Raw genomic sequence first — 72,089 nt, 5'->3', positions numbered from 1 at the left:
CAGGAGAGGAGAGAACAGCTAGGCCGCGAGGCAGCCGCAGTTACCGAACCCCAACAGTCCTACAGGGGGAGCTGGGCCTACTGGCACTACAGAACCAGCCTTGACTACCAGTTCACGCAGCCCACATAGGAAGCTCCTAAACTGGAGGCACCCTGGAGTTGGCTAACCCGACCGCACCACGACGGGGCAAGCATAGGCGTCTCAGTGAGCTTGACACAACCCGGAAACAGCTGACGGTGCTGAAACCAGGCTTGGCACGAGGGAGTACCTGTGTCAAAAACACTGCCGAGAACCAGCTGGCGTTGCTGGAACCCAGATGCGTTGCCCCAGTGTGCAAGAGCCAATGGCACGACCGAGGACCAGCTGACGGTGCTGGAACCCGGTTACTAAGCTGTAGGTGCCCGCGCTTAAAAGCACTACCAAGGACCGCCTGACGTTGGCGGAACTCGGATACCCAGGAGGAGGCACCTAAGCCAAAGGCTCGGCCTGGAACCAGCTGACGGTGCTGGAACCAGGAGGTGGACCCGAAGGCCCACAGGAGAGGAGAGAACAGCTAGGCCGCGAGGCAGCTGCAGTTACCGAACCCAACAGTCCTACAGGGGGAGCTGGGCCTACTGGCACTACAGAACCAGCCTTGACTACCAGTTCACGCAGCCCACATAGGAAGCTCCTAAACTGGAGGCACCCTGGAGTTGGCTAACCCGACCGCACCACGACGGGGCAAGCATAGGCGTCTCAGTGAGCTTGACACAACCCGGAAACAGCTGACGGTGCTGAAACCAGGCTTGGCACGAGGGAGTACCTGTGTCAAGAACACTGCCGAGAACCAGCTGGCGGTGCTGGAACCCAGATGCGTTGCCCCAGTGTGCATGAGCCAATGGCACGACCGAGGACCAGCTGGCGGTGCTGGAACCCGGTTACTAAGCTGTAGGTGCCCGCGCTTAAAAGCACTACCAAGGACCGCCTGACGTTGGCGGAACTCGGATACCCAGGAGGAGGCACCTAAGCCAAAGGCTCGGCCTGGAACCAGCTGACGGTGCTGGAACCAGGAGGTGGACCCGAAGGCCCACAGGAGAGGAGAGAACAGCTAGGCCGCGAGGCAGCCGCAGTTACCGAACCCAACAGTCCTACAGGGGGAGCTGGGCCTACTGGCACTACAGAACCAGCCTTGACTACCAGTTCATGCAGCCCACATAGGAAGCTCCTAAACTGGAGGCACCCTGGAGTTGGCTAACCCGACCGCACCACGACGGGGCAAGCTTAGGCGTCTCAGTGAACTTGACACAACCCGGAAACAGCTGACGGTGCTGAAACCAGGCTTGGCACGAGGGAGTACCTGTGACAAGAACACTGCCGAGAACCAGCTGGCGGTGCTGGAACCCAGATGCGTTGCCCCAGTGTGCAAGAGCCAATGGGACGACCGAGGACCAGCTGGCGGTGCTGGGACCCGGTTACTAAGCTGTAGGTGCCCGCGCTTAAAAGCACTACCAAGGACCGCCTGACTTTGGCGGAACTCGGATACCCAGGAGGAGGCACCTAAGCCAAAGGCTCGGCCTGGAACCAGCTGACGGTGCTGGAACCAGGTGGTGGACCCGAAGGCCCACCGGAGAGGAGAGAACAGCTAGGCCGCGAGGCAGCCGCAGTTACCGAACCCCAACAGTCCTACAGGGGGAGCTGGGCCTACTGGCACTACAGAACCAGCCTTGACTACCAGTTCACGCAGCCCACATAGGAAGCTCCTAAACTGGAGGCACCCTGGATTTGGCTAACCCGACCGCACCACGACGGGGCAAGCATAGGCGTCTTAGTGAGCTTGACACAACCCGGAAACAGCTGACGGTGCTGAAACCAGGCTTGGCACGAGGGAGTACCTGTGTCAAAAACACTGCCGAGAACCAGCTGGCGTTGCTGGAACCCAGATGCGTTGCCCCAGTGTGCAAGAGCCAATGGCACGACCGAGGACCAGCTGACGGTGCTGGAACCCGGTTACTAAGCTGTAGGTGCCCACGCATAAAAGCACTACCAAGGACCGCCTGACGTTGGCGGAACTCGGATACCCAGGAGGAGGCACCTAAGCCAAAGGCTCGGCCTGGAACCAGCTGACGGTGCTGGAACCAGGAGGTGGACCCGAAGGCCCACAGGAGAGGAGAGAACAGCTAGGCCGCGAGGCAGCCGCAGTTACCAAACCCAACAGTCCTACAGGGGGAGCTGGGCCTACTTGGACTACAGAACCAGCCTTGACTACCAGTTCACGCAGCCCACATAGGAAGCTCCTAAACTGGAGGCACCCTGGAGTTGGCTAACCCGACCGCACCACGACGGGGCAAGCATAGGCGTCTCAGTGAGCTTGACACAACCCGGAAACAGCTGACGGTGCTGAAACCAGGCTTGGCACGAGGGAGTACCTGTGTCAAGAACACTGCCGAGAACCAGCTGGCGGTGCTGGAACCCAGATGCGTTGCCCCAGTGTGCAAGAGCCAATGGCACGACCGAGGACCAGCTGGCGGTGCTGGGACCCGGTTACTAAGCTGTAGGTGCCCGCGCTTAAAAGCACTACCAAGGACCGCCTGACTTTGGCGGAACTCGGATACCCAGGAGGAGGCACCTAAGCCAAAGGCTCGGCCTGGAACCAGCTGACGGTGCTGGAACCAGGTGGTGGACCCGAAGGCCCACAGGAGAGGAGAGAACAGCTAGGCCGCGAGGCAGCCGCAGTTACCGAACCCCAACAGTCCTACAGGGGGAGCTGGGCCTACTGGCACTACAGAACCAGCCTTGACTACCAGTTCACGCAGCCCACATAGGAAGCTCCTAAACTGAAGGCACCCTGGATTTGGCTAACCCGACCGCACCACGACGGGGCAAGCATAGGCGTCTCAGTGAGCTTGACACAACCCGGAAACAGCTGACGGTGCTGAAACCAGGCTTGGCACGAGGGAGTACCTGTGTCAAAAACACTGCCGAGGACCAGCTGGCGTTGCTGGAACCCAGATGCGTTGCCCCAGTGTGCAAGAGCCAATGGCACGACCGAGGACCAGCTGACGGTGCTGGAATCCGGTTACTAAGCTGTAGGTGCCCACGCATAAAAGCACTACCAAGGACCGCCTGACGTTGGCGGAACTCGGATACCCAGGAGGAGGCACCTAAGCCAAAGGCTCGGCCTGGAACCAGCTGACGGTGCTGGAACCAGGAGGTGGACCCGAAGGCTCACAGGAGAGGAGAGAACAGCTAGGCCGCGAGGCAGCCGCAGTTACCAAACCCAACAGTCCTACAGGGGGAGCTGGGCCTACTTGGACTACAGAACCAGCCTTGACTACCAGTTCACGCAGCCCACATAGGAAGCTCCTAAACTGGAGGCTCCCTGGAGTTGGCTAACCCGACCGCACCACGACGGGGCAAGCATAGGCATCTCAGTGAGCTTGACACAACCCGGAAACAGCTGACAGTGCTGAAACCAGGCTTGGCACGAGGGAGTACCTGTGTCAAGAACACTGCCGAGAACCAGCTGGCGGTGCTGGAACCCAGATGCGTCGCCCCAGTGTGCAAGAGCCAATGGCACGACCGAGGACCAGCTGGCGGTGCTGGAACCCGGTTACTAAGCTGTAGGTGCCCGCGCTTAAAAGCACTACCAAGGACCGCCTGATGTTGGCGGAACTCGGATACCCAGGAGGAGGCACCTAAGCCAAAGGCTCGTCCTGGAACCAGCTGACGGTGCTGGAACCAGGTGGTGGACCCGAAGGCCCACAGGAGAGGAGAGAACAGCTAGGCCGCGAGGCAGCCGCAGTTACCGAACCCCAACAGTCCTACAGGGGGAGCTGGGCCTACTGGCACTACAGAACCAGCCTTGACTACCAGTTCACGCAGCCCACATAGGAAGCTCCTAAACTGGAGGCACCCTGGAGTTGGCTAACCCGACCGCAACACGACGGGGCAAGCATAGGCGTCTCAGTGAGCTTGACACAACCCGGAAACAGCTGACGGTGCTGAAACCAGGCTTGGCACGAGGGAGTACCTGTGTCAAAAACACTGCCGAGAACCAGCTGGCGTTGCTGGAACCCAGATGCGTTGCCCCAGTGTGCAAGAGCCAATGGCACGACCGAGGACCAGCTGACGGTGCTGGAACCCGGTTACTAAGCTGTAGGTGCCCGCGCTTAAAAGCACTACCAAGGACCGCCTGACGTTGGCGGAACTCGGATACCCAGGAGGAGGCACCTAAGCCAAAGGCTCGGCCTGGAACCAGCTGATGGTGCTGGAACCAGGAGGTGGACCCGAAGGCCCACAGGAGAGGAGAGAACAGCTAGGCCGCGAGGCAGCCGCAGTTACCGAACCCAACAGTCCTACAGGGGGAGCTGGGCCTACTGGCACTACAGAACCAGCCTTGACTACCAGTTCACGCAGCCCACATAGGAAGCTCCTAAACTGGAGGCACCCTGGAGTTGGCTAACCCGACCGCACCACGACGGGGCAAGCATAGGCGTCTCAGTGAGCTTGACACAACCCGGAAACAGCTGACGGTGCTGAAACCAGGCTTGGCACGAGGGAGTACCTGTGTCAACAACACTGCTGAGAACCAGCTGGCGGTGCTGGAACCCAGATGCGTTGCCCCAGTGTGCAAGAGCCAATGGCACGACCGAGGACCAGCTGGCGGTGCTGGAACCCGGTTACTAAGCTGTAGGTGCCCGCGCTTAAAAGCACTACCAAGGACCGCCTGACGTTGGCGGAACTCGGATACCCAGGAGGAGGCACCTAAGCCAAAGGCTCGGCCTGGAACCAGCTGACGGTGCTGGAACCAGGAGGTGGACCCGAAGGCCCACAGGAGAGGAGAGAACAGCTAGGCCGCGAGGCAGCCGCAGTTACCGAACCCAACAGTCCTACAGGGGGAGCTGGGCCTACTGGCACTACAGAACCAGCCTTGACTACCAGTTCACGCAGCCCACATAGGAAGCTCCTAAACTGGAGGCACCCTGGAGTTGGCTAACCCGACCGCACCACGACGGGGCAAGCATAGGCGTCTCAGTGAACTTGACACAACCCGGAAACAGCTGACGGTGCTGAAACCAGGCTTGGCACGAGGGAGAACCTGTGACAAGAACACTGCCGAGAACCAGCTGGCGGTGCTGGAACCCAGATGCGTTGCCCCAGTGTGCAAGAGCCAATGGCACGACCGAGGACCAGCTGGCGGTGCTGGAACCCGGTTACTAAGCTGTAGGTGCCCGCGCTTAAAAGCACTACCAAGGACCGCCTGACGTTGGCGGAACTCGGATACCCAGGAGGAGGCACCTAAGCCAAAGGCTCGGCCTGGAACCAGCTGACGGTGCTGGAACCAGGAGGTGGACCCGAAGGCCCACAGGAGAGGAGAGAACAGCTAGGCCGCGAGGCAGCCGCAGTTACCGAACCCAACAGTCCTACAGGGGGAGCTGGGCCTACTGGCACTACAGAACCAGCCTTGACTACCAGTTCACGCAGCCCACATAGGAAGCTCCTAAACTGGAGGCACCCTGGAGTTGGCTAACCCGACCGCACCACGACGGGGCAAGCATAGGCGTCTCAGTGAACTTGACACAACCCGGAAACAGCTGACGGTGCTGAAACCAGGCTTGGCACGAGGGAGTACCTGTGACAAGAACACTGCCGAGAACCAGCTGGCGGTGCTGGAACCCAGATGCGTTGCCTATTAAAGATTGTCTTCCTAGAGCCCCAACTAGCGGTGCTGGAGCAAAGGGTAAGCAGGGGGAGCAGAGTGTAGGCCGAAGCCTGCACTGGAGGCAGCTTTGTGTCAGCGTTGCGTTTGCAGGACACTTTGCCGGCTACACAGTGTGGGAACAGCTGGCGTTGCTGAACCCCACTAACACAATGGCGGGTGTTTTTCTCTGTGCAGCTAGCACTTGCGGGCAAAAACTAGCGATGTTAGAGCCCGTGGTGAAGCAGGAGGAGGAGGAGGAGAGGAGCAGAGTGTAGGCCGAAGCCTAGTTGAACCAATTTCAAAGGAAACCTTTAACCCCCCCTCAGGTGTTACAAAGTACAAGAGACACACCTTGTGCAGTATTAATGCTGCACAAGTGAAAGGTTGCTCTATTAATTTGTCTACTTGCACACGCTGAATGAAAGACGTACACAATTTTGCCCATTCTACAGTCAAACTGTAGTGGATGCGTGACTTGGCTTTTTAAGGAGACGCAGCACAGGTGTCCCAAATAACGCCTTGGTGCTTGGCGCAGCTTCCTGAGCGTTGTTATTTGCTGTACAGGAGTCAGCACTCTTGTGTTATCCCTTGGCAATGCCCTGTTAGAGCTGCCCGTCTTATGACCTCATTTCATGTTGGCCGGTGCGGTTAACGATGGACATAAATCCCAGACCCACAGTGCCTTTTCCTAAAGTCACACTGCGGTGCTGGGATTCGTGGCCTTGTGCAGTAAATATGTTCGCCGCTCACACATGTCCTTACACCTGCTTCAGACTGGGCGGCCTCAGCTGATCCCTTATCGCATGCCGCGGCCATGAGGCCGCACAGTCAGAAGAAGGCGGAAGGAGGGGAGTGAAGACAGGGGAACATATGCACTGCTCGTGCCCATCAATCACACCCTCGCAGTCAAAATATATGAGACAACGAGGGGCGTTGTGTCGGGCAGGGCGGACGCACAGGCACAGCCAGCCAACCAATGATGTCAGAAGACGGGCAGCGCTAACAATGGGGGTGCTGCGTGTCATTAGAAAGGAAAGTCACACCTCAGGGACAGTGGAATGGTCTCTAATGAGACACATTTTGTACGTGTTGAGTTCCACGTGGGCAAGGAGAAAAAAGTCAGCCACCTTGTACAAATGCAGCAGTACTGCTGTACAAGGTGGCTGTTATACATAGAAACACCTGGGGGTGGGGGGCAGGCTCCCTTCAATTTCAGTTCATGTGCCTGCGTGGCGTTTGCAGGACACGTTGCCGGCTACACAGCAGGGGAACAGCTGGCGGTGCTGAACCCCACTAACACATTGGCTGGTGTTTTTCTCTGTGCAGCTAGCAGTTCCGGGCAAAAACTAGCGGTGTTTGAGCCCAGGGTCAGCAGGAGGAGGAGAGGAGCAGAGTGTAGGCCGAAGCCTGCACTGGTGGCAGCTTTTGGTCGGTTGTGCCAGCGTGGCTTGTGCTGGACACGATGCCGGCTACACAGCAGGGGAACAGCTGGCGGTGCTGAACCCCACTAACACATTGGCTGGTGTTTTTCTCTGTGCAGCTAGCACTTCCGGGCAGAAACTGGAGGTGTTTGAGCCCAGGGTCAGCATTAGGAGGAGAGGAGCAGAGTGTAGGCCGAAGCCTGCACTGGTGGCAGCTTTTGGTCAGTTGTGTCAGCGTGGCTTGTGCTGGACACGATGCCGGCTACACAGCGGGGGAACAGCTGGCGGTGCTGAACCCCACTGACACAATGGTGGGTGTTTTTCTCTGTGCAGCTAGCATGTCCGGGCAGAAACTGGCGGTGTTTGAGCCCAGGGTCAGCAGGAGGAGGAGAGAAGCAGAGTGTAGGCCGAAGCCTGCACTGGTGGCAGCTTTTGGTCAGTTGTGCCAGCGTGGCTTGTGCTGGACACGATGCCGACTACACAGCAGGGGAACAGCTGGCGGTGCTGAACCCCACTAACACATTGACTGGTGTTTTTCTCTGTGCAGCTAGCAGTTCCGGGCAAAAACTAGCGGTGTTTGAGCCCAGGGTCAGCAGGAGAGGAGCAGAGTGTAGGCCGAAGCCTAGTTGAACCAATTTCAAAGGTTACCTTTAACCCCCCCTCAGGTGTTGCAAGGTACAAGAGCCACACCTTGTGCAGCATTAATGCTGCACAAGTAAAAGGTTGCTCTATTTAATTTGCTCCTTGCACACGCTGAATAAAACATGTACACTATTTAGCCCACTATACTGTCAAACAGTAGTGGAGGCGTGACTTGTCTTTTTAAGGAGATGCAGCACAGGTGTCAAAATTTACACCTAGCTGCTGGGCGCAGATTCCTGAGCGTTGTTATTTGCTGTACAGGAGTCTGCGCTATTGTGATCCCTTGGCCATGCGCTGTGAGCGCTTCCTGTCTTCTGACCTCATTTCATGTCGGCCGTTGCGGTTAGCGATGGACATGAATCCCAGACCCACAGTGTGTTTTCAAAAAATCACACTGCGTGGCTGGGATTCGTGGCCTTGTGCAGTAAATAGGTTTGCCGCTCACACATGTCCTTACACCTGCTTCAGACTGGGCGGCCTCAGCTGATCCCTTATCGCCTACCACGGCCAGGAGGCCGCACAGTCTGAAGAAGGCGGAAGAAAATGAGTTAAGACAGGCGAACATATGCACTGCTCGTGCCCATAAACCACACCCTCGCTGACAAAATAAATATGACAACGAGGGGCGTTGTTTCTAGCAGGGTGGATGCACAGGCGCAGCCAGCTAACCATGATGACAAAAGACGGGAAACGCTACTAAGGGGGGTGCTGCGTATCATTAGAAAGGAAAGTCACACCTCAGGGACAGTGGAATGGTCTCAATGAGACACATTTTGTACGTGTTGAGTTCAACGTGGGCAAGGAGGAAAAGTCAGCCACCTTGTACAAATGCAGCAGTACTGCTGTACTAGGTGGCTGTTATACATAGAAACACCTGGGGGGGTGGGGCCAGGTTCCCTTTAATTTCAGTTCATGTGCCTGCGTGGCGTTTGCAGGTCACGTTGCCGGCTACACAGCAGGGGAACAGCTGGCGTTGCTGAACCCCACTAACACATTGGCTGGTGTTTTTCTCTGTGCAGCTAGCACTTCCGGGCAAAAACTAGCGGTGTTTGAGCCCAGGGTCAGCAGGAGGAGGAGAGGAGCAGAGTGTAGGCCGAAGCCTGCACTGGTGGCAGCTTTTGTTCTGTTGTGCCAGCGTGGCTTGTGCTGGACACGTTGCCGACTACACAGCAGGGGAACAGCTGGCGGTGCTGAACCCCACTGACACATCACCTAGTGTTTTTTCTGTGTAGACAACACTTCCAGGTGGCAACTGACAGTGTTGAAACCCAGGGAATCAAAGAGGAGCAGAGTGTAGGCCGAAGCCTGCAGTGGAGCAAGTTGAAAGGGAACCTTTAACCCCCCCCCCCCAGGCATTTGTTGCTGAAAGAGCCATCTTGTACAGCAGTAATACTGCACATGGAAAATGGTGGCTCCGAAAATTATGCTCCTTGCAAACGCTGAAGTACACACTCATATAATGTGTCCCCTCACACCGTCAAACCATCCCGGAAGTGGGACTTTCCTTTGTAATGTGACACAGCACAGCCGTCATTCCAACCCCCTTGGTGCCGGGCGCCACCTCCTCAACGTTGTTTGGTTCTGTCACGGAGCCCGCGCTGTAATGTTATCCCTTGGCCATGCACAGTTAGCGGTGGCCGTCTTCTGACATCATGTAGGTGTCAGGCTGGCAGTGCCTGTGCGTCCAAGCTGCCCGAGATCAAACCTTGCAGTGTCATCTAATGTAGTCCCACTGCGGGCCAGGGATCCATGGGCATGCGCAGTGCATATCATCGCCTCTCACTCACCTCCTTCCTGCTTCTTCAGACTGTACGGCGTCACGGCCGTGGCATGCTATTAGGGATCAGCTGACGCCGCCTAGTCTGAAGAAGCGTGAAGAAGGGGAGTGAGAGGCTAGTAGATGCACTGCGCATGGCCATGGATACCAGGCCCACTGTGGGATCACATTAGACGACACTGCGAGGTGTGATTTCGGGCAGCGTGGACGCACAGGCGCAGCCAGGAATTCCACCGGGTAGGTAGGTCACATATGATGCGGTGTTCCGGAAGGCGGAATCCGCGCTGCAGAGCAGCAATGCGGGATCTGGCCAAGCTGGAACGCCGCAAGTGAGCACACTCTAGGCGGACCTTGTGCAGCAGGGCATCAAGATCCGGATAGTCCCTCAGAAAACTCTGCACAACCAAATTGAGCACATGTGCCAGACATGGGATGTGAGTGAGGTTGCCAAGGGCCAAAGCTGCCACCAGATTTCGGCCATTGTCACACACTACCATGCCTGGCTGGAGATTCGCTGGCAGTAACCACACATCGCTCTCCTGCTTGATGGCATTCCAGAGCTCCTGCGCTGTGTGGCTTCGATGCCCCAATGAAACTAGTTTCAAGACGGCCTGCTGACGTTTGGCCACGGCTGTGCTCATGTCGGTCATAGGTAAACGTTCACGGGTCCATGTGGAGGTGGACTGTGACGGATCCTGCAGAGAGGAATCTGAGGAACTGGTGTAAGTGGAGGAGTCGATGCGTACAGACTGGATTCCTGCAATCCTTGGAGTGGGCAGGACACGTCCTGCGCCACTCGCACGATCTGTACCTGGCTCAACAACATTAACCCAATGGGCAGTGAGGGAAACATATCGCCCCTGTCCATGCTGACTGGTCCACGCATCGGTGGTGAGGTGGACCTTGCTACTGACGGCGTTCAGTAGCGCATGTTTTATGTTTGCCTCAACATGCCTGTGCAGGGCAGGGACAGCCTGCCTGCTAAAGTAAAAGCGGCTGGGCACCTTGTACTGTGGGACTGCCAATGCCATCAAGTCACGGAAGCTGTCAGTCTCCACCAGCCTGAACGAGAGCATTTCCAGGGACAACAGTTTGGCAATGCCTGCATTCAGAGCCTGTGCTCGGGGGTGGTTGGCCGAGAATGCCGCCTTTTCTCCCATGCCTGTACTACCGATGGCTGTAGAGTAGACTGGGAGTGTGAGGATGACTGGGAAGGTGGTGCTGTGGGTGGAATTACACTAGGTCTCTGGACAACAGTGGAGGAAGAGGCAACACGAGATGAAGAGGTGGTAGCTGCCGCTGTTGGTTGGCCTACGTCTTCACTGTGTTTCTGTAACTCCACCGCGTGCCTGGTCCGCACATGTTTCCACATATTTGTGGTATTGAGGTTGCTGACACTTTTACCTCTTTTTACTTTCTGATGACACAGCTTGCATTTGACAAAACAAATGTCATCTGCAACTGTGTCAAAAAAGGACCAGGCACTGCAAGTCTTGGGAGCGCCCTTTTTGGCTTTGGAAAGAGACAGGCTCCTAACGGGTGCCAAAGTGGAGGCTACAGGCTCCGCAGTCTTCCCCCTCCCTCTCCCTCTTTGGCCCGTAAGGGGAATCTCTTCCTCAGAGCTGCTCCCACCACCTTCCTGTTCCTCACGCCACGATGGGTCAAGGACCTCATCATCTCCACTACCCTCTGCCACCAACTGCTCCTCCTGGGTAGTCTCGGCAGCACAGTACGCATCAGAAAGCAGCACCTGAGTTTCATCATCAGATGCGTACTGCGCTGTGGTCACCGGAGGCACTGGCCCACCTGCCTCTTCAGAGTCAGAGAGAAAAAGCTGTTGGGCATCACTGCACACTGCCTCTTCTTCCATTTCTCCAATGCTGCTTGGCTGGCCCCCTGTTTCCAAGCCAAGAGATTCAGAGAACAGAAGTAGAGACGGCTCCTGTCCTGGGCTCTCTGACTGCCTGGCCAATTTGGCAGGTGGTGACGAGACAGATGGCTGCTCTCCAGTGCTCTGTGCCTGAGAGGATGTGGCACTAATTGAAGTCGATGCCGAGGCGTTAGCTGCCATCCACCCGACAACGGCTTCAATTTGGTCTTCACGCAGCAGCGGTGCACGGCGCTCTCCGACAAAGCTGCGCATGAAGGACTGTTCCCTGCTGAAACTGAGTGACGACGAGTCACCGGCGCCCGCAGCAGGCACAGAATCACCACGTCCTCTCCCTGCTTTGGTGAACTTTACTTTTTTTTTTTGTGCAGATCGGGCTACAGAGCTAGTTTAAATCACACGGAGACCGTGCAGACAGCCGTAAACGGCGCTGCAAGGCCAAAAAAACCCTCCTCTAGGTTATCCTATGTAGTATTTTCCCACTATTTAGCTGGAGACGGGTGGAAAGACACTAATAGGATTTTTTTTTTTTAAATTTTAAACAGGCTGCACTATTTGAAAAAAAAGTAAATTGTTTTTCAAGGTATGAGCCAGTAACGAACCCTGAGCTGAATCCAACCGGCTAGAGCTGCACACAGACTACAGGGCGAGCTGCGCTCACACAGAGACCGTGCAGACAGCCGTAAACGGCGCTGCAAGGCCCAAAAAACCCCCTCTAGGTTATCCTATGTAGTGTTTTTCCACTATTTAGCTGGAGACGGGTGGAAAAACACTAATAGGGAATTTTTTTTTAAATTTTTAAACAGGCTGCACTATTTGAAAGAAAGGAAATTTTTTCTCAAGGTATGAGCCAGTAACGAACCCTGAGCTGAATCCAACCGGCTATGGCTGCACACAGACTACAGGGCGAGCTGGGCTCACACGGAGACCGTGCAGACAGCCGTAAACGGCGCTGCAAGGCCCAAAAACCCCCCTCTAGGTTATCCTATGTAGTGTTTTTCCACAATTTAGCTGGAGACGGGTGGAAAAACACTAATAGGAAATTTGAGAAAAAATGTGCAGCAGGCTGCACTATGAGCAAAAAAGGACAACTGTGTGAGGCAGTGTGAACCCCCCCTGAGCTGAATACAACCGGGTATATGGCTGCACACAGACTACAGAGTGAGCTGCACACACACACACACAGAGACCTTGCAGAACGCTGTTAAAACAGCGCTGCAAGGCAAGAGCAAGGTGAACAGTGAAGAACACACAGCGTTTTGCTAAATTAGCCGTTGGAAAGGAAAATAAAGCAATTAGCTAGCTCAACTGGCCCTCAGTTAGAACACAGCGTCCTGTCCCTAACTGAAATCACAGCAGAGTGAGCGCAAAATGGCGGCAGCGTTCTTTATAGTGCAGAGTGACAACATTTCAGCAGCCAATCACAGCCTTGCCAGTACTTACATGCCCACCATGCTAAACAGGATGTGTCCACACTTCCAATCATTCCTCATTGGCTGCTGCGTTCAGTTTGAATTCTGGGAACTTCCGATTCCGGTATCCGATACGCGGGAAGTATCGGAATTCGGTATCGGAATTCCGATACCGCAAATATCGGCCGATACCCGATACTTGCGGTATCGGAATGCTCAACACTATTTCCGATGTATCCCTTGTATCTCATGTATCTGCCTAAACCCCATCGTCTTCTTTATACTTTTATTGATTTTCGGTAACTTTTTATATCCAGACTCTGATAACAGATTCAGAAATTATAGATATTGTGTCCATCTCATTGTCATTTTTTCATCTGATTTGTGATGCAATTAATTAAAAAAGTAATTACCCGTAGTACATATCCTTACCACCAGGTGGAGCTTGAAAGCTTCGTGGTAGTTGTAGAAAGACCTTAACTTTACACCATTTTTGTATTTTTTACTGCATGTTCTTGGGGATGAAAATCATTTTTGCTATATCCAAAAGGGGAACACTCTGCATTTAACCCAAGAAGTAAATATTCTAATGCTTTACATGGTGACTGCGGATATCTGGAAAATTAATAAGAGGGACCCTAAATATGCAAAAGAAGAAAGATGTCCAGCTCCACCAAATCCGTGAAGAAAAATTTTCTTTATTCACAAACTTAAACATGGAAAGTACAAACTTCAGCACAAACCATATGGGTGTGAATCTCAACGCGTTTCTGGAGACTGAGCTCCCTTAATCATGACAACTAAACCTAAATGTGACCCTAAATATGCACCCCACAACCTTAGTATTAAAGACCGAAAATCTATTATTGATCTCCAAGATAACCATGATATCGTTATCCGTCCAGCGGACAAAGGGGGTGGCATTGTGGTTCTTAACCGCACTAGGTACCATGAAAAGTCTCTTCGGCTTTTAGAAGACCCAATTACATATAAAAAGTTGACCAATGATCCCACTGCCAATTACATTAAACCCTGAATGTCTTACCTTTAAAAGGCAACTCTTTGGGGATTTTAAATAAAAAGGAATTTTACTACATAATGAACAGAACCCCAAGCATAGCGGTCTTCTACCATATCCCTAAGCTACATAAGAGCATTAAATGCCCTTCAGGGAGGCCAATTATATCAGGAATCAACTGTCTAACTGCCAACTTATCTAGATCCGTGGATACACACTTACAGAAATGTATGACATTATTACCTGCATATTTGAAGGACCCTGACATATATTACAAATTCTTGAAACAGTCCAGTAGAATCATAATTACATTCTGGGCACCCTTGATATCAAATCTCTATACGCGATCATCGATCAGAAAAAAAGTGTGCCAAACAGCAGAGTACTTTCTCCTCACCCTGGGGATTTATAATGAAAATCAAATTCAATTTGTTGTGGAAAGCATGCAATTAATTTTAAAGCACAATTATTTCATATGTGAACGGCAGTACTACCTACAAACATGGGGTACCGCAATGGGGGCATGTTTGGCGCCAAGCTGCGCAAATCTGTATGTTGGAAAATGGGAGGAAAGTAATTTACATAAGGATCTGGTATTATGGGGTCGTTTTATAGACGACATCCTATTTATCTGGGAGGGTCCACAATTAGCCCTAAACTCATTAATTTCGGGTCTTAATAGCAATGATCTTGGTCTGGAATTCACACCAGCTATCAGCAACGCGAGCGTGAACTTTCTAGATCTTACCATGTATGTGGAAAAAAATAGTTAATAACTAAATGTTACCGTAAAGATGTAGATTCCAATAGCTTTATACATATGAACAGTTGCCATTTACCAATATGGCTTCCCAATATCCATAGGGGCCAATATACACGAGTCAGGTGGAACTGCACTAAGGTTGAAGACCGGCTTGTCATGTCGGCTGGTCCAACTTTTTAACTCTGTAGCACGGTGGTTTAATAGTTTATACATTTTTGCTGAATAATTTCATTAAATATTTTGCACCCTTTGGCTCTTGGGTTCTTTGTTTCCTTGCACAATTAGCTTTGATGTGGTCTGTGGTCATATATCAGCTGAGAGGAGATCAGAAAAAGACAGATAAAAGAGTTACAGACTCCCGATAAGTCTATCAAAATGAGCTCACTGATGGGTTTTCAGTTACCTGATTTTGCAGCAAGCAATAGACGACGCAGACCAAATCCTGCAGAAGCAAATAATGTAAAATAGAAATAATGAAACGCAATTGCAATTTGGTGAAAGAAAAAAAAAGGGCAAGAAAGGACACATCTATGTTTCTGGGCTCATGAAAGTCTCATTTTAATATTAGGAAGTGAAACTTTCATGAAAGATCATATGGCTAATTCTGACATTGATTGTCCCTGTATGTATACCAGCCTCATCAGGTCTAAGAGATCTAATGAATTATGTTTGCATTGTGAAATCTGCTGATAAATCTGCTCCAAGCTACCAAAAGCCAGTAAACTGGGGTTAATAATCTAGATGGGCCGGGACACGATTATTAGCACCATTTATTGGGGTTTACTTTTGTGTGGATATATGGCAGCTTAAACTGTAAATTTATGGCAGAATCCAGAGGGTCCGGCTGCAATTTCTGCCTCCGATTCTGGAGCCAATACCCATCACATTGTTCGTACGTGGGTGAGCAGTCAACAAAAGACTTCTACAAGCTGTGGAGCTGGTACAGGAGCTACGTACAGAGCACTCTACAGTCTCCATACATTACCATACAGTCTCCATACATTGCTGTACAGTATCCCTACATTGTCGTACAGTCTCCATACGTTACTGTACAGTCTTCACACATTTCTATACAGTCTCCATACATTGATGTGCAGTTTCCATATGTCGCCGTACAGGCTCCATACATTGCCGTACAGTCTCCGTACATTGACGTACAGTTTCTATACGTCGCTGTACAGTCTCCATACATTGTCATACAGTCTCCATACATTGCTGTACAGTATCCCTACATTGTTGTACAGTCTCCATACGTTGTCGTACAGTCTCTATATAATGCTGTGCAGTATCCCTACATTGTTGTACAGTCTCCATACATTACCATACAGTCTCCATATATTTGTACAGTCTCCATACATTTCTGTACAGTTTCCATACGTCGCCATACAGTATCCATACATAGTCGTACAGTCTCCATACTTCACCGTACAGTCTCCATACATTGCTGTACAGTATCCCTATGGATCGCTCCCAGACACAGGGCCACGAGTTCTCGGTACCGGGCCTCTCTGGTTCGGTTCTGAGGCTGTCACGGTGGCTAGACCCGGTCCGCGACCCTGCTAAGGGGCGTCCAATAAAAGGTGATAGGAGTCTGTCAAGGTTTCGTGACGCCACCTGTGGTGTTCGGTCAGGGCGACCGACGCTGCTGTGAGGTCCGCTGGGGTGATGGAATGGCAGCTGGATGGTATACCTTCCCACAGGTGAAGTGTGTCCCCAGGGCTTCCCAGTAAGGTGGATGGTGATGGTGTGAGGTGCAGTCAATAACGAGGACACAAGGTTGCAGTCTCTTTACCTCTTTACTGAAGACTTCAGGATCCTCAATCCAGAGCACGCTTAACAGGGCTGTCTGAGACCGGCCGGTCCAATAGGCACTTCCAGAGTTCTCCTTGCAGGTGGAGATCAGTGCCTACCACTAGCGCCTGTGTGTTGTAGTGCTACCCTGCTGAGCATTCGGAATAGTCCTCACAACTGCTGTTCTGGTTCGTTTGTTCTTTCTAATTCTCTCTCGCTTGTTCCAGATGTTACTAGTTTCTCGTCCCCCAGTATGTTATGGCTAGGACGCACCCGTATGACGGGAAGGCTCGGAGCTCTTCCGGGACCCTAGAGACGCCCCTCTCCACGCGTTGCCCCCTATGTCTTCATAGGAAATTTAAGGTAGACAGCCAACCTATAATTAACTGTCCTGCGGATTTCGAAGTAAGGCCTGAAGTCAGTTACTCCCGCGGTGTTCCGGCCACCGGCTTCGCGCCTCAGTGGGATGTTGCCTCTGTCTCACGGCACGACTCCTACTGGCTCTCCTTTGTGCTTGATCTCGTTTCTCACTGTTCCACAATATCCTTCTCTTCGTGTCTCTCTCTTGGATACCGCCGCGGGGTGTGCAGGCGCGGTTCCATTACATTCTGCTCTGTTCGCTAGGCACCTGCCAGGTTCCCACGCCTGACAGGGACCCCCTCTGTCTTCTCCCTGCAACACCCCCTGCCACGGGATGTTGCCTGAATCCAACCCAGTCAGCTTCTGACTAACTTCCTATCCAACCCCTAGTTTTACCAGTGTGAGGAGTGGCTCAATAAATAAAGCCTTTTTCTCCCCCTAGTGGCCGGAGTGTGAAGTGTAAAGTGTTCTGGTGATACCTGGTCAGGAGAACTCCTTCAGTGCCATCAGACGTACCATCACTCCCCTTAGTGGCAGAGTGTCATACTGCAACGACCAGGTCTCTGGGGCGCTGCACTTACATTGTTGTACAGTCTCCATACGTTACCGTATAGTCTTAATACATTGACCTACTCTACAGTCCCCATACATTGCCGTACAGTCTCAATACATTGCCGTTCAGGCTCTCCATCATACTCTGTGTACATAAATTCTCTACAGATGAGAGAGTCGAATTGAATTTGGGTCAAATTTTACAAAAAAATATTTTGAGATCCACATCCGAGGAAACCAAAAAAATGGCAACAGTTGTGGAGTTTTTTTTTTTTAAATCTCAACTGTCTTTGACTCTCTTTGTAAGTGTCCCACCGAAGCCGATCCTCCGACCATTTTTTCTGTCTTCTATCTTTCATTGTGGTCTTCTGAATGGAAGACCCAACCGGATGGAAGATAGCAGAAAGACGACAGAAGAGCTGATGAGCGGAGCGGAGGGGGCAGGACAGGAATGGTGGATGGCTGAACAGAGGTGAGCATAAATTGTATTTATTTGATGCAACTGAATCCCCTTTTTCACCCAGAAAAAAATTTATCAAATCTGCCCGAATGTTGTTTTGCTCAACTCTCTCCGTTAGATCAAGTGATTCCTTAATTTGTCTTCTCGCACCTCTATGAAGGTCGAATGATGGCTCTACCCAGAACCGAGCCATAGTATGTCCGTACACTATAAACTAACTTATCACTATGATGTCTTTATGTAATGATCCCCCACCATGGGTAACATTCATCGAGACCCTGGATGATCAATATCCTCAGTGTAACATGGCGTGACATTGTGTCAGTGACTGATCTACAGCCGCCATCATCGAGTGTAAGAAAAGTCCCTGCCATCGGGATGAGGGATCACTGTGACAACTGCAATTGGAAGCCACCATGTCAGACTTGACATCCCATCATGGTGAGACAGGTCTTTTCTGTAAGATACGGGGACATCGTGAGAATATATGAACGTGTTCAGCACCTGCAGAAATTCCGACGGCTCCATGGTATTCTTAGAATATTGATTCTCTTGATTCCCTCGGCATTAATGTCCATTTGCTGTGACCTTTAGTCCTCATTAGCTGCACATACATATGGATTCACCATCAGAACATTGCTCTATCGGTTTTCCATTTAAGCGTGGTCTCCGTGCCGTATGTATTCGTGCCCTGACTTGGCAGAGTTTAGAACTCGTGTCGGACGTTTGTCAGCATGTATCTAATGTGTTCTATGCGGTTGATAGAAGCCTCTTAGTTCCCAGTAGGGTTTTGTAAGAAGGTTGAGAGTCTGCTGCCCGCTACGAAAGATAATGATGTACAGCGCCAAAAAAACACGGTTATATTCAGAACAGTAGCATGTCTATTTACATGGTACATGTGCGGGGTTGCAAGTGAGAAGCGAAAGATGTGCAAAATATTGTCCAACCAATCAGGGAATGTTTCATGGTGGTAGACACATACATGCATGCCACCTGAAGCAAAATGTCCCTGTTTTACACCAGTAAAGGTCAGAAACATGCAGAAGGCGGAAGAAGTTGTGGATGCTGCAAAAAGTGTCCACGTGAAAGTTTGATAAGCTAAGGAAGTTGGGGGTAATATAACTTGCTATGCATGGAGCACTACTTTAAGTCTATAGAAAGAGCCACAAAGGAGAAAAGAAGGGAGTTCCAACCTAGGCTTGCTACTGGTCTAGAAGGGTACATCCACCATAAAGCGAAGGTTAACAGTGAGTGCTACACTGGAGAAGTATGTATGGATAGGATTTTGCCATAGGGATAAAGGACGTGTTGTATGTTCCCAGTCTAGAAGGAGGACTGCTATAAGTAAAGCATATTACAACTATATGACTCACAATAACATCGCAAGACAACAAGAGCGCTATCCTGTATGGAAAGTAGTTGATTGCCATTGGCAAAGCGTATAAGCATTTATATCACCTCAACACAGCAATAACACAAATGAGACTCTGCACAGATGGACACAGTGACCGCATGTGGCATAGACGTCTGGGTGATAGACATTCAGAAACATTAAGGACCTACAAAAGCTGAGTGTGAAGACGAGTGCAAACACAGGGAAGGCCAAGGCGAAGGACTGATAAATGGTAACTGGGTGAGCAGCCCGCAGCAGTGTGCAAGATGGCTAGTCAATAGAAATCTGTCAGTAGATCCCACCAAGAAAGGAGCTGAACAAAACAAAGGGAATGTCTTGTAAACCCTTTAATGTATGGCAGATTCAGAAGATGGATTAAATGGGTTGTCACATCAAAACAACTGCTATGCATGTGCCTTGTTATGTATGTATGTTCCTGTTAGGCTACTAGAACGTCTCTTTTAACCAGAGTAGAAAGTGACTGAGAAAGAGTACCGCCACTCCATCAGATCCAGCCTATGAACCGGCATCACATAGTCATTAATTCATTCAGTTTTGTATTCAATGATAGCTCCATTACAGAGGACGTGTCATTTGCTCAAAAATTCTTGTTAAACATTCCAGAAAAATCCCAGATATCAACTGATTCTGATGCATTTTTCCTGCAATATTCCCTTGCAGAGATATTAACCTTTGCTGAGTTTGGAGCCCAGTATGTGAAATCTTTGCTTGTAGTGCAACTGGGCATTTCTTCAGTTCTTCAGTGTCTTCTCTAGGGGTGTGCACTTTCACCCCTCCTTCTAGATGCTGCAAATCACAGCTCGACAACTTATCTAGCAGTGTCGTACACTGTCTGGCTGTAATTGTCAGTGTCTAAGAGTGAGATGATAAAGTGCATGCCCCCAGAGAAGACTCTGAGACTGCTAGACTGCCGAGCTGTGATTGGCAGAGTCTGGAAGGAGGATAGTGAAAGAGCACACCTCCAGGGAAGACTCTGAGACTACAAGACTGTCGTGTTGTGATTGGCAGGATCTGAAAGGAGGAGTGAAAGAGCATGCCCCAGAGAAGACTCTGAGACTACAAGACTGTTGAGCTTTGATTGGCAGGATCTGACAGGAGGAGTGAAAGAGCACGCTCCAGAGAAGACTCTGAGACTACAAGACTGTCAAGCTGTGATTGGCAGGATCTGACAGGAGTGAAAGAGCACCCTCCAGTGAAGACTATGAGACTACAAGACTGTCGAGCTGTGATTGGCAGGATCTGGAGGGAGGATTGAAAGAGCACGCTCCAGAGAAGACTCTGAGACTACAAGACTGTCGTGTTGTGATTGGCAGGATCTGAAAGGAGGAGTGAAAGAGCATGCCCCAGAGAAGACTCTGAGACTACAAGACTGTTGAGCTTTGATTGGCAGGATCTGAAAGGAGGAGTGAAAGAGCATGCCCCAGAGAAGACTCTGAGACTACAAGACTGTTGAGCTTTGATTGGCAGGATCTGACAGGAGGAGTGAAAGAGCACGCTCCAGTGAAGACTCTGAGACTACAAGACTGTTGAGCTGTGATTGGCAGGATCTGGAAGGAGGAGTGAAAGAGCACACCCCCAGAGAAGACTCTGAGACTGCTGAGCTACGATTGGCAATATCTGGGAGGGAAGACTCTGAGACTGCAAGACTGCCAAGCTATGATTGGCAGGATCTGGAAGGAGAAGTGAAAGACCACGCCCCCAGAGAAGACTCTATGCTTGGCAATATCTCAGGGGGAAGGGTGAATGTGCACACCCCCAGTGAAGACTCTGAGACTGCTGAGCTATGATTGGCAATATCTCAGGGGGAAGGGTGAATGTGTACACCCCAGTGAAGACTCTGAGACTGCTAGACTGCTGAGCTATGATTGGCAATATCTGGGAGGGAAGACTCTGAGACTGCTAGGCTGCCAAGCTGTGATTGGCAAGATCTGAAAGGAGTGAAAGAGCACACCCCCAGAGACGACTCTGAGTCTGCTGAGCTATGATTGGCAATATCTGGGAGGGAAGACTGCTAGACTCTGACTGAGAGCACCTGGCCCCTGAGAAAACTTTGAAGAAATGCCTAGTTGAACTACAAGCAGAAATTTCACATATTGAGCTTGAAGAGCAGCAAATGTGAATATCTCTGCAATAGAGCGACACAGAACTAAACAGGAAAAAGCATCAGAATCAGAGGAGCACAGGGATTTTTACACTGTATTTAACTCAGTAGTTTTAAGCAAGTAACAGGTCCTCCTTAAGTCCCGTATTTGGAGGACTTGTGGTTCAGATGCTGCCACAGTGTTTTTCAGTCTTTGTCAAACTTTTTGTCGTCAGATGTAAATATGGAGCTTTGTGCCGGAGATGGAGTAATGGATTTATCTCTCACCTATTTGAAAATTGTTTCAAAAAAGATTTAAAAGGCGAAGAATCTGCCACAACCAAAAGGGAAAGGCGCTGTGAACTCACAGTCCTAAAGTGCTGGGTTGGGAATCCTAATTTGCTGTCACGTAACAGATTTGGAGACAGATGTTTCATGTTTCATGCGATTACGCTCCATGTTATTAACTACTAGTGACAACTTTGAGGATGAGTGAATCAATGGTTTTTTAGATTTCCCCGGGAGATAATCAGAAGAGGGAGGGCTTCTTGCCAAATCCATCAATGATCGCAGTTCACTGAGCCTAGTTTTTATGATACGTAAACTCAATATTAGAGAAACTACAGATGCTTCATCTATAATTTTCTATCATTTTCACAGCTGTAACAGAGGCAAGAGTAGAATTTGGCGCACTCCCTCGTAATACAACATATATATGATTTTTTTTTAACACATATATAATAAAATCTTTTCAATTTGAATGAAGTAGCTGCATACATGCCTGACCAGCAGCCCATTAAGCTGGGGACATTTGGCACAGGGTCATTGATGCATTTTTTATTCATCAAAAATCTTTTCAAGTCGACCTACCTAAAATCACCACTACCGTGTTTCCCCGAAAGTAAGACAGTGTCTTACATTCTTTTACCACTCAAAAGTCCCACTATGTCTTACTTTCGGGGTATGTCTTACATTGGAAAAAAAAATGCTGCGTTTTTTTTTCCAACGTACAGTTTACTACCGTACTAGTGTTGAGCGATACCGTCCGATACTTGAAAGTATCGGATAGTATCGGCCGATACCCGAAAAATATCGGATATCGCCGATACCGATACCAATACAAGTCAATGGGACACAAGTATCGGAAGGTATCCCTGGATGGTTCCCAGGATCTGAAGGAGAGGAAACTCTCCTTCAGGCCCTGCGATCCATATTTAAGTGTAAAATAAAGAATTAAAATAAAAAATATCGCTATACTTACCCTCTGACGCGCCCTGGTACTAACCGGGAACCTTCTTTCCTTCGAATCAGCGCTTCCAGGACCTTGCGGTGACGTCGCGGCTTGTGATTGGTCGCGCGACAACCCATGTGACCGCTTGCGCGACCAATCAGAAGCCGCTACGTCGCCGCGACGTCACCGGGACGTCACCGCAAGGTCCTGGAAGCGCTGATTCGAAGGAAGGAAGGTTCCCGGTTAGTACCAGGGCGCATCAGAGGGTAAGTATAGCGATATTTTTTATTTTAATTCTTTATTTTACACTTAAATATGGATCGCAGGGCCTGAAGGAGAGTTTCCTCTCCTTCAGACCCTGGGAACCATCGAGTTTCGGCCGACCCCAACACTACTCAGCACTACGGTATTTACTACGTCTTACTTTCGGGGTACGTCTTACATTAGCCGACCCCGCTAAAACCCCCACTACGTCTTACTTTCGGGGGTGTCTTACTATCGGGGAAACAGGGTAGGGGGAGAAATACTGCACTATTTTGTTATAATGTCCAATGCAGTAGTCTTCTTAGCTCCCCCTAGTGGTGACCGCAGATACAAACAATGTTATTATGTAACAATTATGTGTATGAAATTTTAAACTTGGGCCAAAAACCCCCTTGGATTCTGACTGATATAGATGACTAGAGATGAGTGATAGATTCAAAGAAAAATTAATTCACTTTGGATTTAGCAAAATATTTGGACTCTCAATTCAGTTTGCTTCCCTGCCGTCATGTTTCTCGTTTTAGCCAGGAATGGGTTAAAAATAAATATTATACACATCCCTGATCTGTCCCACCTCCCTATCTACCCTCCCGGAGTCTTCAGTCTTTTTTTCTTCTGTCCTCATTCTTTGGTGCCTCCGACACTGACTCAACCGACAGTTGAGGAGTAAAATAGTTATTAATCTTCTAAACCTCTTTTTGACAGAAATCAGAGCATATTCAATTCACTTTGCTTCAATATGAAACAAATCAAATTCCTGGCTTAATTTAAGTAAACTTTCCAAACTTGATTTTTGGCAGATGCACTTATCTCTAAAAATGATCTAAAAAAAAGGCTATTTACCAATATTGCTTTTAGCGGATAATTTTACGTGCAGAAAATTGGTAAAAAAATGGCTAAAAACAGAATGAAAAACTCAGTGTATCGCACTGGACACAAGTCTGAAAATAACGGCGCACATGTGATTCAATTTGGCTCAATCCGTCATTTTGTCTTCTTACTAAAAACCATTAACCCATTACTTGCCAAATTAAAATTTTTACAAGTACGGAATTTTCAAAAAGGGCGTCCCAATGTTCAATGAAAAATGACAATGACATGATTTCCTATTTTGAAAACATTCATTTTACAAACACAACACAAAAAATTGGACCTAATTATAAACATTATAAAATCTTAGTTGCTAGAAGCTAAAGATTAGGCGTCCCAAAAAAAGGACGTTGGTAGATAATGGGTTAAGAATTAGTTAAAAAGTAACTGTGATGAATCATAAATTAATAAATGTCATTTTTGGGGGTCACAATTTGTATTGCTGAGCTATGCGCTGTGACATCCTCTCAACTATTTAGATTCACTACTTATTGGCAGCTGCATTCCCTGCCTCGGCTTTTATACAGACTGATTGGCTGAATTATTCCATGCGATGTGATAGCTACAAGGTATTATGGGGCAGCCTGTCCATCTGTGTCTGAGATCATGGAAGTCTTCTCTGGCTGATGCAATGTTTTGCTTTGTATCGAATGGTGGAGGTCAATTTAGGCAAATCAAATAAAAAAATCCACAAAAAACTTGATTCCATCAAAATCATTCATTTTTTCTTCTCCAGACATATTCTTTCTTAACTTTCCTCTTAAACATTCAGCCATGTGGGACTCACACATATTTTTCGAGCACGCAGAAGACACTCGGCTAACCCCCCCCCGGAATGCTCGGATAACACCTTATCCGATCACGTTCGCTCAGCACTAGTCTTTAACCAAATTTTCAGCAAACGTATAGTTGGGCTTGTGTGTATCCACACAGCTCAAATGTATCAGTAGTATTTTATCTCTGGTCTAGGATGGGTTAATTTTTTATAAAAGCCTGTCATAATGAAAATGGCAAAAAACAAAGTAATTTCGGCTGATGAAACTGTAAAAAGCTAAACTCGATGGAGGCAAAGTTTTGTAAACATAATTTTCTCTCTACAGAAAATGAAATATCATTTCGGCAGGTGCTTGTGTTTTGTGGATTAATTGGCTGGAAGGAAACAACGTTTGGGATAAAGGAAAAGGAAAAAAAAAAACAGTTGAGATGTTTTTGTGCGAATGGTTTTTGTGTTATTAAATGATTTTGTTGACGAAAATGATGGGGCAAACACACATGATAGAAGCGACGGCCATTATACCTGCACATGGATAACCTTTCCTTCTCAAGCAGAGCGTCAGCATCTATTTCTGGTTTCAGAAGAAAAGGCTTTATCTAGACAAAAGCGGACACAATGGATGTGCTCTCGACATGAGGTCCCGAGCGGCGGACCCCGGTGGCAGTGTCTCGGAAAGTTCCTTAATTAGTTACATTGGCTTGGAGTCTGCCAAGTACGAGGGGCGCACAGACCAACTGTGCAAAAATCAGTTTGTCCAAAATACGCCAAAACAAACCAAAGAAAAGCCTGACGGTCTTGAAAGAGATGAACTTTTTGGCCCCCGAGTCAGCTGTAATAGAAAGAAACAGCTGGACATTGTATAGCAAATTACAAGGCAAACAACCTTTATTCGTCGCAGTTTTATGAAGCTAGCAAAAAAAAGCTACAATGACTTATTCCAGGAGGGATGATAAGAATCTAGGACATTAAAAATGGCATAAAAATTGTCACAAATCCATGAAAATGACAAAATAACTATATCACAGACTTGAAAATAAAATAAGAGGTTTTACTTGTAATACTCCTCCTGGCCACATGGTGTGCTGTGAGAGCAAACATGAGCATGACAAACATAGAGAATAACTGAACTTCTAATTGCAACCCCAAATCTGACCACATGGTGTGCTGTGAAATGGACTGATCACCACAAGTGAACTTTTCAGAAAAGTAACGGCGGGCTTTCAAATACTGCCCGGTTGGAAGACCTGCCTTCAGGACTAGAGGGTGCCAGCTGTCCCAGTGTAGGAATCCATTACTTACAATTGCTTTCCTATATATATCAGTGTGAATCTAGCTGCCATCTTCCTTCATTCCTTATGGTCAAGTCAAAGAAGGTAAGGGCCCTATCCCCTATCTCAACTCTAAAGAACATATCATATAATTTCTGTTCAAAAGGACAAAATCAGAAAACAATTGTGCATCACCATCCCAAAGAACAAGAACATCATCGATGTACCTACCTAAAAAATAAAATGTGACTGGAGTAAGCTGAAAACAATTCTATCCCCCATCACCCTAAAAATAAGTTTACAAAGTTTGGTGCATAGGATGTACCCATGGCGGTACCCCTTACCTGATGGTAAAAAATACCGCCAAAGGTAAAATAATTGTGTGTAAGAACAAAACCTAACAGTGAAGTTAAAAAATCACTATGTGCTCTTAATTTTGTACATTTGGTGGAAAGAAAATGTGAAACCGCTGTAATACTTAAAGTATGGTCATTTTTAGACTATAAGGCTTCAACAGCTAGTCTTATGAGAATTGTTGATTCTGATACCATAGGGTCCTGTAACTTCAAAAATGTATCCTTTGTGTCACGAATATAGGATGGCAAACCTTGGACAGGAGATAGTAACTCATCCACATACTTGCTGATACCTTCATTTGGTGGCTTATAACTCTGTGCTAACTCATAGCCAGTGTGCATTTCATTTTCTGCCCAAACATGCCCCAAAATACTTATACGTCTATTATCAAATTTGCTACCTTACTACAATGGATTTTTGCTGCACATCAGTCTTGATAAGTTATTCCCAAAGTATATTGCAAACTTGTGGAACTCTTCATTCTACAGTGAGTGAGATTTATTACCACAACACTGGGGAATGCCTTTCGACTTCTACCAACATCCATTGCCTACCGGTCAGCCAAGTCACATACATAAAGATGCATCCTGCCTTATCTTTTCTCTTGAAACTACCTACCCTGAGATGAGTGGCGTAAGATGGCCACTTTAAAGAAAAAAAAACATGTGATACTCTATCAGGAGATGTTTACGCTATATGTGCATTTATGCGGCCACCTAGTGGTTGTGATTCAAATTGCAGCCTGTTAGCATATTTTAATAATGTATCAAACTTGTATCCTGTAAAATTGGAGCGGTTAATAATTTATATACTTCAGGCACCTTTTTTTAGCAAAACACAGATACAATGGGCTTTACAGCAGGGTCATCTACGAACCATTTAGAAAAAAAATAAATAATATATGAACATGCCCTTTAAGCTTTTTTTCTTCTATATTTTTTAACTTGCGAAAATTGTGAATAATTTTCCTCTGTTGGTCGCCACTAATGTTTTAAAACAGAAACATTTGACGGATCGTGTTCGTTAGCGGAATTGATCGCGGTTAATAAATATCACATAAAGCAGCGGTAGGGTTCCTACGCAAAGAAAAGAAAAAAAGTGAGGAAGAAAATGAGAGATGTTATTGAAGAATGAAATGCTCCGCTCTGTGCCCATTAACGTCAGACCGCATTGCCCTCCCGGAAAACAAGCCGAGGCGCAGCCCTGCTGCAAGCTAGGAATACATTAGGCACGATTCTAACAAATTGTCATTACTGTTTCCATGACGACCCGAATGAAAAAAAAGGTCCATGTATGATATTTGTGTTCTGTGTGCCTGGCTCGAGGAAATCAAGGTTAATGAATCATTAGCTACGACCATGGGAGATAAAGCAGAGTTTTCCGTCTTTGCATCAGGCGGCAACTTCTCTAAGCTTTTTGTAAAAGTCTGATTGCACTTGTGCTTCACCTAGGCAGACCTCGAGGACGGCCTCCACCACAAAAGTTTAGATGGCCTCCAGACTTTGCATGCCCCCGTGTCCAGTGTGAAGGGGAGCAGAGCAGGTGCTTGGGGTCATTGAAGCAAATTTTTCTAAGTGTCTTTCATACTCAATAATAGAAATGTTTCGCGAGTCGTGACCCAAATTCCTGTTAGTTTTTTTTTTAGTAATTTATTAAAATTAAAGGAGTTCCACCAGCTTCTACAACAAGGTGACACAAGTAGTTGACTACACGTAGATGATTTTCTTCACTTCTGATACATTTTTTTGCAGTTTTGCTGGGACTTCCTGCTTGGAGAGAGGCAGAGAGAGCTGCTTCATTCAAGGATATTTCGATACTGTCTTTGTGCACTGAACCACAGCTCCAGAGTCTGCTAAATCTTTCTGAAGATATTTTGCAGTTCTTTTTGATTTTCCTCTAGCAGTCTTACAAGCAGCTCTCACTGAAATTTTGCTTGGTCTTCCAGACCTTATCTTGACCTCCACTGTTCCTGATAACTGCCATTTATTAATTACATTTGAACTTATGTAAGGGCAACTCGAAAACACTTTGCTATCTTCTTATAGCTTTCTCCTGCTTTGTGAATCTCCACCATTTTCATTTTCAGAGTGCTCGGCAGCTGCTTAGAAGAACCCATGGTTGAGGGTTTTTAGCAAAAAGCTAGAGGAGGCTGGGTTTTATAAAGCTGGGAAATTTGCATCACCTGGTCTTTCCTAACAATGATAGTGAACAAGCCATAATAACCCTAACAGGCTAATTAAGATCTGAAACCTTGGTCAAAGTTATCTGAGCACAGAAATCCACAAACTTTTGCATCGGCCTATTTTCATTTTTTAAATGTAAAAAATTACTATATATATATATATATATATATATATATATATATATATATCTTTTTTGCCTAAAATACAAAGGAAATGTGTAATCTGTAACTTTAGGCCTTTTAGAGATCATTTCAGCTTCAGCCTTCTTAACTGTTCACAATAACAGTAATTTTGACCAGATGTGGCCAATCTTTTACATGCCACTGCATTGTGTTTCACTTCTCTGTCCCTTCACTGTCTGGTCCTCGTCACATCTTCCTATCACTGCGGTCAGCTCTGAATCCCTGGGCCTCTTTACACTAAGTTATTTTGATTTACTTTGTATAACAAGGCACATTCAATAACTGCCCTGGAAAATCTTCTTTTTTTTTTTTTTAAATGTGCACAATCTGGCAAACTTGAATTTTGTTAGATCTGATCAGATTTAGCGCTGACTGAGCAATGTAGCTGTGAATCCAGCTCTAAGTGAGATAAACCAACTGTTTTATCTCACTTAGAGCTAGATTCACAGCTACATTGTACCTGGAAGGTAGGAGCACCGTATGTGTGTGTCTCTCTGCCTGTTCTATCACTGGGCACCACCCTCCTCTCTTGATTTCTTCTCTCTTGTAATCTGCTCCCTCAGTGAGCCGGCAGTCTGTCTAGACTTGAGCGGGATGGATTTAGTATTCCAGAGTGGATGATAACTTTAAGAGGCAGAGGGAGAAGATAGAAGTGGCTCATTAGTGGAGAAAGAAGCAGATTTATCATACAAGACACATTACAAAGTTGCTTACACTTTACTCGTGCTATTGATGTATGCAAACTTTGTTGCACAGACAACAATCAATTAAACTATTTTGGCCGTTTTTATTTCTCTACGAATTAGCGAGATAAGAAAACTCTGTAGACCCGCACACACGGATCTCACGGCTGTATACTCTCGCGGTTCCCCCTCCTCGGCACTACCATGAAGTTTTATCAATACGAGCTGGCACCGCCGCCACCGGCAGCCTTAATGTAGAGATAATTACTGACATTGCTCATTTGCTACATCTTGCAAGTGAAATAAGGCTCGGCAATATGAAAACTCGCGCCCACTGCATCCATTAGTTCATCCGCAGACTTCTTACTCACTGCACCTTCTGAGGATTTTCTAATTGGTTTCCATTACTTATAGAAAGCCTTTGAGCGCAGCCGCGGAACTCGCATTTAGCAACGGCACTGATACTCGCTCATCAAACGCTTTTACATCTTCACGGAATTTCAGGTTTTCGTCAGCGGGACTAGAGGCTGCTCCGGCGAGGTGGAGAAGGGGATGACGGGGGCTTCACGTTCTGGCGATAGCCATTGCGGGATTCCTCTCGACGCTTTTCCATGGCTCCGTTGGGTATTTTCCTAGCAGGCTGATTGCACAGCGCAGTGTCAGCCGTCTCTACAAAGCCGCGGGGCCAGACGGGCGAGTAGGCGATCTATCACAGCTGCCTGCTTCTCCTACAGTCAGCAGCGGGAAGCCGAGACGGACGCTTGTTTTTGTGTTACTTTTTCACGCCAGACACTTAATTACAAACACTTTATCATCGCACATTGCACTTAGGAGAGTCAGAGATTTTTCCTTTCTTTTTTTTTTTTTTTTAATTAAAGAAAAGAATCTGAAAATGATTGCAGCCCTTAATTTTTAAGGTTAGATGTGATATCTCCGTGATTCCGGTCCTAAAGAGTCTCTGTCATTTCTAAATCGTTAGTAAAAAAAATATATAAGAAACTTTATATATATAGTTTATCAGTTATATATGCTTCTTTCTCCACTTATAAGCCACTTCTCCTCTCCAGGACTACCGAATCAGTAATCACTCTAAAAGAAAAAAACTGCTAAAATCCATCTTGGTCAAGAAAAGATGATGAGAAATAAATTACAGTGTCTACTGAAGTCTATGGAGAGGTGAGAAGGAGAAACTGACAAAATGAGAAAGATACAGACACATACAGATCATCCTGCCGATTTCCTTTAGGAGTTTTATCTCCCACCAGTTTCTGGATTTACAGCTACACTGCTCAGTACTGCTTTATATTGGTTTAAATGTTGCTCTTGCTTTTTAGCAAGGGTTTATCTCACCCAGGTATAGTTACACTGCTCAGCACTACTATATAATGTTCTCCAGACTGTTGCTGCTTCTAGTAAGTATTTTATTTCAACCTAGACCTAGATTCACAGCTACACTGCTCAGTACTGCTGCATAATATCCTTCATGCTGCTGCTTCTGAACATGTGACCCTATACTATTAGACAGCATTTGATAACCACTGGTTATGAGAACAGGAGTCCCAACTGTGTAAAGGGAGCGGTAGTGCGTGTATGGATCTATTGGAGCAGTAGGGCATGTATGGGTCTATTGGAGCGGTAGGACACGTATGGGTCTATTGGAGTAGTAGCGCACATATGGGTCTATTGGAGCGGTAGGGCACGTGTGGGTCTATTGGAATGGTATTGCACGTATGGGTCTATTGAAGCGGTAGGGCGCGTATGGGTCTATTGGAGCAGTAGGGCACGTATGCGTCTACTGGAGTGGTAGGGCACGTATGGGTCTATTGGAGTGGTAGGGCACGTATGGGTCTATTGGAGCGGTAGGGCATGTATGGGTCTATTGGAGTGGTAGGGCACATATGGGTCTATTGGAGCGGTAGTGCCCTATGGGTCTATTGGAGCGGTAGGGCATGTATGGGTCTATTGGAGTGGTAGGGCACGTATCGGTCTATTGGAGCGGTAGTGCCCTATGGGTCTATTGGGGCGGTAGAGCACGTATGGGTCTATTGGAGCGGTAGGGCACATATGGGTCTATTGGAGCGGTAGGGCACATATGGGTCTATTGGAGCGGTAGTGCCCTATGGGACTATTGGAGCAGTAGGGCACGTTTTCGTCTACTGGAGTGGTAGCGCACGTATGGGTCTATTGGAGCGGTAGGGCACGTATGGGTCTATTGGAGCGGTAGGGCATGTATGGGTCTATTGGAGCGGTAGGGCACATATGGGTCTATTGGAGCGGTAGTGCCCTATGGGACTATTGGAGCAGTAGGGCACGTTTTCGTCTACTGGAGTGGTAGCGCACGTATGGGTCTATTGGAGCGGTAGGGCACGTATGGGTCTATTGGAGCGGTAGGGCATGTATGGGTCTATTGGAGTGGTAGGGCACGTATGGGTCTATTGGAGCGGTAGGGTACGTATAGGACTATTGGAGCGGTAGGGCACGTATGGGTCTATTGGAGCGGTAGGGCACATATGGGTCTATTGGAGCGGTAGTGCCCTATGGGACTATTGGAGCAGTAAGGCACGTTTTCGTCTACTTGCGTGGTAGCGCACGTATGGGTCTATTGGAGCGGTAGGGCACGTATGGGTCTATTGGAGCGGTAGTGCACGTATGGGTCTACTGGAGTGGTAGGGCATGTATGGGTCTATTGGAGCGGTAGGGCATGTAAGGGTCTATTGGAGCGGTAGTGCACATACGGGTCTATTGGAGCAGTAGAGCACGTATGGGACTATTGGAGCGGTAGTGCACATATCGGTCTATTGGAGCGGTAGTGCACTTATGGGACTACTAGAGCGGTAGTGCACGTATGGGACTATTGGTCTCTCTCTTATAGACAGTAAATCAAGCGGTGGTCACACGCACTACTGATCCGTTTATAGGGGGCTTAGATTTGATCACTAGGGTCCCTTTGCATTTATCACTAGGGATGAGCAGACCCATGGAATTATGGTTCCTTGTACCCATCTCGAAATTTATTACAAAGTTTGGTTAAGGTACCAGAACTGCACCCGAACTTCAACCAGAACCCGAAATCCATTGAAAACAATGGTACCCAAACTTTGATTAGGAAAATATTCACTCTCTTCCCTCTCCCGGACTTCACTCAGAACCCAAAACATTGCAAAGGATTTCTGAGTGAAGTCCATGTTTGTCGATTAGCACCGAATACTAACTTTCTGGTACGAACCCTAAACTTTTTAGTTCGGGTTCGCTCAACTCTAGTTATCACCTATGTTTTGTATGTTGTGTATAGGACTACCCCTTTAAATATTACCAGCCTAGCTTTGGGCATCAATGTTTGATTTGATGGGGTCCTGATCTTTGGGTCTCTTCCAATAAGGAAAAATTAAGGAGCACCCGGGTTTGGTTTATGGGGATAAAGATTGAATGAGCTATCCTTAGGATTTCAGAGTTTGTCAGATTATTAAAGGGACGGATCAATGACTCGAACCATAGGCGTATGATAACATTCCCACAGTCCATCCACGACAAGTTATTTGTGGCATCATTTTCCAAAATCGCAGCAAAACTGCATCAATTTTGCAACATTTCTTTTGTGGATTTGCAGCAATTTTGTACAAATGTGCCACGTCCCCACTGTCTGGCTGCAGCGTACGTCTGGGGCCGCTAATGTGATTCTCCAATATAACGGTATAGATTCACCACCACGGTAATTATAGAAATCACCAGAATGAGGAAATTAAATGAATGATGATACTTTAGCCTACACGATGGCGTTAATTCTAATCCCGGAGCAGCAGCTGGCGCCTCCTGACGTGTATTCTTTCCTCTAGCTGTCATTGAGCCGTCACTTCCCCTATAAACCGATCTCATAAGAGATAATACCGGCGCTTTGTATCTGGGAACGGCTTTGTGTCCCAATGGAACAACAAGTGTTAATTACAGAAATCGTTTATCCTTTGTTTATCTGTTAGATTTATTCTCATCTCTGTTCTCCTGGCGTCCCCGGCATTGCGCCCAGTAACTCCTTCACCGCCGCATTCTCCGTGTTTCGGATCGCTCTGATTTTTATCATGCTGAAAATACAAAATAAAATAATTTCTCAGAATTTCTGGAATTCTTGGTCATCTGGCCCCTAGAGAAAAGTTTTCCATGCTAACTGCCCTCTGGGGTCTATTGCAATATTGCCGGCATCAGCTGGTGCGGGGTCCCCATAGACAGAGGTCCTTGGCTGCACTGGATGGCCAAAATCTCCGCCATTCTCCACATTCCTATAAGCAAAACAGGTATGGGCATTACCTGCTTGGCGAGACTGGGCGAGCATGCTCAGAAACGTTCCATCAGCTCAAGTATAAGGGAGGTTTCATCATTTAATCCTTTGGAATGGTCGATCATTGCTGATGAGCGAATCTGCAGACATTGAAATTCAGCCGTTTGCTCGACTTTTATTTGCTCGAATTCTAGTCATAAACAAGTCATTTGATGCGAATCAAATGTTTCGTTTTCCTCTAGATCTGAGAGAAAAATGTATGAGGGTGGGGGAAATAAAAACTGTTACCTCGCTACTCACCTGTCCACATGTCGCAACTCCCCGCCTGGTCATTCCTCAACTTGCGCCACATTCTTTTCATCTGTCTCGGCATCTTCTCTCAGCACCGAGAGTAGACTTCTGACATCAAAATTTACATTGTAAATTGTACATTGTACAAGATTTTTGAAGGTTGGAGTTGGCCGAAGGACTGGATTGGTGGGATCGGTCTTTTTTTCAACCCCTTTTTCTGGCCGTTTACAAGTCAGCAAAATGGTGACCAGTTGACCATCATTTTTCTAAATGTGCGTGAAGTGAATCAGCAAACATTCACACTTTTTGGAGAATCTGAAGTTTTGGTAAAATTCAAGAAACATTCGATTCGCCTCAAACCAATTTGCTAATTTCTACATGGTTGACCATCGATGATCGCAGAAGTCAGAGGTTTAGGATCACATCACAAGGACTCCCACAACAGGGAGCTGCAGGTGGTAGAGGTGGTCGATGGTCCTCAAAAGTGTCCATCAAAAAGGCCAGCTGATGACAATTTTGCCAGATTTGAGCTAATCCACTCCCCGCAAAAAATAATTGTTTTCTGGCATATGCAAATTCTTCAGTAAATTTGTTGTAACAATTCTTATTAGTTCCTGTCCAATCTAATACCTGTTGTAGACACAAATATAAGAACCAGTTCCTTGAAAGGTCAAATAATCTTCAGATGTGGTAAAGTCAAGGTACGCTATGGTGAAGGCATAACCTAGGCAGTTTACAGCTGCAGCTGCCCATCTACTCTGTACAGGTGCCAAATAAACAGGAGCAGCACTGTACACCAAAGGCGTAGAGTGGTTACACTATTAGACTTCAGCACATCCGACAGGCATTGCACCCATCAAATATTGAAGTCAGTTGATGTAGTGCAGTGAATATTTGTTTTTTGCTAGCTACAGTTAGGGCCAGAAATATTTGGACAGTGACACAATTTTCGCGAGTTGGGCTCTGCATGCCACCACATTGGATTTGAAATGAAACCTCTACAACAGAATTCAAGTGCAGATTGTAACGTTTAATTTGAAGGGTTGAACAAAAATATCTGATAGAAAATGTAGGGATTGTACACATTTCTTTACAAACACTCCACATTTTAGGAGGTCAAAAGTAATTGGACAAATAAACATAACCCAAACAAAATATTTTTATTTTCAATATTTTGTTGCAAATCCTTTGGAGTCAATCACTGCCTTAAGTCTGGAACCCATGGACATCACCAAACGCTGGGTTTCCTCCTTCTTAATGCTTTGCCAGGCCTTTACAGCCGCAGCCTTCAGGTCTTGCTTGTTTGTGGGTCTTTCCGTCTTAAGTCTGGATTTGAGCAAGTGAAATGCATGCTCAATTGGGTTTAGATCTGGAGATTGACTTGGCCATTGCAGAATGTGCCACTTTTTGGCATTCATGAACTCCTGGGTAGCTTTGGCTGTATGCTTGGGGTCATTGTCCATCTGTACTATGAAGCGCCGTCCAATCAACTTTGCAGCATTTGGCTGAATCTGGGCTGAAAGTATATCCCGGTACACTTCAGAATTAATCCGGCTACTCTTGTCTGCTCTTATGTCATCAATAAACACAAGTGACCCAGTGCCATTGAAAGCCATGCATGCCCATGCCATCACGTTGCCTCCACCATGTTTTACAGAGGATGTGGTGTGCCTTGGATCATGTGCCGTTCCCTTTCTTCTCCAAACTTTTTTCTTCCCATCATTCTGGTACAGGTTGATCTTTGTCTCATCTGTCCATAGAATACTTTTCCAGAACTGAGCTGGCTTCTTGAGGTGTTTTTCTGCAAATTTAACTCTGGCCTGTCTATTTTTGGTATTGATGAATGGTTTGCATCTAGATGTGAACCCTTTGTATTTACTGTCATGGAGTCTTCTCTTTACTGTTGACTTAGAGACAGATACACCTACTTCACTGAGAGTGTTCTGGACTTCAGTTGATGTTGTGAACGGGTTCTTCTTCACCAAATTAAGTATGCGGCGATCATCCACCACTGTTGTCATCCGTGGACGCCCAGGCCTTTTTGAGTTCCCAAGCTCACCAGTCAATTCCTTTCTTCTCAGAATGTACCCAACTGTTGATTTTGCTACTCCAAGCATGTCTGCTATCTCTCTGATGGATTTTTTCTTTTTTTTCAGCCTCAGGATGTTCTGCTTCACCTCAATTGAGATTCCTTTGACCGCATGTTGTTTGCTCACAGCAACAGCTTCCAAATGCAAAACCACACACCTGGAATCCACCCCTGACCTTTTAACTACTTCATTGATTACAGGTTAACGAGGGAGATGCCTTCAGAGTTAATTGCAGCCCTTAGAGTCCATTGTCCAATTACTTTTGGTCCCTTGAAAAAGAGGACGCTATGCATTACAGAGCTATGATTCCTAAACCCTTTCTCCGATTTGGATGTGGAAACTATCATATTGCAGCTGGGAGTGTGCACTTTCAGCCCATATTATATATATAATTGTATTTCTGAACATGTTTTTGTAAACAGCTAAAATAACAAAACTTGTGTCACTGTCCAAATATTTCTGGCCCTAACTGTACATATATTAGCCTTCACTTGCTCCATCTACAAATCTCTGTTTTAAGTGTATAGGACAAAACTAGAAATCCGATTCCTAACCAAAAACTACCCAATCCCACAAGACGTTTCACTATGACATTCACCTGTGTCTTGTTATTAAGACTTAATTATTCCTGGACTCTAAGTTTCCCTGTCCACCTTGATATCTGTCTGTCCATGGCCTCCAGGTCCTCTCCCACTTGCCTGCAGTTTCCAGTGTCCCAGATGTTTGCATACAGTCTCCAGGATGTCTCCTACCTGCCTGTTTTCCAGTACTCCAGCTGTCTGTCCGCAGTTTCTAGGATGTCTCCCATTTGCTTGCTTTTTCAGTATCCCAGCTGTCTGTCCGCAGTCTCCAGAACGTCTCCCACCTGTCTGTTTTTTCCAGTACCCTCGATTTCTGTCCATGGTCTCCAGGATGTCTCCTGCCTTCCTTCAGTTTCTATTATCACAGTTTTCTGTCCGCGGTCTGAAGCCTCCCTGCAGTTTCAAGCATCCTTGTCTGTCTGCGGTCTCCAGGACGTCTCCCACTTATTTGTTGTTTCCAGTGTTCCAGCGTCTGTCTCGGGTCTACAGGATTTTGCCTATCTGCACCTTATAGCATCTTTCCTGTCTACCTATATTCCACAGTCTCTCAAAGAAGCACTTCTCCCCTCAAAGTTTTCATCTTCTCAATATAGTTAAGTCATCATATTATATAGCACTCTGTACTTACAATTGCTCATTTTGCCTTTCTACCCAGCTAATTCTTCTAATTTCTCTGCTCTCTGTAGAAACAGGAAGACTCTTGTCCCTGCATTTATTATTCCCTTCTTCAACTTCTGACCCAAATGCTTAACTCTCCCTCTGTCATAAACTTTTGCAGTGACTCGTGACTCATGCAGGAAAAATTGACCTCCTCTTTCTAGGAAGAGTTTAGAAGGATTCAGCTAGCCAGTTTTTATATGATGTCATATACTGTAACTAATGGAAAAGAGAATAATTAACTGTGTAGAAGGGTAAAAAGAGCAATTGCAACTACATAGTGCTATACAATATGATGATTGCAATATGTTAAGAGGATGCAAAATTTGTTGAGAGTGCTTCTTTCACTGTGTTTGCTGTAATGAGGGTTGCTGATCGGAGATAAAGATCCCATTCCAGCAAGCAGTTCACCACATTCAAACAGTCCCTCACTACTTTCAAGTCCACATTCGCGACAGCAAAACAAACCTACTTCTCATCTCTCATATCCTCCCTGTCTCACAACCCTAAATAGCTATTCAACACTTTCAATTCTCTCCTCCGTCCCCCAGCATCTTCTTCCTCTCCTCTCATCTCAGCTGAAAATTTTGCCTTATTCTTCATCAGACAAAGCTTTTGCCTAAAGTCCCACTGCCACTCCTCATAACTACTCAACCCTCCTCTTCCAAAACGAGCTTATCCGCCTTTACAGATGATCAACTTTCCTGTTTACTTTCCAGATCAGATCTCCCTACCTGTGCACTTGACCCGATCCCATCCCACCTCATACCAAACCTCACCACAGTCTTCATCGCAACTCTAACCCATCTCTTCAACCTATCACTAACAACTGGTGTTTTCCCCTCAAGCTTTAAACATGCCTTAATCACACCTATCCTCAAAAAGCCCTCTCTTGACCCATCCTCTGTATCTAGCTATCGCCCTATATCACTTCTCACCTTTGCCTCAAAACTACTGGAACAACACATCCATCTTGAACTGTCCTCCCACCTCTCCTCTTGCTCTCTCTTTGACCACTTACAATCTGGCTTCAGACCACACCATTCTACTGAAACTTCTGACTAAAGTCACCAATGACCTGCTAACCGCCAAATCCAAGCAACACTCTCTGTCTTCCTCCTTCTGGACCTGTCTTCTGCCTTAGACACAGTGGACCATTCCCTCTTACTACAGATTATTTCATGTCTTCGCATAACTGAATTGGTCCTATCTTGCATCTGTTCATACCTAACAAACCGGACATTCACACACCACCTCCTCGCCTCGCCTCCTATCTGTCGGAGTCCCACAAGGCTCAGTCCTTGGGCCCCTGCTCTTCTCCATTTACACCTTTGGCCTGGGACAGCTCATAGAATCTCACGGTTTTCAGTATCACCTCTATGCTGATGACACACAGATCTACATCTGTGGACCAGATATCACCTCCCTACTAACCAGAATCCCTCAATGTCTGTCCACTATTTCATCCTTCTTCTCCACCACTAGATTTTTAAAACTTAACATGGATAAAAGAGAATTCATCATCTTCCCTCCATCTCACTCAACTCATCCATCAGACATATTCTTCGCTGCCTCTGGGTAACAATTGACTGTAATCTTGCCTTCAAACAACATATCTAAGCCCTTTTCACTTCCTGCCGACTTTAACCCAAAATTATTTCCTGGATCGCACATTCCTTAATCAAGACTCTGCAGAAACCCTAGTCCTTGCCCTTCTCATCTCCCGCCTCGACTACTGTAACCTCCTGCTCCCCTCTAACACTCTTGCACCCCTCCAATCTATCCTAAACTCTGCTGCCCGACTAATCCACCTGTCCCCTCACTATTCCCCGGCCTTTCCTGTTGTGAATTCTGTGGCTGAGTTCACTTCTGTGGTCACAAGTGGTATTGCAGTCTCTGGGCTTCCTCCCTCAGGTGTTTTGGTGAGCTCGTTGGCTGCCTTGCTATTTAGCTCCACCTGAGTCTGTCTTCCTTGCTCCTTGTCAATGTTCCAGTGTTGGATCTGAGCTACTGCATCTTTCCTTGGGCCTGCTGCTCTGCTAGATAAGTGCTTCTAGTTTGTTTTCTGTTTTTTTCTGTCCAGCTTGCTATTGTCTTTTGCTGGAAGCTCTGAGAAGCAGAGGGGTGCACCGCCGTGCTGTTAGTTCGGCACGGTGGGTCTTTTTGCCCCTTTGCGTGGTTTTCGTTTTAGGGTTTTTTGTAGACTGCATAGTTCTCTTTGCTATCCTCGCTCTGTCTAGAATATCGGGCCTCACTTTGCTGAATCTATTTCATTCCTACGTTTGTCTTTTCATCTTGCTAACAGTCATTATATGTGGGGGGCTGCCTATTCCTTTGGGGTATTTCTCTGAGGTAAGTCAGGCTTGTATTTCTATCTTCAGGCTAGTCAGCTCCTCAGGCAGTGCCGAGTTGCATAGGTAGTTGATAGGCGCAATCCACTGCTGCTTATAGTTGTGTGAGGATAGATCAGGTACTGCAGTCTACAGAGATTCCACGTCTCAGAGCTCGTCCTATTGTTTTTGGTTATTGCCAGATCTCTGTATGTGCGCTGATTACTGCACGCTGTGTTGCCTGATTGCCAGCCATAACAGTACAAGGAGCCCCCCAATGATTCCCAATAGAGGGAAAAAAGAAATCCTGACATCATTTTTTTTTCTTAGCTCTGTCTTCAGTCTTTTTTTTCCCCTAGACATTAGAGTGCTTCAGGACACAGCTGTGGACATGGATATTCAGGCTCTGTGCTCCTCAATGGATAATCTCGTGTAAATGTACAAAAGATTCAAGATACTATTGATCAGAAATCGATGCTAGAACCAAGAATTCCGATTCCTGATTTGTTTTTTGGTGACAGAACTAAGTTCCTGAGCTTCAGAAATAATTGTAAGCTATTTTTGGCCTTGAAACCTCATTCTTCTGGTAATCCTATTCAACAGGTTTTGATTATTATTTCTTTTTTGCGCGGCGACCCACAGGACTGGGCGTTTTCTCTTGCACCAGGAGATTCTGCATTGAGTAATGTTGATGCATTTTTCCTGGCGCTCGGATTGCTTTACGATGAGCCTAATTCAGTGGATCAGGCTGAGAAAAATCTGCTGGCTTTATGCCAGGGTCAGGATGATGTAGAAGTATATTGTCAGAAATTTAGGAAATGGTCAGTACTCACTCTGTGGAATGAATCTGCACTAGCGGCTTTGTTCAGAAAGGGTCTCTCTGAAGCTCTTAAGGATGTAATGGTGGGATTTCCTATGCCTGCTGGTTTGAATGAGTCTATGTCCTTGGCCATTCAGATCGGTCGTCGCTTGCGCGAGCGTAAATCTGTGCACCATCTGGCGGTACTGCCTGAGAGTAAACCTGAGCCTATGCAGTGCGATAGGACTATGACTAAAGTAGAACGGCAAGAACACAGACGTCTGAACAGACTGTGTTTCTATTGTGGTGATTCTACTCATGCTATTTCTAATTGTCCTAAACGCACTAGGCGGTTCGATAGCTCTGCCGTTATTGGTACTGTACAGTCCAAATTCCTTTTGTCCATTACCTTAATGTGCTCTTTGTCATCGTATTCTGTCATGGCGTTTGTGGATTCAGGCGCTGCCCTGAATCTGATGGATTTGGATTATGCTAAACGTTGTGGATTTTTCTTGGAGCCTTTGCGGTGTCCTATTCCGTTGAGAGGAATTGATGCTACACCTTTGGCCAAGAATAAGCCTCAGTACTGGGCCCAGCTGACCATGTGCATGGCTCCTGCACATCAGGAAGTTATTCGCTTTCTGGTACTGCATAATTTGCATGATGTGGTCGTGTTGGGGTTGCCATGGCTACAAACCCATAATCCAGTATTGGATTGGAACTCTATGTCGGTAACCAGCTGGGGTTGTCAGGGAGTACATGGTGATGTTCCATTTTTGTCTATTTCGTCATCCATTCCTTCTGACATCCCAGAGTTCTTGTCGGACTTTCAGGATGTATTTGAAGAGTCCAAGTCTGATGCCCTACCTCCGCATAGGAATTGTGATTGTGCTATCGATTTGATTCCTGGTAGTAAATTCCCTAAGGGTCGTTTATTTAATTTGTCCGTACCTGAACACACCGCTATGCGCAGTTATGTGAAGGAGTCCCTGGAGAAGGGACATATTCGCCCATCGTCGTCACCATTGGGAGCAGGGTTCTTTTTTGTAGCCAAGAAGGATGGTTCGCTAAGACCGTGTATTGATTACCGCCTTCTTAATAAGATCACTGTTAAGTTTCAGTATCCCTTGCCATTGATTTCTGACTTGTTTGCTCGGATTAAGGGGGCTAGTTGGTTTACTAAGATTGATCTTCGTGGTGCGTATAATCTGGTGAGAATCAGGCAGGGAGATGAATGGAAAACGGCATGTAATACGCCCGAGGGTCATTTTGAGTATCTGGTGATGCCGTTCGGACTTGCCAATGCTCCATCTGTTTTTCAGTCTTTTATGCATGACATTTTCCGTGAGTATCTGGATAAATTCTTGATTGTTTACTTGGATGACATTTTGATCTTCTCAGATGATTGGGAGTCTCATGTGAAGCAAGTCAGAATGGTTTTCCAGGTACTGCGTGCTAATTCCTTGTTCGTGAAGGGATCAAAGTGTCTCTTCGGTGTGCAGAAAGTTTCATTTTTGGGGTTCATCTTTTCCCCTTCTACTATCGAGATGGATCCGGTTAAGGTTCAGGCCATCCAGGATTGGACTCAGCCGACATCTCTAAAAAGTCTGCAGAAATTCCTGGGCTTTGCTAATTTTTATCGTCGCTTCATCTGTAATTTTTCTAGCATTGCCAGACCATTGACCGATTTGACCAAGAAGGGTGCTGATTTGGTTAATTGGTCTTCTGCTGCCGTGGAAGCTTTTCAGGAGTTGAAGCGTCGTTTTTGCTGTGCCCCTGTGTTGTGTCAACCTGATGTTTCTCTTCCGTTCCAGGTCGAGGTTGATGCTTCTGAGATTGGTGCAGGGGCGGTTTTGTCACAGAGAGGTTCTGGTTGCTCAGTGTTCAAACCATGTGCTTTCTTTTCCAGGAAATTTTCTGCTGCTGAGCGTAATTATGATGTGGGCAACCGAGAGTTGCTGGCCATGAAGTGGGCATTCGAGGAGTGGCGTCATTGGCTTGAGGGTGCTAAGCATCGCGTGGTGGTATTGACTGATCATAAGAACTTGACTTATCTCGAGTCTGCCAAGCGCTTGAATCCTAGACAGGCCCGTTGGTCGTTATTTTTTGCTCGTTTTGATTTTGTGATTTCATACCTTCCGGGCTCTAGAGATGTGAAGGCGGATGCTCTGTCTAGGAGTTTTGTGCCCGACTCTCCGGGGTTATCTAAGCCGGCGAGTATCCTCAAGGAAGGAGTCATTGTGTCTGCCATCTCCCCTGATTTGCGGAGAGTGTTGCAGAAATTTCAGGCTAATAAACCTGATCGTTGTCCGGCCGAGAAACTGTTCGTCCCTGATAGGTGGACTAGTAAAGTTATCTCTGAACTTCATTGTTCGGTGCTGGCCGGTCATCCAGGAATCTTTGGTACCAGGGAGTTGGTTGCTAGATCCTTCTGGTGGCCATCTCTGTCACGGGATGTGCGTGCTTTTGTGCAGTCCTGTGGAATTTGTGCTAGGGCTAAGCCCTGCTGTTCACGTGCCAGTGGATTGCTTTTGCCCTTGCCGGTCCCGAAGAGGCCTTGGACACATATTTCGATGGATTTCATTTCTGACCTTCCCGTTTCTCAAAAAATGTCGGTCATTTGGGTGGTCTGTGATCGCTTTTCTAAAATGGTCCATCTGGTGCCCTTGGTTAAATTGCCTTCCTCCTCTGATTTGGTGCCTTTGTTCTTCCAGCATGTGGTTCGTTTACATGGCATTCCTGAGAATATTGTTTCTGACAGAGGTTCCCAGTTTGTCTCGAGGTTCTGGCGAGCCTTTTGTGGTAGGATGGGCATTGACCTATCTTTCTCCTCGGCCTTCCATCCTCAGACTAATGGCCAGACCGAACGAACCAATCAGACCTTGGAAACATATCTGAGATGTTTTGTTTCCGCTGACCAGGATGATTGGGTGTCATTTTTGCCGTTGGCTGAGTTCGCCCTTAATAATCGGGCCAGCTCGGCTACCTTGGTCTCTCCATTTTTCTGCAATTCTGGGTTCCATCCTCGTTTCTCTTCAGGACAGGTTGAGTCTTCGGACTGTCCTGGTGTGGATTCTGTGGTGGACAGGTTGCAGCAGATCTGGACTCAGGTAGTGGACAATTTGACCTTGTCCCAGGAGAAGGCTCAGCTTTTCGCTAATCGCAGACGCCGTGTGGGACCCCGACTTCGAGTTGGGGATTTGGTTTGGTTATCTTCTCGTCATATTCCTATGAAGGTTTCCTCTCCTAAATTTAAACCTCGTTTTATTGGTCCGTATAGGATTTCTGAGATTCTCAATCCGGTGTCTTTTCGTCTGACCCTCCCAGACTCCTTTTCCATACATAATGTATTCCATAGGTCGTTGTTGAGGAGATACGTGACACCTATGGTTCCATCTGTGGAGCCTCCTGCCCCTGTTTTGGTGGAGGGGGAATTGGAGTATATTGTGGAGAAGATTTTGGATTCTCGTGTCTCTAGACGGAAACTCCAGTATCTGGTCAAATGGAAGGGTTATGCTCAGGAAGATAATTCCTGGGTTTTTGCCTCTGATGTCCATGCCCCAGATCTTGTTCGTGCCTTTCATGTGGCTCATCCTGGTCGGCCTGGGGGTTCTGGTGAGGGTTCGGTGACCCCTCCTCAAGGGGGGGTACTGTTGTGAATTCTGTGGCTGAGTTCACTTCTGTGGTCACAAGTGGTATTGCAGTCTCTGGGCTTCCTCCCTCAGGTGTTTTGGTGAGCTCGTTGGCTGCCTTGCTATTTAGCTCCACCTGAGTCTGTCTTCCTTGCTCCTTGTCAATGTTCCAGTGTTGGATCTGAGCTACTGCATCTTTCCTTGGGCCTGCTGCTCTGCTAGATAAGTGCTTCTAGTTTGTTTTCTGTTTTTTTCTGTCCAGCTTGCTATTGTCTTTTGCTGGAAGCTCTGAGAAGCAGAGGGGTGCACCGCCGTGCTGTTAGTTCGGCACGGTGGGTCTTTTTGCCCCTTTGCGTGGTTTTCGTTTTAGGGTTTTTTGTAGACTGCATAGTTCTCTTTGCTATCCTCGCTCTGTCTAGAATATCGGGCCTCACTTTGCTGAATCTATTTCATTCCTACGTTTGTCTTTTCATCTTGCTAACAGTCATTATATGTGGGGGGCTGCCTATTCCTTTGGGGTATTTCTCTGAGGTAAGTCAGGCTTGTATTTCTATCTTCAGGCTAGTCAGCTCCTCAGGCAGTGCCGAGTTGCATAGGTAGTTGTTAGGCGCAATCCACTGCTGCTTATAGTTGTGTGAGGATAGATCAGGTACTGCAGTCTACAGAGATTCCACGTCTCAGAGCTCGTCCTATTGTTTTTGGTTATTGCCAGATCTCTGTATGTGCGCTGATTACTGCACGCTGTGTTGCCTGATTGCCAGCCATAACACTTTCCCCTCTGTCAATCCCTTCATTGGCTTCCCGTTGCCCAAAGAGTCCAGTTGAAAACCCTAAGCTTGGCGTACAAAGCCACCCACAACCTGTCTCCTCCATACATCTGTGAGCTAGTTTTGAAGACACACAACATTGTATCTTACTTGACTAGACGACTGTTTTTAGCAAACCAAGAATAATAGAATGTTATCTGTATGTTGACCTTCAAATTTAAGTGTCGATTTCTGGTTGGTCAAGAAAACAGACTTCTGCTTGTGTAAGCCGGTAATGTTAACTTGTCTTGTGCGCTTATCATTGATCACTAGTGATATTTGCTGATATGCCAATTATGCATTGTTTTATCAAGCCAGTTTGTTGACTTTGAAAGCAGAGAGGGAAAAATGATGCAAATAGTTTAAATAATCAAGTAATGCTACTTGATCTCAGCTCTTTGCTTACCCTTTTATGTAAATACTGAATGAGGTACACTTGTTAAGTCTAAAAATAGGTTGCATGCCTCTGTATAACGAGATTGAGAGAGAGAAACAGCCAGAGAGATTCTTCCAAGACATCCATACATTCAAAGGACCCGAGACAGGACAGCAGCCATTTTACATCATTCATGGCTCCATCATGAAGTACACGGGTCTATCGTTCTACAGGAAACAACCTAGGGATTTTCGGCTGCATCAGGAATAATACAAATCTGCTTCATTGACCATCGCTGAACCATGAAGTCAGGTGGTGATCCTCGGATCAACTGGCCTTGTACCTTGCATAGTCTTAATGACTCATCTTCCTTCGCTTGGTGTTGCCTCCTCTCTGTGTGCGTGCCACAGGTGGAGCAACCAACCCTAAAAGATGAAACCAAGTTGTGATCCTCGGATCAACTGGCCTTGTACCTTGCATAGTCTTAATGACTCATCTTCCTTCGCTTGGTGTTGCCTCCTCTCTGTGTGCGTGCCACAGGTGGAGCAACCAATCCTAAAAGATGAAACCAAGTTATGATCCTCAGATCAACTGGCCTTGTATGGACTGAATGAACTGTCATCTTTCTTCGCTTGTCGTTACCTCCTCTCTGTGTGCGTGCCACAGGTGGAGCAACCAACCCTAAAAGATGAAACCAAGTTGTGATCCTCGGATCAACTGGCCTTGTATGGACTGAATGGACTGTCATCTTTCTTCGCTTGTCATTACCTCCTCTCTGTGTGCGTGCCACAGGTGGAGCAACCAACCCTAAAAGATGAAACTAAGTTGTGATCCTCGGATCAACTGGCCTTGTACCTTGCATAGTCTTAATGACTCATCTTCCTTCGCTTGGTGTTGCCTCCTCTCTGTGTGCGTGCCACAGGTGGAGCAACCAACCCTAAAAGATGAAACCAAGTTGTGATCCAAGGATCAACTGGCCTTGTATGGACTGAATGGACTGTCATCTTTCTTCACTTGTCGTTACCTCCTCTCTGTGTGTGTGCCACAGGTGGGGTAACTGACCCTGGAAGATGAAACCAAGTTGTGATCCTCGGATCAACTGGCCTTGTATGGACTGAATGGACTGTCATCTTTTTTCGCTTGTCGTTACCTCCTCTCTGTGTGTGTGCCACAGGTGGAGCAACCAACCCTAAAAGATTAAACCAAGTTGTGATCCTCGGATCAACTGGCCTTGTATGGACTGAATGGACAGTCATCTTTCTTCACTTGTCGTTACCTCCTCTCTGTGTGCGTGCCACAGGTGGGGTAACTGGCCCTGGAAGATGAATCCAGGTTGTGATCCTTGGATCAATTGTACCTTGTATGGACTGAATAGACAGTCATCTTCCTATGCCTGTCATTACCTCCTCTGTGTGTATGTGCCACAGGTAGGGTAGGGACCCTGGAAGATCTGAAGTCACAGCTGCTATTATCGCAGCGTGTCAGCGAAAGGGTGAGACTCTGTAATGCGCACCATCTTTGGTACTGTGCTGGGACTGTTCTACATGTTACCTACCTGTTTTGTGGTTCAATAAAGCATTGCCACACTGTTTTACCCTCACCCTGTGTTGTCTAAGTAGCGTTATGCCCATGTTAAAGGGAGAGCGGGCATGCGGCGGGACGATCCCTGGTCCATGTGGTTTCAGCTAGTGGTACCCGCCGACTGTCCGACCGTTTTTCCACACTAATCTCCCGGTACTTACCTGCACGCAACTTCCATTAATCACAAGATCTCATTTCTTACCTCCTCTTCCCATAATCGCATACAAGTTTTCTACCGCACATCACCCCTACTCTGGAACTCTCTACTCCAACATATCAGACTCTCGCCTACCATGGAAACCATCAAATGGAACCTGAAAACCTACCTCTTCCGACAAGCCTACAACCTGCAGTAACCACTGATAGACCAAACCGCTGCACGACCAGCTCTACCCTCACCTACTGTATCCTCACCCATCCCTTGTAGATTGTGAGCCCTCGCGGGCAGGGTCTTCTCTCCTCTTGTACCAGTTGGTGACTCATTTTGTCCAAGACTATTGTATTTTTTTTTAATTATGTATACCCCTTTTCGTATGAAAAGTGCCATGGAATAAATGGCGCTATAATAAATAATAATAATAATAATAATAATAATGACACTCGTGGCCCGTGTGCCTATCCGGACGTTGTAGGATCCACCTTACCTGGTGAGTCTAACACAAATGTTGAATCTCCAGTGCTAGATCCACTCCCAGACACTCACTGTATTCAATCAGTGGTCATTTCGAAACTTCTAGAACTTTGCTAACAATACGTGCATAAGACTGTAGACCTTGATACAATGCATTTACGTCTACAGTATGTCAAGTGCCTTCATACTGTGCCCGTGTTCCGTAATTCAGAGCTAAGTTTTGAGGTTGCAAACATCCTCCGTTGGCATAAAAGCATTGTCACAGTGCCCCCTTTGAGAACTGTACAATGTACAAGCAACAAATGGAATATCCGACCAACCGAACTATTTTCGTCATCAATTACAGCCGCGCTTTAATGAAAGCTTTCACATATTGTAGCGTTGTTAAGAAGTAAAAAAATGTCAGGTTAACAGGAGCCCTGTGGCATCCCGCCGCCCATTCACAATGATCGTCGGAGAGCGCGGTAAATCGCCATGAAATAGTGAGCGCTTTCTCTATTGAGTTTAGCCTTTTGTATTCTATTGTAGCTGTGAACTTCTGGATAGAATTACTAGCGCTCGTAATAGATGCTCGGGATTAAAGTGCTCTATTTGTACACCCCATATAGAAATATAATGAGGAACCATCAGCAAGACTTCACTAGGAGAATGCTGCGGCTCTCGCCTTGGTCATGCACAGCGGAACACAGATGAGGAATAATAGACAGCTATGTCAATTGGTCATCCCGTGACAATAATGACAGTCATTTATTTCCATGCATGCGAGTGGCGGCAGATAGCATTTCTCCTTCATACTGTGATTACAGATCACCACCAGAACATGGTGTCATTTACTTAACAAAAAGAATGGAAAAAAAATGAGAATGAAAGTAATAAAAACAATCCTGGTAGTAAGGACTTCAATGGGTGGCAGAAATCAGGGTTAGATTCAAAACCTTACAAATATTAGCTTCAATAATCTTCTGTAAGCTGCAATGTAATAAATATTCCAGGACAAAGAGACCAAGTGTTGAATAACCTGGAAGCTATATGTAGTTTTTCATATAACACTGTATCTAATCATGATGATACCTGGGACCCCCACCTACTCCCTCGATAATATTACATCTAATGACTTAGGACCCCATTAACTCACAATGACTCCATATGATATTATATGGAGTCGCTGTGAGCGGACATGTGTGTAAACATCAGGAATGTAAGTATTTCTGACCATTACATGACTTGTATCCTACATTGTTCCCCTGTCCCCTCTATACTCAGTTGTCTCTGAGCTGGTGGGTATAGACAACTAGGTGCTATGAATGTCTTCCTTACACAGCACACACAAACAAGAGGGATTCTTGATCCTCCTGCCACTATGTCGCACATATCCAGAAGCAGCAGTTTCATGCACAACATTACACATGAGAACTAAGCAGTATAACTGTGAATCCAGCACTGGGGTGGGATAAACACTTACTAAAAAGCAGCACATTCTCTTCTCCGTTCTGCACCTTCTTCACCCACTTAACTCTCCCTTTTCCATAGACTTCAAAAGGCAGCTGTTATCTGATACCTCAGTGAGGAGCATGTCTTGGTTTTAGTGAGTTGATATTAACATTAAGGCTATGTGCACAAGTTCAGGATTTCTCCCAGAAAATTCCTGAGAAAAAACGGACAATTTCTGCAAGAAATCCGCAAGAAAACCGCATGCGTTTTTGCCGCGTTTTTTTCCGGACATTTCCCAATGCGTTTTGTAGTGGGAAATCCGCAAAAAAAAAACGCAAAATAAATTAACATGCTGCGGTTTTTACCGCGATGCGTTTTTTTTGCGGAAAAAAACGCATCATGTGCACAAAACATGCGGAATTCATTCTAAACGATGGGATACTTATTGTATGCGTTTTTTTGTGGTTTCATAGTGTTCTTATCGGGAAAAAACGCGACGTGTGCACACAGCCTAAGAGGACAAGTGATTCTTAAGTGGGGAAAGAAGCAGATTCACTTAATAGATATATATCAAAGTTTCTTGTATTATGCTTATAATATTAATTTTTGGAAAGTTTGATGACAAGACAATAACCATCTACCCAACTTCATGGACTCTACATGACATTCTATCTAATGAAGACCATTCCTACGCCCTTCATCTAGTATATCTAGCCCCCCCCAAACCCTCTCTTGTAATTGTATCGAACGATTTAACATGACGTTATAGCTAACTATAACTATACAGATGTGCTATATATTTTTGGCTTAGCATATCCCAGGATGGCTGATGTGATATTACCAATTTTTCAAAAGAAAACGTGATTTTGATGTTCTGTTGTTATGTCCATGTTATTTGCTAGGGACTAGAGATGAGCGAACCCGAACTTTAAAGTTTGGGGTTCATACCAATGCAAAATGCAGCACAAAGACTTCTCCTGTAAGTCATTTGGAATGTTCGGCGTTTCAAACAATTCTTTACAAAAAATACTACTCCCCATGGTCATCTTGGAACCTATTTCTTTCCTCAAGTCGGAATGCCCCTTTTAGGTTAAAAGCTTTATTATTTGCCAAGAATTACAAAAAAGTTCGGCGTTTCAGGGGGAGATGGACAGAGGAAATGTTCCAGCTCAAAAATTTAAGTCCTCATTGTTTTCAATGAGGTTCCGTTTCTCGTTACAGTTCTAGTACCCGAACCGAACTTTGAAAAAAGTCATCTCATCCCTACTGATAACCTCAACGGGCAAAGACACTGACCTAAATAAGAGAAGTATGGCGGTAAGGGATGTAATTGGCGACTTGTCTTCAGTGTGCTCCCCCTAGTGGAAGCTGTATTTAGAGAATCATTCAATTAACGGTTGCCACTAGGGGGAGCACACGGCACAAATTCGGAACATCGTTCACGGCCTCCAGGCTTCAATTGTCGTTTGTATCAGCCAATGAGATGGGGGGACGTCGTTGGACCAGACCGGCTCTAGAAGAATATTGAAGCACGTTTGTTGCAGTAGTTGCTGCAGTTCTGTAAACGTTCCTCTAAGTTTGGAACGGCTGTAGATTTAACTGGAAATGGTTATTACCCAATAAACTGCAATCCCCACCCCAAGCTAATCCTTAATTACCTTCTTCAGAAATGCTGAGTCAGCGAGCGAGCCTCAGGAGCACGCTTCATCTGGAGTGAGCGTCTCGGAGACATAAAAGATGGAGAAATGTCCGAGCACCTGCAGGATAGTGCATGGGTCAACATTATGCATCGAGACGTACATAGTCAAGAAATCCATGAAAGACTGTGCATACCCTGCCCGCTATTCCTTTATCACCCCCAACATATAACTGGATCCAAAGGGATGTCTCATTGCAAATTCCAGATCCAGCGCGCTTCCTTGTCGCTCCTCAACATATCCCAAGATGAGTGGCACATGATGACCGGCCATGAAAAAACCAAGACTGATACTCTGCCGGGAGAGGTTTATGCTCTATGTGTTCACATGCAGCCCTCTAGTGGTCATGATGAGAATTGCAGCCTGTGGAGACTTATCAGCAGGTCTTGATTACAGTCCTAACATGAGATACTACAACAAAAATTCTGGAATCACCGACCTTGGAGGATGTTCATTCATTTACTTGATTTTGTAGAAAAAAAATCAGATCACAGACATGGCACAAAACTAAAGTCATTCCAAATGGCAACTTTCTGGCTTTAAGAAACACTAAAAGAAATCAAGAACAAACAATGTGGTCGTCAGTAATGGTTACTTTCTGTAACCAAGCATAGGGAAAAATTATGGAATCGCTCAATTCTGGGGAAAAAAATATGGAATCATGAAAATTAAACAATAAAACCTCCAATACATCACTAGTATTTTGTTGCACCACCTCTGGCTTTTATAACAGCTTGCAGTCTCTGAGGCCTGGACTTAATGATTGTCACACAGGACTCTGCATCAATCTGGCTCCAACTTTCTCTGATTGCTGTTTCCAGATCAGCTTTGCAGGTTGGCGCCTCGTCATCGACCATTTCCTTCAACTTCCAAAGATTTACAATTGGATTGAGATCCAGACTATTTGCAGGCCATGACATTGACCTTATGTGTCTTTTTTCAAAGAATGTTTTCACAGTTTTTGCTCTATGGCAGGACATATTATCATCTTGAAAAATGATTTCATCATCGCCAAACATCCTTTCAATTGATGGGATAAGGAAAGTGTCCAAAATATCAACATAAACTTGTGCATTTATTGAAGATGTAATTGTTAGGTCTCGAGTTCCCGCTTCTGCACAGGGGGAATCTCGAGCCGTCTCCGCTGCGGTCCCCCATTCCTATCCAGCCGCAGTGGAGCCTGCTCAGCAGGGACGTCGGTCCCAGCGTCTTGCTCGGTCTCACTCTGTTCAGAGAGTTACTGCTGCGTCTTCAGCTCCTGCCATTAAAGTCAGTGCTGGTCAGCAGCGAGTGGACTTCTCTGGGACTAAGTCCTTGTCTGCGCACACTGAGCATGCCCAGGGCAAGATCTCCCGTTGGAGATCGAGGGTCATGTGCTCAGACTCTGCAGCGCATTCTATTGGTCCTCTTGGCAGGTCTTGGAAGGGCAAAGTTTCTGTGGCCACTTCCTGTCCTGCAACTATATAAACTGCGCATGACCGCACGGCCATGCGCTAGTGTACAATTGAATACGTGTGTTTGTTGTGAGTGCAAGTCGTTCATTAAATACCCCTACCCTATTGTATGACTGTTCGCGCATGGTGTATGGCTGCTATCTAGCACCCGACTAATCACTCAACGTGTCACACACGTATCAGCGTCTATTGCTGTGACCGCCAGTGCGGTGCCATGCGCCAGTGTGCGCTTCCTGACCCACGTCTGGGTGCTTAGTGGTACCTGCCAGCACGGCACAGTTCGCACTTCGGTGCTATAATTATATATTTCCTTACACACCCAGTAGCGGTGTAGTGCCAGCAAGGGTCTAATCGGACTACAATCCCTGTTGGGGTTAAGTTCGCTGACCACTTGCTCGCGCTCTATGTGCGGTACCGCGGTTCTGTGACGCAACAGGATCGCTTTCTTCACGCTGGGTGAGGTTTAACCCACGCGTGTATACTTTTGGATACCGCCATATAGTCTGTCATTTCCTAGCAGCAGGTTTCACCTGCACGGTGGACCCCGGACTGCGAACGCATCTATATCATCTCTCTTGGTGCGTTCCGCCAGTCCTAACAGTAATGACAGCCATCTCCCCAGTGCCTTTACCTGACATACAGCCCCATATCATCAATGACTGTGGGAATTTGCATGTTCTCTTCAGGCAGTCATCTTTATAAATCTCATTGGAACGGCACCAAACAAAGGTTCCCACATCATCACCTTACCCAATGCAGATCCGCGATTCATCACTGAATATGACTTTCATCCAGTCATCCACAGTCCACGATTGCTTTTCCTTAGCCCATTGTAACCTTGTTTTTTTCTGTTTAGGTGTTAATGATGGTTTTTGTTTAACTTTTCTGTGTGTAAATCCCATTTCCTTTAGGCGGTTTCTTACAGTTCGGTTACAAACGTTGACTCCAGTTTCCTCCCAATCGTTCCTCATTTGTTTTGTTGTGCATTTCCTGTTTTGGAGACATATTGCTTTAAGTTTCCGGTCTTGACGCTTTGATGTCTTCCTTGGTCTACCAGTATGTTTGCCTTTAACAACCTTCTCATGTTATTTGTATTTGGTCCAGATTTTAGACACAGCTGACTGTGAACAACCAACATCTTTTGCAACATTGTGTGATGATTTACCCTCATTTAAGAGTTTGATAATCCTCTCCTTTGTTTCAATTGACATCTTACGTGTTGGAGCCATAATTCATGTCAGTCCACTTGGTGCAACATCTCTCCAGGGTGTGATCAGATCACTCCTTATTAGATGCAGACTAACAAGCAGATCTAATTTGATGTAGGTGTTAGTTTTGGGAATTGAAATGTAGAGGGCGATTCCATAATTTTTTCCCACATAATTGAGTGAGTCCATAATTTTTTCCCTCTGCTTGTCCTAAAAAAGTAACCGTTACTGACTATCACATTTTTTGTTCTTGATTTCTTTTAGTGTTTCTTAAAGCCAGAAAGTTGCCATTTGAAATGACTTTAGTTTTGTGCCATGTCTGTGATCTGCTTTTTTTTCTACAAAATTAAACAACTGAATGAATAACCTCCAAGGCCGCTGATTCCATAATTTTGGCCAGGGGTTGTAGATAGATTCAGGGACCATGAAGAAATGTTCTGGTTCTTAGGATACCTTCATGTACTCTGCTGTATGATGAGGATGCCTTCATGGACTCTGCTGTATGATGAGGATACCTTCATGGACTCTGCTGTATGATGAGGATACCTTCATGGACACTGCTGTATGATGACGATACCTTCATGGACTCTGCTGTTGGCACTAATCATTGGTGAGATTTGCATTCTTGTGTTGGGATTAGTGGCATAGATTGATGCTCGAGGGCGCCATAGCAAAAATTGCAAACAAACCCCCCAGTACACTGGTCTTCAATAGTATTAGTATTCTTAGATAAGCCAATGATTTCTTCTGGACCCCCCAGACCAGGGGTGTCAAACTGCATTCCTCGAGGGCTGCAAACAGGTCATGTTTTCAGGATTTCCTTGTACTGCACAGGTGATAATTTAATCACCTACACAAATAATGAGTTGGTGATTAAATTATCACCTGTACAGTAGAAGGAAATCCTGAAAACATGACCTGTTTGCAGCCCTCGAGGAATGCAATTTGACACCCCTGATCTAGACTCAAGTTCTCCCGATGTGGCTGCATCTCCTGCACCTCTTATAGTTACGTCCCTGGATAGGAAAATAACAAGGTGGATTTTCGGGATGTGATCAGGATTATCAGGGAGCTTAGATCTCTATAAATTAGATCTTATGCAGAGTTGAAGTTATAGGAAATGCAGGGATACAATCATTGCCAAATCTCCGCAACAAAGGATGACAGCGGTTTCATGCTAGGATCGGGTAGATCCTCCTCCTCATAGAGACTCTGCATTGGGGCACAGTTTGGGTTTGCTGATTTACAGAGGAATCCACCTTTTACCTTCTTTTGAATTTGCTTAAAGACTCCAATTTCCTAAGAATTTACAAATTCAAAACAATATTGTAACATGATGTTAGCAACATTCTCTGCCGACTGAAATTCACATAGTAACCACTGGGTGGCGGCATACAGACACATCTAGCATAAACATCTCTCAACAGAATATCCTAAAATCTTTTTTTTTTTTTTTTTTTTCAAAACCTGGTATTCTCGTGTCACTCATCTCAGGATTTGTTGAGCCAATATGAAACTAAGTAAGGACTGAGCTCTTTGAGCTGCGCTGGTCTGTACCGCTCACATCTCACCACACTCCCTTTAAGGTACATGATGGGGGTTACGGTATATCCTCTGCAGTTACACGTCTCGGTGTAGAGCGATGTGTGGTCGAGGCAGCGGCACAATGTTTTCTTTGCACGATCTGGAATTAAACTTTCCCTGTGTTCATCGCTGATGGCCCCGAGCTCTAGTAATACAGTCGGAGATCTCCAGAGAAACCTTGTACAGAACACACTATTAACCAGGACAATGGGGAAAGAAACAGTCATTTCAATATTTTTTTTATTACTTTTTAAAAAAAAACAATTTATAAGAATTTGTACCAATTCTCAGAGTTACTAAACATTAAACATGTTATTTCATATTTGGCACGTACTGGAAATACAATATATATTAAAGAGTAATAGAGATCGCAATTGATTATTTAGGTGAAAACGTCTGGAATCGCTAAACTCTGCCCTTGTTTTGGCTATAAATACTGATGGAAAATACTGACCAAATACTGATGGAAAATACTGACCAAATACTGATGGAGAATACTGACCAAATACTGATGGAAAATACTGACCAAATACTGATGGAGAATACTGACCAAATACTGATGGAAAATACTGACCAAATACTGATGGAAAATACTGACCAAATACTGATGGAAAATACTGACCAAATACTGATGGAAAATACTGACCAAATACTGATGGAAAATACTGACCACATACTGATGGAAAATACTAACCAAATACTGATGGAAAATACTGACCAAATACTGATGGAAAATACTGACCAAATACTGATGGAAAATACTGACCAAATACTGATGGAAAATACTGACCACATACTGATGGAAAATACTAACCAAATACTAAGTAAAATACTGACCAAATACTGATGGAAAATACTGACCAAATACTGATGGAAAATACCAAGCAAATACTGATGGAAAATACTGACCACATACTGATGGAAAATACTGACCAAATACTGAAGTAAAATGCTGACCAAACACTGATGGAAAATACTGAAGAAATAATAATGGAAAATACTGACCAAATACTGACGTAAAATACTGACTAAATACTGATGGAAAATACTGACCAAATACTGATGGAAAATACTAACCAAATACTAAGTAAAATACTGACCAAATACTGATGGAAAATACTGACTAAATACTGATGGAAAATACTAACCAAATACTAAGTAAAATACTGACCAAATACTGATGGAAAATACTGACCAAATACTGATGGAAAATACCAAGCAAATACTGATGGAAAATACTGACCAAATATTGATGGAAAATACTGACCACATACTGATGGAAAATACTGACCAAATACTGAAGTAAAATGCTTACCAAATACTGATGGAAAACACTGACCAAATACTGATGGAGAATACTGACCAAATACTTAAGTAAAATACTGACCAAACACTGATAGAAAATACTGACCAAACACTGATGGAAAATACTGACAAAATGCTGCCATGTTTGGCTGATTGCTGCTACAAATACTGACACATTAAGCTATGTGCACACGTTGCAGAATCTGCACAGAAATTTCCACAGTCAAATCTGAATTTCTTGGCAGAAAACGCAGGTCAGAATCTGCGCCTTTTTTTGGTCTGTGCACACGTTGCAGATTTTTGTGCAGATTTCTTCCTTTTTTTACCCCTGCAGATTTCTATTATGGAATGGTGCAGAAATGCAGCAGATCTGCACAAAGAATTGACATGCTCCTTTTTTGAATCTGCTGCGTTTTCCCTGCAGATTTTTCCGTACCATCAGCACAGCATTTCTTTTTGCCATTGATTTACATTGTACTGTAATTCACTTGTGGATCTGCAGCGTTTCTGCGCGAAAAAAAAGCTGCAGATCTGCAGGAAATCTGTAACGTGTGCACATAGCAAACACAAATCCAAAGTGAAAAATTACTTGGGAACTTGGGAATCTGTAGCAAGAAATTCCAATATTTGCATTGACAGTGTTTTGGTTGGTAACAAGCGGATTTTGATTGTTGCAGTTCTGTAAGGCCGGTTTCACACGTCAGTGGCTCCAGTACGTGAGGTGACAGTTTCCTCACGTACCGGAGACACTGACTCACGTAGACACATTCAAATCAATGCATCTGTGCAGATGTCATTGATTTTTTGCGGACCGTGTCTCCGTGTGCCAAACACGGAGACATGTCAGTATTCGTGGGAGCGCACGTATTACACGGACCCATTAAAGTCAATGGGTCCGTGTAAAACACGTACCGCACACGGACGTTGTCCGTGTGCAGTCAGTGTGCCGTGCAGGAGACAGCGCTACAGTAAGCGCTGTCCCCCCCACTGGTGCTGAATCCGCAATTCATATCTTCTCTGCAGCAGCGTTTGCTGTAGAGAAGATATGAATATTACTTTTTTAATTAAGTTTCTCGTGTTAAAAATAAAGCTCCATGTCCCCACCCCCCTCCAACCCCCTATGCGCCCCTCCGCTGTTCTGAAAATACTCACCCGGCTCGCTCCCTCGCTGGCTGTCGCTGCTTCCTGTCCTGGCCGCATCTTCTACTGTATGAGCGGTCACGTGGGGCCGCCGATTACAGTCATGAATCCAAGCGCGGTAAAATTGCAAAAAAACTGCAATTCCACAACTGTTTTTTGGAACGTAGTATATTGCCCAGCTACGTAGTATATTGCCCAGTCACGTAGTATATTGTCCAGCCACGTAGTATATTGCCCAGCTACGTAGTATATTGCCCAGTCACGTAGTATATTGTCCAGCCACGTAGTATATTGCCCAGCCACGTAGTATATTGCCCAGCCACGTAGTATATTGCCCAGCCACGTAGTATATTGCCCAGCTACGTAGTATATTGCCAGCCACGTAGTATATTGCCCAGTCACGTAGTATATTGTCCAGCCACGTAGTATATTGTCCAGCCACGTAGTATATTGCCCAGCCACGTAGTATATTGCCCAGCCACGTAGTATATTGCCCAGCCACGTAGTATATTGCCAGCCACGTAGTATATTGCCCAGCCACGTAGTATATTGCCCAGTCACGTAGTATATTGCCCAGCTACGTAGTATATTGCCCAGCTACGTAGTATATTGCCCAGTCACGTTGTATATTGCCCAGTCACGTAGTATATTGCCCAGTCACGTAGTATATTGCCCAGCCACGTAGTATATTGTTGCCAGCCACGTAGTATATTGCCCAGTCACGTAGTATATTGCCCAGTCACGTAGTATATTGCCCAGCCACGTAGTATATTGCCCAGCTACGTAGTATATTGCCCAGCTACGTAGTATATTGCCCAGCCACGTAATATATTGCCCAGCCACGTAGTATATTGCCCAGCCACGTAGTATATTGCCCAGCCACGTAGTATATTGCCCAGCCACGTAGTATATTGCCCAGCCACATAGTATATTGCCCAGCTACGTAGTATATTGCCCAGCCACGTAGTATATTGCCCAGTCACGTAGTATATTGCCCAGCCATGTAGTATATTGCCAGCCACGTAGTATATTGCCCAGTCACGTAGTATATTGCCCAGTCATGTAGTATATTGCCCAGCCACGTAGTATATTGCCCAGCCACGTAGTATATTGCCCAGTCATGTAGTATATTTCCCAGCCACGTAGTATATTGCCCAGTCATGTAGTATATTTCCCAGCCATGTAGTATATTGCCCAGCCACATAGTATATTGCCCAGCCACGTAGTATATTGCCCAGTCATGTAGTATATTGCCCAGCCACGTAGTATATTGCCCAGCCACGTAGTATATTGCCCAGTCATGTAGTATATTTCCCAGCCACGTAGTATATTGCCCAGTCATGTAGTATATTTCCCAGCCATGTAGTATATTGCCCAGCCACATAGTATATTGCCCAGCTACGTAGTATATTGCCCAGCCACGTAGTACATTGCCCAGCCACGTAGTATATTGCCCAGCCACGTAGTATATTGCCCAGTCATGTAGTATATTGCCCAGCCACGTAGTATATTGCCCAGCCACGTAGTATATTGCCCAGTCACGTAGTATATTGCCCAGCCACGTAATATATTGCCCAGTCACGTAGTATATTGCCCAGCGACGTAGTATATTGCCCAGTCATGTAGTATATTGCCCAGTCACGTAGTATATTGCCCAGCCACGTAGAATATTGCCCAGCCACGTAGTATATTGCCCAGTCACGTAGTATATTGCCCAGCCACATAGTATATTGCCCAGCCACGTAGTATATTGCCCAGTGATGTAATATACAGCACAGAGCCACGTAGTATATAGCCCAGCCACGTAGTATATTGCCCAGCCACATAGTATATTGCCCAGTCACGTAGTATATTGCCCAGCCACGTAGTATATTGCCCAGTCATGTAGTATATTGCCCAGCCACGTAGTATATTGCCCAGCCACGAAGTATATTGCACAGTCACATAGTATGTAGCACAGCCACGTAGTATATTGCCCAGCCACGTAGTATATTGCCCAGCCACGTAGTATATTGCCCAGTCCTGTAGTATATTGCCCAGCCACATAGTATGTTGCCCAGCCACGTAGTATATTGCCCAGTGATGTAATATACAGCACAGAGCCATGTAGTATATTGCCCAGCCACGTAGTATATTGCCCAGCCACGTAGTATATTGCCCAGTCACGTAGTATATTGCCCAGCCACGTAGTATATTGCCCAGCCACGTAGTATATTGCCCAGCAACGTAGTATATTGCCCAGCCCACATAGTATATTGCAGTCACATAGTATATTGCCCAGTGATGTAATATACAGCACAGAGCCACGTAGTATATTGCCCAGCCACTTAGTATATTGCCCAGCCACGTAGTATATTGCCCAGTCACGTAGTATATTGCCCAGCCACGTAGTATATTGCCCAGCCACGTAGTATATTGCCCAGCCCCGTAGTATATTGCCCAGCAACGTAGTATATTGCCCAGCCCACATAGTATATTGCAGTCACATAGTATATAGCACAGCCACGTAGTATATTGCACAGTCACGTAGTATATTGCCCAGCCACGTAGTATATTGCACAGTCACGTAGTATATTGCCCAGCCACGTAGTATATTGCCCAGCCACGTAGTATATTGCACAGTCACATAGTATATAGCACAGCCACGTAGTATATTGCCCAGCCACATAGTATATTGCCCAGCCATGTAGTATATTGCCCAGTCACATAGTATATTGCACAGCAACGGAGTATACAGCACAGAGCCACATAGTATAAAGACTTTAAAAAAACAAAAAACATATACTCACCTTCCGAAGGCCCGTTCAAGTCCTGCTACGTGGCAGGACTTACCATCTGCCACCTTTCCCGCTCTTCGGGCTGGTGTGAGCAGGACCTATGATGACGTCGCGGCAGGTCCTTGTACCGGAAGCTGCCGCTTGCAATGGAGCGGTCTAGGGAGTGTCCCAAGGAGCGGCAAAGGCGGCGCAGGGTGAGTATAGCAGGTTTTTTGTTTTTTTTATTATTTTTAACATGACATACTTTTACTATTGATGCTGCATAGGCAGTACGGTGGCTCAGTGGTTAGCATTGCAGCGCTGGGGTCCTGGGTTCAAACCCCACCAAGGACAACATCTGCAAAGAGTTTGTATGTTCTCCCCGTTTGCGTTTGCGTGGGTTTCCTCCGGGTTCTCCACTTTCCTCCCACATTCCAAAGACATACTGATAGGGAATTTAGATTGTGAGCCCCAACGGGGACAGTGGTGATAATGTGTGCAAACTGTAAAGCGCTGCAGAATATGTTAGTGCTATATAAAAATAAAGAATATTATCTATCTATTATTTATTATCTATCTATTATCTATCTATCTGTTATATATTGTCTGTTATCTTTATATTATCTTATGTATTATCTATTATCTATTATCTACCTATCATCTATCTCTCTTTCTATCCATCTATCTCTCGGAGATCTCCGTGCTCTGTCAGTTGAGGCAGGGTACACGTGCAGGGGGTGAGGACCCTACAGACCGGCACTCTGAGCCTTAGTATTGCAGATCTTTATTAGGTGCACGGTGAATATGATGTTCGCGGTTCATCCACATTGGTGATTTGAAGTAAAGGACAGATGATTAAAAGAAGAAACAAAGACATTTATAAAAATGTTATCCAAATGAAACTCAATGGGATGTGAGGAGTTATTAGTCTCCATGCAGACGCCCATGAAGACTGACAACGCTGCAAACCGTTCTGGGCCTCTGTGTAATGTCAGAGCCATTTACACCCCCTCGTGTCTAATTACCTAAACCCACCATCTGCCACAGCAACATTGGAATATACTGCACACTATCAATCATGTTATTGGCTGAGGTTTCCCGGGTTTTGCTGGCCGCATGTCACACGGCACCACAGACCCATTCATTTCCCGGTACATAATTACAAAACATATCTGGATGCTGGAGAATAGCTGCCAGGGATTGTACCGTGAAAATGCTTTTCTGTCGACTGAAAGAGGTTTTGTTTTATTAACCTGTTCCATCTTCAGAGTGGGATGTTCCTCTGTGCCCCTAAGGGGTTGTACACATGGCCGAATCACCGCGTCATGCGAGCTGCGCGCTGTACAGATCCCATAATTGTGCACCAAGAGACGTCTATGGGGCCAAACTGTAACTCCGCTCTCATACAGAAGTGGGTCACATCATGGAGCCATTCCTTCCCATAAACATGTGCGGCATATGGAGCCACATAGAGGCGCCGTGTGTCCATGGAGCGCCTACGGCCCAAAATATATATGTACAGGACCAACGTGTGACCCCGTGCAGGTCCCTCAGCTGATGCCTAAAGACAACACTTTTATTTGGTGCCATTTTATTTCTTAATTCTACTAGAATAGCACATTTAAAAATATATTTTTTTTAATTCTCCTTTTCTTATTACAACATAGCAGACTTATATTTTAAGATTAAGCCACTAAAAAAAAGTTTACGTTACTTTAAGCATATAGTAAATGCAAGAATATTTTTTGCCCAGGTCATGTAATGGTCAAATAAGGAGAGATGAGTTATTTAGGAGTTATCAAGGAAATATGGGATTTCTGAGTAACTTATGGAAGTCATGAGATATCTGGGTGACATGACTTATCTGGGAAACATAAGATATCTGGATGATATAACTTATCTAGTAGACATGATGTCTGAGTGACATGACTTACAGTATGAGAGAGACTAGTTATTTGGGAGTTATCTAGGAAATATGGGATTTCGGAGTGACTTATGGAAGTCATGAGATATCTGGGTGACATGACTTATCTGGGAAACATAAGATATCTGGATGATATAACTTATCTAGTAGACATGATGTCTGAGTGACATGACTTACAGTATGAGAGAGACTAGTTATTTGGGAGTTATCTAGGAAATATGGGATTTCGGAGTGACTTATGGAAGTCATGAGATATCTGGGTGACATGACTTATCTGGGAAAAATGAGATATCTGGATGACATAACTTATCTAGGAGACATAATATCTGAGTAACACGACTTAAAGTATGTGAGAGATGAGTTATTTAGGAGTTATCTAGAAAATATGGGATTTCGGAGTGACTTATAGAAGTCATGAGATATCTAGGTGACATAACTGGCAAAATGAGATATCTGGATGCCATAACTTACCTGGGAAAAAATGAGATATCTAGATGACATAACTTATCTAGGAAACATGCCATCTGACTAGCATGACTTACAATATGAGAGAGATGAGTTATTTAGGAGTTATCTAGGAAATATGGGATTTCTGAGTGACTTATGGAAGTCATGACTCATGAGATATCTGGGGGACATGACTTATCTGGGAAAAATGAGATATCTGGATGACATAACTTATCTAGGAGACATGCTATCTGACTAGCATGACTTATAGTATGAGAGAGATGAGTTATTTAGGAGTTATCTAGGAAATAATGGAATTTCTGATTGACTTATGGAAGTCATGAGATATCTGGGTGACTGTTGTGAATTCCGCTCTTGGGCTCCCTCCGGTGGTTGTAAGTGGCACTTTTGTGAGTTCTGCTCTTGGGCTCCCTCTTGTGGTTTCAGGTGGCATGGCTGCTCCTTGGAGTTAGCTGTCTTCAGCTGCTTCCACTGATCGTCTTTTCTGCTCGGCTATTTATGTCTGCTCTGTCCTTCAGCCAGTGCCACTTGTAATTGGTTCCTGGTTGGATTCACATCTCTTTGGAGTTCCCTGTTATCCTGACCAGTTCAGCAAAGATAAGTTTTTGCTTGCTCTTTTCTGTCCATAGTTTGTGGACTTATCCATTCTGTGCTTTCTATGTTTGTCCAGCTTATCAGTGTGAATTTATTCTGTCTTGCTGGAAGCTCTGGGAGGCAGATTTGCCCTCCACACCTTTAGTCAGGTGTGGAGATTTTTTGTAAACTCTGTGTGGATTTTTGTAGTGTTTTATACTGACCGCACAGTATTCCATCCTGTCCTATCTATTTAGCTAGACTGGCCTCCTGTGCTCATCCTGGTTTCATTCTGTGTATGTCTTTTTCCTCTCCACTCACAGTCATTATTTGTGGGGGGCTAATCTATCCTTTGGGGATTTTCTCTGAGGCAAGATAGTTTTCCTGCTTCTGTCTTTAGGGGTAGTTAGCTCTTAGGCTGTGACGAGATGCCTAGGGAGAGTTAGGAGCATTCCACGGCTACTTCTAGTGTTGTGTTGAGCTTAGGAACTGCGGTCAGTACAGTTACCACTTCCTTCAGAGCTCGTTCCATGTTGCTCCTAAACCACCGTATCATAACAGGTGACATGACTTATCTGGGAAACGTGAGATGTAAGTGACATGAATTATGTGGTAGATGGAATATGTGGGTGACATTACTTATTGAGGAGACATGAGTTATCTGGGAATTATGGGATTCCTGAGTGACTTTTATTGGCGACATGAGATATCTGGGTGACAGTACATAATGTGAGAAATATTAGATACCTGGGTGCTATGACATAGCTGGAAAACATAGGAAATCTTGGTGACATTACTTAAAGGGAAATATGAGATACCTGGGTCGCACAACTTACATACAAGACATTTAATATTTGGATGACATAAAATATTTGGGTAACATAACTTTAACTTATAAATATGAGATTTTTGGGTGACATGACATATCTTGGAGACATAAGTCTAAATTTGGGCACCAATGAAGATTTGTGTGCTCTTTGACCAAGGTTTCAGACCTAAATTAGCTAGTTAGAATTATGGCTTGTTCACTATTGTCATTAAGAAAGGCCAGGTGATGCAAATTTCTTAGCTTTATAAGAACCCAGCCTCCCTCAACCTTTTGCCAAAAAACTACAGCCATAGCTTCCTAGCACTTTGAAAATGAAAATGTTTAAGGCCCATAAAGCAGAAGAAGGCTATAAGAAGATAGCAAAGCGTGTTTAAGTTGCCCTTTCTTCACTTTAAAATATAAATAAGAAATGGCAGTTAGCATGAACAGTGGAGAGCAAGACAAGGTCTGGAAGACCAAGCAAAATTCAGTGAGCGCTGCTCTTAAAATTGGTAGAGAGGCAAATCAGCACCACCGCTTGATTACAAAAGACCTTCAGAAAGATTTAGCAGACTCTGGAGTTGTGGTACATTGTTTTACTGTTCAGAGACAACTGTACAACTATGACGTTCAAGGAAAAGTCATCAGAAGAAAACCTCTCCAGCATCATAAATATGCAAAACAACATCTAAACAAGTCTGATGAATTTTGGAAACAAGTCCTGTGGGCCGATGAGGTTAAAATAGAAATATCTGGCCACAATAATCCTAAGGTTTGTGTGGCGAAGAAAGGACACAGTAATTCAGGAAAAGAACATCTCGCCAACAATAAAGCGTGGGGGTGGATCAATCATGCTTTGGGGTTGTGTTGCAGCCAATGGCACATGGATGAAAATCCCTCAAACAAAAATTGAAAGACTTTTGACTACAAGCTGTGATGCTTGCAAAAGGGGATGCTACTCTAAGTAATCATGCAGGGTGTCCAAACCTTTGCACCGGACCATTTTCCTTTTCATAATCTTTCAAATGTAAAAAGTTACTTTATATATATATCTATATCTATCTATCTAAATATATTATTTTTTTGATTTGCCTAAAATATAAAGTAAGTGTGTAATCTTTAGTGTTAGCCCTTTTGGAGATCATTTAATCTTCAACTTGTTTAACTGTTGAAAATGACAGTAATTTTAACTTGTGGTGTCCAAACTTTTATATACCACTGTATGGTAGCTATGCGACATCTGGGATGCATGACTTTTCTGATAGAGATGAGATATCTCGGTGACATGATTTATCTGGGATAAATGAGATATCTTGATGACATGACTTCTCTGGTAGACATGAGTTGTCTGGGTGACATGACTTATCTGGGAGAGATGTTTTGTCAGGGTGACATGACTTTCTAGGGGACATGAGATCTCTGGATGACATGACTTATCTGGGAGAGATACATTTCAAAAAACCTGATCTGCACATCCAAACATAGACACAGTGTGAACAGGTGCTGAACCCAGAGTCGCCAACTCGTATATATTTAAGTAAATAGGGCAGCACACTGCAGCGCCAAAACATGCAAACTTGAAAACACAAAAATTTGAACTGCATTACTGCACTGAAAATATGAAAAATGAGAGCTTTTAGCGCATAAAAATGGCCAATTTTATGTGTACCTCGTAGCCACGATAAGGCATCTCTCTTATACGAGGCCCTACGCTTGACCTACCTCTCTGAGAATAAACGTCTCCATCTGAATGGGTACATGTGAAACCTCTCCTTGGACTCAAATTCTCTCTCACTGTGGAGGGGTATTGGACCTATTATAATTAAAACACCTGAAGCTAGGAGGCGGGGAGTGCACGACCAGAAGGCTAGAGAATACATTTCAAAAAACCTGATCTGCACATCCAAACATAGACACAGTGTGAACAGGTGCTGAACCCAGAGTCGCCAACTCGTATATATTTAAGTAAATAGGGCAGCACACTGCAGCGCCAAAACATGCAAACTTGAAAACACAAAATTTGAACTGCATTACTGCACTGAAAATATGAAAAATGAGAGCTTTTAGCGCATAAAAATGGCCAATTTTATGTGTACCTCGTAGCCACGATAAGGCATCTCTCTTATACGAGGCCCTACGCTTGACCTACCTCTCTGAGAATAAACGTCTCCATCTGAATGGGTACATGTGAAACCTCTCCTTGGACTCAAATTCTCTCTCACTGTGGAGGGGTATTGGACCTATTATAATTAAAACACCTGAAGCTAGGAGGCGGGGAGTGCACGATCAGAAGGCTAGAGAATACATTTCAAAAAACCTGATCTGCACATCCAAACATAGACACAGTGTGAACAGGTGCTGAACCCAGAGTCGCCAACTCGTATATATTTAAGTAAATAGGGCAGCACACTGCAGCGCCAAAACATGCAAACTTGAAAACACAAAATTTGAACTGCATTACTGCACTGAAAATATGAAAAATGAGAGCTTTTAGTCCAAGGAGAGGTTTCACATGTACCCATTCAGATGGAGACGTTTATTCTCAGAGAGGTAGGTCAAGCGTAGGGCCTCGTATAAGAGAGATGCCTTATCGTGGCTACGAGGTACACATAAAATTGGCCATTTTTATGCGCTAAAAGCTCTCATTTTTCATATTTTCAGTGCAGTAATGCAGTTCAAATTTTGTGTTTTCAAGTTTGCATGTTTTGGCGCTGCAGTGTGCTGCCCTATTTACTTATCTGGGAGAGATGTCTTGTCAGGGTGACATGACTTATCTGGGAGAGATGTTTTGTCTGGGTGACATGACTTATCTGGGAGAGATGTTTTGTCTGGGTGACATGACTTATCTGGGAGAGATGTTTTGTCTGGGTGACATGACTTATCTGGGAGAGATGTTTTGTCTGGGTGACATGACTTATCTGGGAGAGATGTTTTGTCTGGGTGACATGACTTATCGGGGAGAGATGTTTTGTCTGGGTGACATGACTTATCTGGGAGAGATGTTTTGTCTGGGTGACATGACTTATCTGGGAGAGATGTTTTGTCTGGGTGACATGACTTATCTGGGAGAGATGTTTTGTCTGGGTGACATGACTTTTCTGGGAGAGGTGTTTTGTCTGGGTGACATGACTTATCTGGGAGAGATGTTTTGTCTGGGTGACATGACTTATCTGGGAGAGATGTTTTGTCTGGGTGACATGGCTTTCTTGGGGGAAAGAGATATCTGGGTGACATGACTTATCTGGGAGAGATGTTTTGTCAGGGTGACATGACTTTCTTGAGGGAAAGAGATATCTGGGTGACATGACTTATCTCGGAAAGATGTTTTATCAGGGTGACATGACTTTCTTGGGGGAAAGAGATATCTGGGTGACATGACTTATCTGGGAGAGATGTTTTGTCAGGGTGACATGACTTTCTTGAGGGAAAGAGATATCTGGGTGACATGACTTATCTGGGAGAGATGTTTTGTCTGGGTGACATGACTTATCTGGGAGAGATGTTTTGTCTGGGTGACATGACTTATCTGGGAGAGATGTTTTGTCTGGGTGACATGACTTTCTTGGGGGAAAGAGATATCTGGGTGACATGACTTATCTGGGAGAGATGTTTTGTCAGGGTGACATGACTTTCTTGTGGGAAAGAGATATCTGGGTGACATGACTTATCTGGGAGAGATGTTTTATCAGGGTGACATGACTTTCTTGGGGGAAAGAGATATCTGGGTGACATGACTTATCTGGGAGAGTTGTTTTGTCAGGGTGACATGACTTTCTTGAGGGAAAGAGATATCTGGGTGACATGACTTATCTGGGAGAGATGTTTTGTGTGGGTGACATGACTTTCTTGGGGGAAAGAGATATCTGGGTGACATGACTTATCTGGGAGAGATGTTTTGTCTGGGTGACATGACTTTCTAGGGGACATGAGATCTCTGGATGACATTAATTATTTAGGTGCCATGATAAATCTGGGTGACATACCTTATCTAGAAGACATGAGTTTTCCTGGGTGACATGACATTTCTGGGAAAAATGAGATATCTGGGTGACATGACTTATCTGGGAGACATGAGATACCTGGGTGATATGACACATGAAGGAGACGAGAAATACAGGAGTTTTGAGATTTTTGAGTGACATGACTTATTTTGGAAGCAAGATATCTGGGTGACATAACGTTTCTCAGCAACATGACTTCATCTCAGAAATGTAACACATCTAGGGGGCACAACTTATCTGGGAGAAACTGGATCTCTGGCTGACATGATTTATATGAGAGATATGGGATTCCTGGGATGAATGACTTCTTTTGGGAAACATGAGATATCAGAGTCATGATTTCCTTAGTAGACATGGGATGTTTGGGTGACATAAAATATCAGTATAAATTAATTTAGTAAATATGAGGTATCTGAGGGACAATTCATGTATTGGAGACGTGTGAAATCTGCTGAAAATACATATACAGTATGTGAAATCTAAATAACATGATTTATATGGGTGGGCGACATCAACATAAAATATCAGAGATGTGAAAATGTCACCACATCTATGATGCAACAGAAGATGCAGACAGAATACTTTACGGAAGGCAAACACTGTAGCAGGATCTGTAGTGTGCAGATGGTTTATTAATCAATTTTTTTCCGTAAGCCAATTAAACTTAAATCAAACAAATGACAATAAATTAGTAGGTAAGAGCCAAGCTTCTGTGTATTAACCCATTTGCCCCAGGAGAATTGCACTGTGATCTCCAACATCCACGACATAATGTATCAACAATGTACTGTATCATTCATGTCTCATTTTATGTACATTACAGCAGAATATCTGAAAAGCTACTTAGTTTTGGGAATTCTAATAGATATGTAAATATAATCTTGTACATAGAGGGCAGTATTATAGTAGTTATATTCTTGTACATAGGTGCAGTATTATAGTAGTTATATTCTTGTACATAGGAACAGTATAATAGTAGTTATATTCTTGTACATAGGAGCAGTATTATAGCAGTTATATTCTTGTACATAGGGAGCAGTATTATAGTAGTTATATTCTTGTACATAGGTGCAGTATTATAGTAGTTATATTCTTGTACATAGGGGGCAGTATTATAGTAGTTATATTCTTGTACATAGGAGCAGTATTATAGTAGTTATATTCTTGTACATAGGAGCAGTATTATAGCAGTTATATTCTTGTACATAGGGAGCAGTATTATAGTAGTTATATTCTTGTACATAGAGGCAGTATTATAGTAGTTGTATTCTTGTACATAGGAGCAGTATTATAGTAGTTATATTCTTGTACATAGGGGCAGTATTATAGTAGTTATATTCTTGTACATAGGAGCAGTATTATAGTAGTTATATTCTTGTACATAGGAGCAGTATTATAGCAGTTATATTCTTGTACATAGGGAGCAGTATTATAGTAGTTATATTCTTGTACATAGAGGCAGTATTATAGTAGTTGTATTCTTGTACATAGGAGCAGTATTATAGTAGTTATATTCTTGTACATAGGGGCAGTATTATAGTAGTTATAATCTTGTACATAGGAGCAGTATTATAGTAGTTATATTCTTGTACATAGGAACAGTATTATAGCAGTTATATTCTTGTACATAGGGAGCAGTATTATAGTAGTTATATTCTTGTACATAGAGGCAGTATTATAGTAGTTATATTCCTGTACATAGGGAGCAGTATTATAGTAGTTATATTCTTGTACATAGAGGCAGTATTATAGTAGTTATATTCTTGTACATAGGGGCAGTATTATAGTAGTTATATTCTTGTACATAGGGGCAGTATTATAGTAGTTATATTCCTGTACATAGGGGCAGTATTATAGTAGTTATATTCTTGTACATAGGAGCAGTATTATAGTAGTTATATTCTTGTACATAGGAGCAGTATTATAGTAGTTATATTCTTGTACATAGGGGCAGTATTATAGTAGTTATATTCTTGTACATAGGAGCAGTATTATAGTAGTTATATTCTTGTACATAGGAGCAGTGTTATAGCAGTTATATTCTTGTACATAGGAGCAGTATTATAGTAGTTATATTCTTGTACATAGGAGCAGTATTATAGTAGTTATATTCTTGTACATAGGAGCAGTATTATAGTAGTTATATTCTTGTACATAGGGGCAGTATTATAGTAGTTATATTCTTGTACATAGGGGCAGTATTATAGTAGTTATATTCTTGTACATAGGAGCAGTGTTATAGCAGTTATATTCTTGTACATAGGGGCAGTATTATAGTAGTTATATTCTTGTACATAGAGGCAGTATTATAGTAGTTGTATTCTTGTACATAGGAGCAGTATTATAGTAGTTATATTCTTGTACATAGGGGCAGTATTATAGTAGTTATAATCTTGTACATAGGAGCAGTATTATAGTAGTTATATTCTTGTACATAGGAACAGTATTATAGCAGTTATATACTTGTACATAGGGAGCAGTATTATAGTAGTTATATTCTTGTACATAGAGGCAGTATTATAGTAGTTATATTCCTGTACATAGGGAGCAGTATTATAGTAGTTATATTCTTGTACATAGAGGCAGTATTATAGTAGTTATATTCTTGTACATAGGGGCAGTATTATAGTAGTTATATTCTTGTACATAGGGGCAGTATTATAGTAGTCATATTCTTGTACGTAGGGGCAGTATTATAGTAGTTATATTCTTGTACATAGGGGCAGTATTATAATAGTTATTTTCTTGTACATAGGGGCAGTATTATAGCAGTTATATTCTTGAACATAGGGGCAGTATTATAGTAGTTATATTCTTGTACATAGGGGCAGTATTATAGTAGTTATATTCTTGTACATAGGAGCAGTATTATAGTAGTTATATTCTTGTACATAGGGGCAGTATTATAGTAGTTATATTCTTGTACATAGGAGCAGTATTATAGCAGTTATATTCTTGTACATAGGGAGCAGTATTATAGTAGTTATATTCTTGTACATAGAGGCAGTATTATAGTAGTTGTATTCTTGTACATAGAGGCAGTATTATAGTAGTTATATTCTTGTACATAGGGGCAGTATTATAGCAGTTATATTCTTGTACATAGGGAGCAGTATTATAGTAGTTATATTCTTGTACATAGAGGCAGTATTATAGTAGTTGTATTCTTGTACATAGGGGCAGTATTATAGTAGTTATATTCTTGTACATAGAGGCAGTATTATAGCAGTTATATTCTTGTACATAGGGGCAGTATTATAGTAGTTATATTCTTGTACATAGGGGCAGTATTATAGTAGTTATATTCTTGTACATAGGGGCAGTATTATAGTAGTTATATTCTTGTACATAGGAGCAGTATTATAGCAGTTATATTCTTGTACAAAAGGAGCAGTATTATAGTAGTTATATTCTTGTACATAGAGGCAGTATTGTAGTAGTTGTATTCTTGTACATAGGGGCAGTATTATAGTAGTTATATTCTTGCACATAGAGGCAGTATTATAGTAGTTATATTCTTGTACATAGGGGCAGTATTATAGTAGTTATATTCTTGTACATAGGGGCAGTATTATAGTAGTCATATTCTTGTACATAGGGGCAGTATTATAGTAGTTATATTCTTGTACATAGGGGCAGTATTATAATAGTTATTTTCTTGTACATAGGGGCAGTATTATAGCAGTTATATTCTTGTACATGGGGCAGTATTATAGTAGTTATATTCTTGTACATAGGGGCAGCATTATAGTAGTTATATTCTTGTACATAGGGGCAGTATTATAGTAGTTATATTCTTGTACATAGGAGCAGTATTATAGTAGTTATATTCTTGTACATAGGGGCAGTATTATAGTAGTTATATTCTTGTACATAGGAGCAGTATTATAGTAGTTATATTCTTGTACATAGGGGCAGTATTATAGTAGTTATATTCTTGTACATAGGAGCAGTATTATAGCAGTTATATTCTTGTACATAGGGAGCAGTATTATAGTAGTTATATTCTTGTACATAGAGGCAGTATTATAGTAGTTGTATTTTTGTATATAGGGGCAGTATTATAGTAGTTATATTCTTGTACATAGGAGCAGTATTATAGTACTTACTTTCTTGTACCTAGGGGATCGTATTATAGCAGTTGTATTTTGGCTCATTACTCAGTATTATAGCCAATTCTTAGAATTCATTTTTAGACTGTAATATCCTCTAGAATATAAGGACTGCATAATTTTGTTCCTTCTTGTGGAATAATTTGGAATGACTGAACAGGTTTGGCTCCTCTGATGGGTGTACGGGAGGATGTCACATTCTGCTCTGCCACAAATTATTTTGTTAGCGACGTTTAAGAAATTGGACTTTAATGTGTTTTCAGACGGATGTGTAAATGCCACTGGACGCTGGTTTAATTCACCTCATTTATCCTTTTATCAAAGTTCAGGAGGGAGCAGGAGGGAAATGTGTGAGGCATTTAGCTTTTTTCTTACCTCTTCTGACCCGTTGGAAGGCCACAATCTAAGGTAATTTATCTCACCCCATAAATGTCCGGCTGTTGCGGTAGAATTAGACATCACACCTTCCCTTAGGGCAGGAATGGCAGGAATGGCACCGTACTCAATCCATTA

The sequence above is a fragment of the Ranitomeya imitator genome, chromosome 3 (genome assembly GCF_032444005.1).
Source record: "Ranitomeya imitator isolate aRanImi1 chromosome 3, aRanImi1.pri, whole genome shotgun sequence".
Taxonomy (NCBI): domain Eukaryota; kingdom Metazoa; phylum Chordata; class Amphibia; order Anura; family Dendrobatidae; genus Ranitomeya; species Ranitomeya imitator.
Note: the sequence above shows the minus strand (reverse complement) of the source record.